Consider the following 72,089-nt stretch of genomic DNA (forward strand, 5'->3'; position numbering starts at 1 on the left):
GCTTCGGGGGTTAAAGTGTAATTAAGTGGCTTATTTTGAAAAGGTTTTGGTAGGAGGAAGGGCTATTTGGAATCATTTGAATCATTTGGACCTAATATAAAAGAAATTATAGAAGCGAGGGTTAAAAGTTAAATATCAGATTTGCTTTGTAAGGATTTTAGAAGGCAGGATAGGAATGGTAATTTCTGGACTGAACTTGAAGGATGAAGGACAAGGAGGGACCATTTACAACATTATGAGAATTAGTTTAAGGGTTCGGGTATTTAACCCTTCATTTCCGTCACCCTCAAAACCCTAAACCTAATACAGTCGTCACTTCTCCTTATGCCTCCCTAACCTCTACATCGGCCGCCATTCCTCCACTTCCTCTTCTTTACTTCCGGTAGCCGCCAACCTCCGTCGCTACCTTTAACCATCGAACGATTGCTGCCACAACTTCGGTGATGGGATGGAGGCTCGATTCGTGGCTGCTGCCATTGCTTTCTCTACCGCTATTTCTTCCCCTCCTATTTCTTCTCTACAACTGGTGACTGGTGTCCGCCGCTGCTGTGTGGAGGCTGCTCAACACCGCTAATGTTTCCGTCCACCACGTACCACCGAGAAACGGTGGTTGGGTTGTGGTTTGTGATGCAGTTGCGTGTGTGTGCGTGTGGCTTTCTGTCGACTGAAGATCGTGGAGAACCACCATGGCCATCGACCATGGTAGCTGTCAGAGATAACGAAGCCGCTGCCGTCACTACTGCCGTTTTCTTGTACTGCCACCTTCACCACCCACCTCGGTGGATGTTGGGTTTACTTTCCGGGAATTAGGGGTGTGTGTGTGTAATGGGTGTGTGTTTCAGCGTGTCTCGCAAGCTTGGGTGTCTCATGTTGTTGCTGTCGGAGAAAAGTCAGGGAAAAACCACCATGGTCGCCGGCTATGGTGGCTGCCGCCTCAAGACCGCCATGGAGGGTGTGTATGTTGTTGTTGTTGTGTGTATTATTACTGTGTGTGTGTATTATTAGTAAGAGTGTGTGTTTTGGATGGTATTGTAATTGTAACAAATGGGATAATGGGAAAAAAACTCAAACCACCACCGTAAGGTGGTGGCTGCCGCCACCGGCTGTCTTGTCGGGTGGTGGTGTGCTTTGCATTGTGGTATTGATTCGTTGGGATGCTTGAAACGGATTAATGAAACTCTAGTGAGATTAATGGGGCCAATAAAACCCTAATTGACCTAATAAAATCTTAATGGGCCTAATAAGCCCAATGTGACCTAAAAGCCCAACCAATTGATTAATGGGCCAAGATTGGGTAGGAAACCTTAACTAGGGTTTGGAAAACCCTAATGGCATAAATCCCGAATTTTGAGAATAAATCAGGACACACACGAGATTACTTAATATCTTGAAATATCAAATGATAATCATTGACAAAATGAACCTAAAAGCAATATTAGACTTAATGGATTAAGTCCTTAGCAGATTAAGTCCTTAATTGAGTTAAGTAGAAACACTTAACCCTAATCATCATTTCATGTGAAAACCCGAATTTTGGGATTATGGGCTTGGACTTATTGGGATCCACTTTTGGGCCAATGGAATGGAATTAGGTATTAAGCCCAATTACATCATAAGACTTATTTAGTAAAGTAAGGGACTTAATCGATTAAGTCCTTAATGGGTTAAGGGAGAAACACTTAATCCTAATTGTTATTTTATGTGAAACCGTAATTTCGCTTGGGTTTTGTGTTGGGCCTTTCCTTTGGGCTTTGATAATTGGATTATTAAAGAGCCATCCAAGAATAGTCATATGGACTAGAATATGTTGATGGGCTTAGGGTAAGGCCCATATGAGTGTGTGGGCTCAATTTGGAAAATTGGGCCATATGTTGGGCTTTGTCCCTTTACTTGATTATTGAGCCTTTAGTGTGTGAGTTGGACTTTGGGATTGGAACCCAATTATTAATTGGTGTTGTTTGATGTTGACATTTCGAGAATCTATCAACCAGCAGCTGGAGTTTTATCTGTGGGACTTCAGCAGTGTCAGGTGAGTTATCCTCACTATATCAACAGGGTCTAAGGCACCAATGCCGACCCTTATGGATTGTATACTGATTATCGTATGATATGCTTACTGATTTACATCCTGGTAGTTAGGATGGTGATATGTTATGCTCAGTGATCTGGTTAGGTTGGTATTCCTGGTATATAGGATGATGCTATGTTAGTGACCTGTTAGGTCGGTATCCTGTTTACAGGATGTTACCAAGGTTAGAGATCTGTTAGATTGGTTTGACTGTTATATGCATAATATTGTTTGTATGTTATCCATGTGCACATGATTGTTTGTTTAGGGGTTGGGTTGAGGCAGTGTCCTGCTTTGTGCGGTTGAGGCCAACATACCCGAGGCGGTCCGGATAGGCTGTAGGCCCGTAGGAGGTGGTCCAATCATGCCGAAAGCCCGACGAGCGGTTCGAATAGGTTGTAGTCCCGTAGGAGGCGGTCCAGTCATGCCGAAGGCTTGGGAGCGGTCCAGATAGGCTGTAGGCCCGTAAGAGGCGGTCTAGTCATGCTGAAGGCTCATTATGCATGTTATTCTGTATTTGTATTGATACTATATTTGTTTTGGTTAGTATGGGTTGGTATTTTGGGGGTAACTCACTAAGCCTTCGAGCTTACATTTATCGATTATTGTTTCAGGTTTTCTGATGATTACGGGAAGGCGAAGGCGTGATCGTGCACCTCCTTACATTTTCATGATTGATTCTGGGGATACTATGATGTTTAAATTATTTAAAAGTAAACTGTAATAACTTAATGGTTTTAAATGTTTGAAAAAGTTTTAAATTGGCTTGAATTTTATGGGTGTTACTACATCGTTCACAACACCTACATGTTGCAAGCCTGCTAGTGTTCCACTAGACTGTCTAGAATAGTCCGTGGTTGTCATCCATACTCTGTTAGATGACAGGGCCAACATTTGGGAACATGGCTTCTCACATAGTCCACCTCTCACCCTTACCTCATGGTCTATATCACCTCTCAACTCATCATCCAAATCATATTTCATCTACCGATGTTTTACACAACATATTATGTAGATATAAATACATATACAGTTTAAATCATATAAAACTTGTATAAAATTGTTCATGCAACATAGATAACAAGTATACAGATAATATGCACACATAGCACGTAGTTTATATATGATACTTCATATTTATGTGTAAGATGAAAGGGATCATGCACTCACTTGAAAAGGTGGTGACTCGGCACTCGGACAACACTTCATTATTCTTAACACAATTTTCCTTTGACAATTAATAGTGTTGATATTATTAATATTATGTAAGCATGAAACAATATTTCTCAACCACTATATACAGACAGGGGCCAGACATAAAACACCGGAGGGCAGGGCCATTTTGGCATATAACACTTCTGAAATCCAACAACCCTATGCGGCCCTTTAAACCAGATTCCCCGTACCGCGAGTGGTTAAAAAGATATTATAACGAAACTTATATAATTCATAATAATAGCCTAAATACTTACTATAAGGTCATAATAACATTACTATACTGAAACATAAGATACACTAATGATAGGGTAGGCGTAGCTCACTTACAGCGGGTTTTTCGCAAAACCGGGCTTCGCTGAAGCAACGTTCCCGAGCCTAAAGGCTCTTTTCTTGGGGATTTAGGAGCCTCGGGGCTTCCTTCGGGTGCTAGGGGGTTTACCTAGACTTTAGGGGGCTTAAGGGAGGCTAGAGAGAGAAAGTGGAAGAGGAAAGGTGTGAGAATGAATGGAACCCGACACCTTTATTTATAGGTTGAATTCCTGATGGACTTGCCAAGTCAGGCCACTGACTCGCCGAGTCAGTGCCATGTGTCATCATCTGATGGCTTGCCTTGGGGAGAAAACATTGGCCCATATTCATCCACGTCACCCGATTTCGCACAACACCCTACCGATTTCTAAACTCCGTAACTTTCACATACAAGCTCCGTTTTTGACGTTCTTTATATCCACACGTAGGTAAAACAAGATTTACAACTTCCATTTAGACTCCATCAGCTAATTCTAGACAAATTTTAAATTTAACAGTATGAGAAGATTATACTGTTAAATGTCCGCGTAAAATTCGTAACTTCTACATACATACTCCATTTTCGTCTGTCTTTTTGATGGGTTTTAGTTATAAGAACATCCTATGTGCTCATACAAACCCTAATGCTTGGATCTAGGTTTCTCTATTGTACATGCAAGTTATCCAAGACTATAAACCCTAATTCTAGCATACAAGTAATCATATTAACATAAGAATGGGTTTAAGACATTACCTTGATTGTTATGTAGCAATAACAATCCAATTCCTCCTTGTATTGACTTTAAAAAGCTTAGAGTCACAAATGTCACTCCTCTAATGGTTCACAAACACCAAGAGCAAGAGGATGAAGAGGAGAGAGGATGGAGGCTGCCCTAAAACGTTTGAAACCCTAGAAGGATGCTTAGCCACGTTTTTAGGTCATAAGGGATGTATATATAGTTAGACTATTAGGGTTATCTAACAAGGAAACCTTAAATTGGATGCTTAAGCCCTAAGCAACCCATAGATTCCTTTCCTTAAGGTCTTGGACGATTTCCTCATGGTTTTTCCCATAGAATTCGTCCACTCCTTAATATAAGGCAATCCATAGCCCAAATTGCAATTATCTTATAATTACAATTCCAGTCCCTTAAGTTTAATTAATCTCTTTTAATCACAAAACTAATTACCAATTAATTCTTCACTAATATTAATTAAACAATATGATTTCTCCTTAAATATATTATTCTCATAATATATTAATAAATCATATTTAATCCTTTCTCTCCATAATTCATCCCATCAAGTTGCTTTGGTGAAGGCAACCCAAAAAGGACCATGCACCATCGAGTCAAGTACATACCAAAATAGTTATGGACTTAGACACTAATCCAACACTTTTTACCGTTGGGTTCTTATTAATGAGATACTCAACTCTCATTTAGGTCGTGTAGGCCAAAAACCGCTCGAATTAAAATTTGAGTTTCGGGCCGTGCACTACTATGCCAAATCTTAGAAAATTCATAACTTCCTCATACGAAGTCAGATTTGGGCGTTCTTTTTTATATGTTCTCGGTTTAACGTATACTACAACTTTTGTTTAGATTTATAAGGCAAAAAAGTCGTTTATCAAAAATTCACTATTTACGTCTCCCGGTGTCGTGCCGGTTTTGCCGTAAAACTTCGACGAACCATAACTTCTTCGTTATAACTCGGATTTCGGCGTTCTTTATATATACGAAACCCTTGAGACATATCCTACAACATGGTTAATATTATTTATTCTAAATAATATTTTGTCTAAAATTTATTTTCGACCCCTATTATCTCTAAATTGACTAGCCCGAATCTACGGACGTTACACCTTGGGCAACCAAACATTCTTTAAATTTATCAACCGTGCCATCAGCATAAAATTTCATCCAGAATACCTATTTAGAACCCACAATATTAGATTTTTTTGGCCTAGAAACAAGTTCCTAAGTATCATTGTTCTGAAGAGCATCCATCTCATTACACATGGTTGAGTACAAAGCCGGGTCCTTAGAGGCAGATATGAATCCTCTTGGTTCTTTAGTGGTAAATAAAGTATGATAAAGAACTGAAGGGGATAAATGAGATAAATCAACCTGTTATTTTGGTTTAAAAATACCATTTCTGGAACGTGTTATCATCGGATGACCAGGTGGTTGTGGAGGAACAGCTGGTTATAGTTAAATAACAAGTGGAGGTGATGGCTGATTGACGGGTGCGGGCTCATCATGGGCAGGTGTAGACGGCGTCCATATAGGATGCGCTAGTAATGGTCATACATCTCACATATCTCATATTGGTACTTCACACATGGCTCCACAAATCAATTTACTCGATGTTCTTGTAGTCCCTAATTTAACTAAAAGTTTGCTCTCAGTTAGCAAGATCACCGATGACAATCGTGTTGACGTTTTGTTTTTTTGATAAAACCTTTCTTATTCAGAATCGCTTTTCAAAGGAAACACTAGCAAAAGGGCGACATAAGGATGGTTTATTTTTACTTGATAACGGGAAGCATGCTTTTCTCACAAATCTTATGATTTATGTCATAGTCGTTTAGGGCATGTTAACTTTGATATTATTTCATTATTAAATAAAATTGGTTGCTTGTCTCTTACTTCTGTATTGCCATTGCCAAGTGTTTGTAGTTCTTGTCAAGATCACTACACATCAAGTTTTCTAAATCTAAATGTGCAATCATAAATTAACATTTGGTTCACTAAAATTAAATTTACATGGAAGCGCACGGCTTATGACAAAAAATCGGCAAATGATAATGTTGAAGTTGACGAATCATAGTGCATACTTATGACAAAAAAACATGTTACTGCATAAATTGAGAAATAATGCAATTCGTTGCATAAATTCCATTTAACCCTATATATTATCTATTATTCTATTACACTAATTTCTTTCATGTTATCCATGCATTTTAAGAACCAAGTGGAAACCAAAAACTAAATAAAAACTTCCACTTAAAAAAAACTAAACGATCCCAAATCTTTAGTTTATACACAAAGATGTCTAGTAGCAACAGGAGTTAATTGAGATACCTCCAGTAAATACCAGTAAAAAAACATCATCCAGTTACAATAGTTGTAGACGAGCAAGTGCTGTTTTTACTATGAGAGTGGATCAATTAGTTTACATGAAACGGTTCAAAAATATTATTTTACATCAAACATTACTCAAACCACAAGACACACGATATATTGAAATCATTTACAAAGAGAATATGATATTATGTTGTTTAAGTTTCAGTTAAATAAAAAACATCCTAAATATAGAAAACAAAAGTATCATAAACAATTGGTTATAAGAATTGATATTCATGTGCAGCTTCAAGTTCTTTTACGATATCAACCATTAAAGGTCGTTCTTTTGAAATCACTCGGCAAACGATGTAGTGCACCTAGGTAACAAAAAATCAAACATTTGTAGACGTTAATGTTTTTTGGAAAATAATGAATGGTAACCTTTTGTTGTGGAAGATTGGGTAACAAACCTTGGTTTGATCTTAAAAGCAAGATCTTAGAGACTCAAGTTTTTTTTTCTCGAGGACAGTTCGTTCTAACATGGTTCTTATGGTCTATTTGTTTTAAAAAAACCCCAACTATGTTTATACTTAGATAGACTAATATGATCAAATCCAAAGTGTCCTATTAATTAGGCTGCTAGTTAGGCTACAGGTTATCAAAACTAAAGCTTTAACAAAAGTAAAAGTATAAGTTTTTGAAGGGAAGAAGCTTACCAGGAAATCATTGCGCAATTCTGGAGGCTATGCAGGAAGATATGGGAATATTATTTATAGAAGAAAAACTTATTAAAGGAGAGCAATTTACGTGGTTAATTTGAATTTTGAAATAAAACATCACCGAGGGGATAGGAATTTCAATTCAATTCATGGTATCATTTCCATGTTAAGTTTTTCTTATTTTGGTATGAATTAATTGTTAATTGTTTTGGAGAAGATTAGCATTAAAGGTTTGTAAATAGCGTTTTATTTTTTTGTACCTCTTAAATTTCAAGAAATGATCAAAATGTTTAATATAATAGAATATTATTTATAGAAGAAAAACTTATTAAAGGAGAGCAATTTACGTGGTTAATTTGAATTTTGAAATAAAACATCACCGAGGGGATAGGAATTTCAATTCAATTCATGGTATCATTTCCATGTTAAGTTTTTCTTATTTTGGTATGAATTAATTGTTAATTGTTTTGGAGAAGATTAGCATTAAAGGTTTGTAAATAGCGTTTTATTTTTTTGTACCTCTTAAATTTCAAGAAATGATCAAAATGTTTAATATAATAGAATATATATATATATATATATATATATATATATATATATATATGTATGTATGTATATGTATATGTATATGTATATGTATATGTATATGTATGTGTGTGTTTGCATACAAATGTATTTATAATAAAATAGGTTTTTGTATACACTTTTTTTTTTAAACAAATTTTTATATATTTATGTACTTAATAAATATCTATTTTTACAAATAGGTATTTGTATACAAAAAAGTTAGTTAAAAGAAAGCTTTTATATAGAAAATAAAATATTTTTTTTATGTGAAAGTTTTTTTTTTTTTTTTTTTTTTTTTTTTTTTTTTTTTTTTTTTTTTGTATAAATATGATTTTATAAAAAAAAAAAATTCGAAATCAAATTTCAAGAAAAAAAAAAGTTGTAAAAAACTAAGGTTATGATGAATTCATAATTGAAGTCTAAATTTTAGGGTTAACAGGGTAAATTTTTAACCAAATTTGTAATAAAATTTAAAATCTAAGCAAAAAATGTAATGTTTGAAAGTTTGATGAACTGTTGATCGGGTAAAATGGTTAAATTAAATATAATTACTGGTTTTTGGGACTTAACTGAATAAAAAAAAATACAAAGACTAAATCGATTATAAAACCAATACATAAGAACTTTATTATAGTTTTCTAAAATAATATTAAAATAGATTAAACAGATGTTATATTTTAGACTATGTTGGTGTACTAGTTGAAAAGTTAGCTGTTAGCTGAAAAACTGACTGTTAAATAAAAAACTAGTTGATAGCTGAGAAAAACTAACTGTTAAAAAATGACGTTTGGTATAACTAACTGAAATATATAAAAATATATTTTATAATATTTGTTTCTATAACTAATTAAGGGGTATATTTGAAAATTTTTAAAAAATCTCCTAAAAAGCTAGTTTAAGTAATTTTTCAAAAACTAGTTTATAAGCTATTTCTTAGTTTTGTTAAATATGACGACATAAAAAAGTTCGAAAAATAACCTCCCAAACGAAATCTTAATATAAAAAATATATATGTCGATGGCCCAGCTGCTTGAAAGTAGATATCGAGCTCTTTTCGTATTAATTCTTTGATCCGGATCCGAGTATCTCGATGGACCACAATTGAAATAGGTTGTCATGAACTATCAAGCAGTTAAAATTTAGAAATAAGTATTTACAATTGGATCCCTGTAGTATTTTATCACTCCCATTCGTCCCCTCCATTTTACATTCTCTTTCACTTTCGTATCAATCGTCGTCTCTGAAATGAGCAGCACGCAGTCGTTACACTCATTAGCGTTCAGGGTGATGCGGCTCTGCCGGCCTACGTTCCACGTCGAAACGCCTCTCCGGTTCGATCCCTGCGATCTCGTCGTCGGCGAAGATCTGTTCGATAGTCCCTCTGCCGATACGCGCCTCCTCCGCGTTAATTCAGCTTCCTTCGACTCCTCACCTGCCGATCTCACCTACCGTAACCGGTTCCTCCTTCGCGATGATTCCGACGCCATGGGCGTACCTGGTCTCCTCGTCCTCCCTCAGTCCTTCGGGTTAGATTCATATTTTCATCACACACGCACAAACGTTCTGTGAATCGAGTAATTATCCTCACTTCCCCAGTGCACATAATTTTGTTGCGCTATCAGTACACAATATGGATTTTTCTGTAAATACATGTGTTGTTTGTAGGGCAATATATCTCGGCGAGACGTTTTGTAGTTATATAAGCATCAACAACAGCTCAAATTTTGAAGTCAGGGATATAATAATCAAGGTGACATTCCTTTTTTTTTTTTTTTTTTTTTTTACTTTCATTTGATTAATTACAATTGCGATCAGTCCAAATGCTATCTTCTTTGTTGAAATCGATCGATCGATTGATTGCAGTCAGAAATACAAACAGAAAGGCAGAGGATACTGCTTTTAGATACAACAAAGGCACCTGTTGAAAGCATACGAGCAGGAGGACGCTATGATTTCATTGTCGAACATGATGTGAAGGAGCTTGGTGCACACACGTAGGTCATAATCATATACGCTATATAGTTAATTTTAACGATAATTTCATATCTAATTGTGCTTTGCTATGAATTATGATTCACCATCTTCATTCAGATTGGTCTGTACTGCTCTGTACTATGATGGGGATACTGAGCGCAAGTATCTTCCACAGTATTTCAAGTTCATGGTTTCAAATCCACTTTCTGTCAGGACAAAGGTACCGCTCTATTAAATAAGGGCATATTAGTAATTTCACTCTACCCTTCAATGATTGTGTGCTTTCTTGTGCAGGTTCGTGTTGTGAAGGTAGGTTGACACTGATTAATTTGGTAAATGTTTCTTTTTGACTTAATGCATAAAGAAGGACTCAATAAAAAAAAAAAGTCAGGGAAATGAGAGTTTGTTTCCTAGTTAACTTTTTACAAATTAATTTTTCCTTTCCATTTTACATGCTTTTTTCATTACAGGATACTACTTTTTTGGAAACTTGCCTAGAAAATAATACAAAATCAAATCTGTTTATGGATCAAGTGGAATTTGAGCCTGCTCCAAGATGGAGTGCAACAATACTTAAAGCTGATGTTCATCATTCCGAAAAGGGTGGTTTTACTAGGTGATGTAACAAATGAAGTTATTAAGAAGTATCCCAATAATACCAAATTTTATGAACGTGACATGATTTTAAAGTGAGTTTTGAATTTTACTGTTGGTGTAACAGAGAGATATTTAAGCCACCCGTTCTTATTAGATCAGGAGGAGGTATTTACAACTATCTTTATGCATTGAAAATGTCATCTACACCATCAAAAGGCGAAGGGAATAATGTACTTGGTAAACTCCAGATTACATGGCGTACAAATTTGGGTGAACCTGGACGCCTTCAAACACAACAGATAATTGGTAATGTAAGTCAACCAAAGTCGCTTTTAATAGCAATTTAAAATATTAAAATGTGAAACTCGTAAAATACTTGCAAGAAATGTAAATACATTTCATTTTTGAGTAAAGAAAGGTAAGTACAACACTATTATGGGGTAAAGTAAGTATATTATGGGTAAAGAAAATGTAAGTATATTGCTATTATACGGGTTATTATTTATTAATGGTGTGATGAGTCTTTTTTAGGCCACCATGCGCAAAGAGATTGATTTAAGAGCAGTGCAAGTGCCACCTGTCATCATGTTAGAAAAACCCTTTACTGTAAGTGTTACTTTTTATTCATTTCAATCCGGAAGTTGACGATATTTTTGCCATATTAAACTTCCGATTAGAACATATGTCAAACAATCATTTTTCATCAAACATTAATGTGTGAGAGAGAGGGGGTAAAATGGTCATTTACCACCGTTCAGACGTTTGATTTTTATTTACTACTACTTACTGTAATGCATTTTTAGGTACACTTGAGCCTTACAAACCTGATTGGGAAGAAGCTCGGGCCCTTTGAAGTTTCAATATTATCACTAAATGGTTCAAAAGAAGAAAAGGATGTTATGATTAGCGGACTTCAAATGATGGTTACATAACTACACCTTGACTTTACCTTTATTGCAACTAAGCCCCTTCAATTTTTCCCAACTTCTTAATTCTTATACTTAAACTACTACACACTTGTATATTAGGCGTCATTCTTGATCTCATAGACTAATAATCAAATTCTAATTCATCGTGCAGAATTTACCTGAGGTGGAGGCATTTGAATCCCTCGAGTTTCAACTGGTATATATCATTTAAACATTATTTATACAGACTAATAATAAAATAAAACCATTTTGTTAAATCTGATTGTTGGAGTCACTTGTTTTTTGTGCAGAATCTGATATCTGCCAAACATGGAGTGCAGAAAATTAGTGGCATTACAGTATTTGATACAAATGAGAAGAAAACTCATGAACCATTGGCGGATGTAGAGGTCAGTTTACTAGTTAATGTATTATCAATAAAATATCTATGCACATTGTCGATTTAATTTGACAATGACAATCCTTTTTTAATGTGTTTCAGATATTTGTTGATTCGGATCTTTAAGATGGGTTATGACGCGTACGATTATTAACCAATAGGAAATAAATGTTGAAGCTATGCATTGTGCAACCTTTTTGACATTGACATTCATAAAACTTTTTGTAGTACTTACATTTTTTTTTTTGGAAAAAAGATGAACACTATCAATATTGGTAATATTTGTATTGGGTTAAATGCTTGTTCATGTCACCATGTTTCCCTTTTTTCCAAATTTATGCAATTAAGTGTTTTTTAGACGAAATATGAAACCATGTTGTACTCTAGGAGATTTTAAATACAAATGGTTTAGCATGTTAAAACATGGTTGCATATAAATTGTTGAAGTCTCTAAAACATTGTTGTATAAATTGGCAAAAGAATGAAACATTGTTGCATAAATAAGCATATAACTGGTGACATGATACATGATGTTATCGGTTTGATGTTTGATGTTCATTCTTAGGCTTGTTTGCTGCAAACTTGGCAAGTCCTTTGCTGAATTATGTAACATATTTTATGTATTTTTATATGAAATTATGTAAGATATTTTTGACACTCATGTAATTTCCTTTCATTTTCATTCCTTGTACCAAAACAACACAAAATGGTACAAGAACCTAAACATATTACAATGACATTCAACTAAATAGGGTAACCCATCATATGTGTAGTTTTAAAGAATATTAAAATAACCAAAACACTAATACTCATGAAGCCACACATAAAAACAATTGATAAACCCTAGTTAGATTCATAGTGCTACTGCTGTTTGTTTAAATTGGTTTTTGCACATTGGGTTCATTAGAATGTTTCTCATTCATCTTACTCAATTGCTTTTATATTTTAATAAAAAAAATTGTGTACGAATTGCTAGGTATTTCTTCATCATACCACTCAAAATACCCATAATCTTGATCTGGAAAATCCAGGCAACCAAATTAATGCTTACATGGCTTATTATCACTCTAGTAAAATGAAAACTTTGCTTGAATATCATAATCACATCTACAGAAAGGTTGATTACTTGGTCTCTATGTAAGTTGTGGAGCTTGAGCCACTTGAACGAAACTGTATTGCCAATATTATTGTGGATAGTGCTCAAGATTGTTTGTCTTGAATGGTTTTTTATGTAAAAAACATTTTCTATAATCCAAATCCAAAGTATGTAGTTTGCGATCTTAATGGTATTTTTTTTAAAGTAACTACACTTTGATGAGACATAAAGTTATTTTGAAATGGACATTTTTTAAAATATATCAAAAGTCGATTATAAATACAAAATCTCGAATTTTATGGTTATTTTTGTGAATATCCATTAAAGTGAATGATAGAATTCCTTGAGAAAGGTTATAAATACCCAAGTGTTAGTCACTTACGCATAGCTCCCAAGTTCATTTTAAGGAGAGAAAAGAAAGAAAATGGGTGGAAGTGGAAGGGAATGGAAATGAACAGGAAGATTTGGAAAGATCATTGCTCCCAAGTTTAATTTAAGGAGAGAAAACAAAGGAAATAGGTGGAAGTGGAAGGGAAAGGAAATGAACAAGAAGATTTGGAAAGATCATTGCTCCCGAGTTTAATTTAAAGAGAGAAATGAAGAAAAGAGAAAAAAAATTCAACTTAATTTTTCCTATGAACTATCCTCCCAAATCCCCAAATCGAAAGGAAAGGAACACCAACTCTTTTCTTTTTTTCTTTAAAAAAAATTCTTTTAGTGAACTTGAGAGCGAAACGCTAATGGTTCGTTTAGTTACGGAAAAATGGGCCGTTTTCTGGAAAAATTTTCCAAGAAAAATGAGAATTTTGTAAACGCGATTAGTTCGTCTATTTTTCTAAATTTTTCACGGAAAATGAAAATTTTCCGTTTTCTAAAATTACAAAGAAGTTGGAAATTTTTGGAAAACTGATAATCATTGTTTTCTACATTTTTCTAATTTCAAAATTTTTCTAAAATATAAACACACATCTACTCCCACCCCATCCACCTCTACGTATTGTTGAACACGACTCTTTGTATGGGAAACAACAAGACTTTTATTAAGACGCTTAAGAAGATCTTACACTTTGTGAGACTACTACACACTTTGCTTTCTTTGAGGCTTTTCTTAGATACTTAGATGTTGGATTATTTGGAGCAAATGAGCTCCACACCTATTTATAGGTGTTTCCACCTCCTTATAGGAAGTTTCTAGATCTACATACAATCATGGCTATTCTAGAACTATCTACCATATTCTATATCTATTACAAGCTTTTATATGTTTCTAGAATGTTCTATAATGTCCTAGATAAGTATAGACATTCTTGTGTCTTCCATAGTGTTCTAGAATGTTCCATAGCCTTCCAGGGTCTTCCATCTCGTTCTAGAGTATTCTAGAATCTTCCGGCATCTTCAACACTCCTCCATAGTATTCCATAATGTTCTAGAATCTTCCAGATCATTGTAGAACATGCTAACTTCTTCTAGACAATAACATGATTCTATTGGGCTAGTGATGATCTTCAACACGTACCCCCACCTTAACACCCCCCACCCCCACACACACATACATACACACCCGCACACACACCCACCTGCACACACACCAACCCATAAACACACACACACACACACATACATACCCATCCACTCACACACCCACTCACAAACACACACAGACACATACATACCCACCCACACACATACACACCAACACACCAACACACCGACACACCGACACACACACATACCAATCCACAAACACACACCCACACCACACAAACCTACACCTACCCCCATGCCCACCCTCACAGACACACACACCCACACACACAAACCCACACCTACCCCCACAAACACACACTTACACACACAAAAACACACACTCGCACACCCACCCACCCAACACCACCACAACAATCACCGACCTACCATCACCATCACCACCACCACCACCACTAACCCGTCACTAGCACCACCACCATCATCGCCGCCGCCATCAGCACCACTAACATAATTGCTGCCGCCACCACCATCGCCTGTCAGCACCACCACGTCCGCCGACCCGCTACCGTCACCTCCCCCACCCACACCGTACCGCCGCTACCATTTTCTAAAAATGAAAACCGATAGAAAAATACACATCTAAACACGTATTCTAATTTTCTAAAACTGGAAATGAAAATGAATAAGTTTTAACTAAACACGTTTTCTAAATTTTTCAATGAAAAATGAAAACGGAAAACGAAAATCGAAAAGGGAAAACAAAAAACGGAAAATGAATTTTTTTTTTCCGTAACTAAACGCAACCTAAGGTTTTTAGAATGATTTTTTCATTTTGAGGAGAAAAGAGACGAGAGAAGCATTTCTGGTGGTTGATTTGAGAAATCAGGGATAAATCTAGATTTGGAATTATATTGGAATCAATAGAAGGTTAGTAAACTGAGGATCACCAAGGTAAGAACTCTTTGTAATTGTTGTGTTGGTTTTGGGATTTTTAGGAAAATGAGAGCTAACCATCCATTCCCATGATGATTTGATGATTCAAGATGTTATTAGAAGTTGAAACAAAGTTTCAATACCTTGATCTATTAGAGTAGCCATCGTTAAGTGGAAATCAGTTTTGGAATGCATAAAGGCCAAAGCACACTTAAGAAAATCATAGATGCAAAAGATAGACATGCATTACAGACAATATTAACTTCCAGGCGGGTCATATACATGTACAAACTATAAGGAAATTTAGGAAATAAGATTATTGATGGTATAACCTTAACATTAGAGTGTGCAACATGTACGCCTTATGGTACGCCCTTGGAAAAGTTCCATACAAACTGTACACGAATGTATAGAAAGGATGCCCTACATTGGCCTTGGTATAATCCTTGCAATTTGAATCCTTTTAGTAACAAGGTTCTCACTCCATATCCTTAGTTTAAATGCACAAAGATATAGAGGTTAAGGATGTTGAAATATTTCATAAGAACCTTATAGAGTTTTTAAAATGTCATTTGGGTTTGGAATTATTGAAGTAGGGGATTTACTTCAGGTTTTTGTTGAGCTTGCTTGCTTATTTTATTCGATGACCATGGTACTTTGACAAATGTAACATCCCAAAAGTGACGACTAAAATTTTCTTTTAAAAACATTACTAAAACCATATTCATAAAAACCGTATCATAAACCATAACATAATTTCGTAGCATTAATTCGAAATACAAACTTATTATCAGAGTAAAACATCCTACGCTAGCTGACTATGGTGTGTGCACTGCAATCTTTCCGAGCTCCTCCTTTGAAAACTGAGTACCTGAAACCAAAAACTGAAACTGTAAACACAAAGCTTAGTGAGCTCCCCCAAACTACCACATACCATACAATAACATATAAAGCACATACTGGGCCTTGCCCACTGCATCGGACCGAGGTCCGGACTAACTGGGGCCTTGCCCCCTGCATCGGACCGAAGTCCGGAAACTGACTGGGACCTTGTCCCCTGCATCGGACCAAAGTCCGGACTAACTGACTGGGACCTTGTCCCCTGCATCGGACTGAAGTCCGGACTAACTGGGGCCTTGCCCCCTGCATCGGAACAAAGTCCGGAAACTGACTGAACATAGCATGGCATAACATATCAACTAGCATGAACACATATACTGCATACTGCATCGGGCCGTAGACCGGAACACATAACACATAACACCTAGCACATAACTCCTGTCTGAGCCACGAAGGCATCAAACATACTAACTACTGTATCGGGATCGAAGTCCGGAAACTACTGCTAACTGAACGGGTCGGCATTGTGGCCTTGGACCCGTTCCTACTGGAAGGAAACTCACCTGAACTGCTGAATTCTGCTGGTAACCCTCAGACTGCTAACCAACCACCGTCTGAAATGCTGCTCCTCTAACTCTCCAAGCTACCAATAACAAAGCGACACTTAGCCTAACAGAACTCTAAAAGTCAACTAACTCAACTCTGAACAAATTCAAGGTCCTGGCCAAAGTCAACCTTCCATGTTGACCCTACTCGCCGAGTCAGCCTACTGACTCGCCGAGTTCACTGATTTCCGAGTTCTGTCCTATCCAACTCACTGAGTCCTCACTCAACTCACTAAACTGAGCCTTGACTCGAAGGGTTTGGGGTTTCGCGACATGACTCGCCGAGTCCAAGAACAGACTCGCCGAGTCCAAGGCAATCTTCAACAGACTCGCCGAGTTGTTCATCCAACTCATCGAGTTCGTTCCCATCTTCATACTACTCGCCGAGTCCACTCAAAGGACTCGCCGAGTTAGTCCTTAATCCATGCAGTGGCTTTTCGATCCAAACAGGGCTTCCAACTCATAGATCCATACTTCTAAGGCCTATCCCTCACGTAAAGTGGCAAACTTTACGTATAGATCAAGAGATCTAAGCTTAAAACAATCCAAACTAGGGTTTAAGACAAAGAGGCTTCACTATCAACCCAAAAACAGATGCTTTATGACTTTCTAGGCCAAGATACACTCAGATCTGAAGTAGCAACTTCAGATCTGGGCTTCTAACTCAAAATAGTTCTTAAGCATGGCATAAAAGCCCCAAATTTCATAGCCAAGGTTGATCTATTAAACAAAAGAGGGAAGGTAATGATTTATTACCTTTAAATGCTCATAAATGTTCCACCAACTCTGGATCCAAGGCCCCCTTCTTGCTCCACTATGACTATCTTATTTCTCAAGCTCCAAAAAGCTTCACCAAGGGTAGATCTTGCTCCAAAACGATTACTACGGCTAGGGATTAGTGTTTTGTGCTAGAGAGGCAGTAAAGGAATCCTAGGGGAGAGAATGAGACGTTTAAATAAGCTCCAAATCCCGGATTTAGGGTTTTCGTTGCTCAGACCAGACTCACCGAGTCACCTTGCTCGACTCGCCGAGTCGGTCGCGTACACCTCGACCCGGATCCCGCTCGGACTCGCCGAGTCTCCCCATAGAATTGGGGTTTTCTTTCTTTTCTTGGCTTTCCAAACTTTGGGTGTTACAACAAACTTGTCTTTGATTCTTCTTGATTTGGTTTAGTTGGGAATCAAGTTTCTGATTCTTTACATGATAAGTTGGGTGTTTATATCATTAGCAAATGGACTTCATTGATTATTTGATGTTCCATGTGTAACATTAAGGGGGAGTTCTTCATTGTTTAAAGAAACAAGTAATGTTTCGTAAATGTAATTCTGAAGTATGATTTCATGGAGGGTTCAAGTTTTAGATGTTTATTATAGGATTACATTGGTTGTCAAGGTTGATTAAGCCTTTTGGAGCCTATTTGTGTTGGGTTTTTTAGCACATGGGGAATGCCCACTTCTTTAGCCCATATATATATATATATATATATATATATATATATATATATATATATATATATATATATATATATATGTGTGTGTGTGTGTGTGTGTGTGTGTGTTACATGCCCTAATTTCATTAACACACAAAAAATTTCAACCACCAAGAGAGTTAGAGAGAGTAATGGTTTTTTTCTCAATTCCCGTTTTTGAAGATACACCTACAGTGTTTGATAATTTCCCAGAGATCTAATGGTCTGTTTTCTTTGATTTTTGGACAGAAGTTTCCTAACATCGAGACTTCATATCCAACGGTTGAATTGTCGAGATCAGCTCCAGAGACTCGGGAATCATCGCTTCTGTTTGCTGCTGGAAATCAGGAACGTTTTTGGTGATATTCTTCTTTGTCTTTACTTATTTGATTCCATATGCTTGATGTGATTTAGTTCCAAGTATATGATGATTATTGTATGCCTCTAGTACATCTAGAGAATACTTTGTATTGCTCTAATATTTGTGATATGATTATTGTATGCCTCTAGTACGTCTAGAGAATAGTTTGTATTGCTCTAATATTTGTGATAGTGGATTTGAAGCGGCTATAATATTCCCGTGGTTTTACTCTTCTTTCTTGAGAGGTTTCCACCCTAAAATTCTGGTGTCCTTATTGGTTGATTACTTATTAGGGAGAATTTCATATATACCAACTTGTAACATCCCAAAAGCCACGACTAAAATTTTCTTTTAAAAACATTACTAAAACCATATTCATAAAAACTGTATCATAAACCATAACATAATTTCGTAGCATTAATTCGAAATACAAACTTATTATCAGAGTAAAACATCCCAGGCTAGCTGACTATGGTGTGTGCACTGCAATCTTTCCGAGCTCCTCCTTTGAAAACTGAGTACCTGAAACCAAAAACTGAAACTGTAAGCACAAAGCTTAGTGAACTCCCCCAAACTACCACATACCATACAATAACATATAAAGCACATACTGGGCCTTGCCCACTGCATCGGACCGAGGTCCGGACTAACTGGGGCCTTGCCCCCTGCATCGGACCGAAGTCCGGAAACTGACTGGGACCTTGTCCCCTGTATCGGACCGAAGTCCGGACTAACTGGGGCCTTGCCCCCTGAATCAGACCGAAGTCCGGAAACTGACTGGGACCTTGTCCCCTGCATCGGACCGAAGTCCGAACTAACTGACTGGGACCTTGTCCTCTGCATCGGACTGAAGTCCAGACTAACTGGGGCCTTGCCCCCTGCATCGGACCAAAGTCCGGAAACTGACTGAACATAGCATGGCATAACATATCAACTAGCATGAACACCTATACTGCATACTGCATCGGGCCGTAGACCGGAACACATAACACATAACACCTAGCACATAACTCCTGTCTGAGCCACGAAGGCATCAAACATACTAACTACTGTATCGGGATCGAAGTCCGGAAACTACTGCTAACTGAACGGGTCGGCATTGTGGCCTTGGACCCGTTCCTACTGGAAGGAAACTCACCTGAACTGCTGAATTCTGCTGGTAACCCTCAGACTGCTAACCAACCACCGTCTGAAATGCTGCTCCTCTAACTCTCCGAGCTACCAATAACAAAGTGACACTTAGCCTGACAGAACTCTAAAAGTCAACTAACTCAACTCTGAACAAAGTCAAGGTCCTGGCCAAAGTCAACCTTCCATGTTGACCCTACTCGCCGAGTCAGCCTACTGACTCGCCGAGTTCACTGATTTCCGAGTTATGTCCTGTCCAACTCACTGAGTCCCCACTCAACTCACTAAACTGAGCCTTGACTCGAAGGGTTTGGGGTTTCGCGACTTGACTCGCCGAGTCCAAGGCAATCTTCAACAGACTCGCCGAGTTGTTCATCCAACTCGTCGAGTTCGTTCCCATCTTCATACTACTCACCGAGTCCACTCAAAGGACTCGCCGAGTTAGTCCTTAATCCATGAAGTGGCTTTTCGAGCTAAACAGGGCTTCCAACTCATAGATCCATACTTCTAAGGCCTATCCCTCACGTAAAGTGGCAAACTTTACGTATAGATCAAGAGATCTAAGCTTAAAACAATCCAAACTAGGGTTTAAGACAAAGAGGCTTCACTATCAACCCAAAAACAGATGCTTTATGACTTTCTAGTCCAAGATACACTCAGATCTGAAGTAGCAACTTCAGATCTGGGCTTCTAACTCAAAATAGTTCTTAAGCATGGCATAAAAGCCCCAAATCTCATAGCCAAGGTTGATCTATTAAAAAAAAGAGGGAAGGTAACGATTTATTACCTTTAAATGCTCATAAATGTTCCACCAACTCTGGATCCAAGGCCCCCTTCTTGCTCCACTATGACTATCTTCTTTCTCAAGCTCCAAAAAGCTTCACCAAGGGTAGATCTTTCTCCAAAACGATTATTACGGCTAGGGATTAGTGTTTTGTGCTAGAGAGGCAGTAAAGGAACCCTAGGGGAGAGAATGAGATGTTTAAATAAGCTCCAAATCCCGAATTTAGGGTTTTCCTTGCTCAGACCAGACTCGCTGAGTCACCTTGCTCTGACTCGTCGAGTCGGTCGCTTACACCTCGACTTGGATCCCGCTCGGACTCGCCGAGTCCCTCCTTGGACTCGCCGAGTCTCCCCATATAATTGGGGTTTTCTTTCTTTTCTTGGCTTTCCAAACTTTGGGTGTTACAACTCTCCCCCACTTAAACTAAACTTCATCCTCGAAGTTTGCTACGATCCACCGACTGCGATCTGCCTCCAATACCCCACCGCTCATTCTAACACCAGCTGCCTACCTTCGCTGGCCTTCCGCTCAGTCGTTCTGACCAATGACGATCCTCACCGATAATAATCTCGGGTCCATCCTGACCCTGAACATTCTGGAAACGCAACACACTCAACCGACAATCTTTCTGATACTCTCCAAATACTGCACTGACCCCGTAGGGGTTCACCCCTTCTTTCCTTGCACGATTTCCTTGCCTTCCCAAGGCGATGCTCCATAACTACCTACCTCTTCCGTCACTATGAAGACCCTGTCTCCACCAAATCTATTACTCCCGCTACTCCCAGTACTGGTCATCGTCGCCAATATCCACTGGGCATTCTTTCTACTACCATTTGGTGTCGCGCACCCCACGAACAACTGACTGAATCCTAACATACGCTGAATACTCGCACTGCTATTGACTGAAAATTCTGCTATACCAAATCTGGCTTCCGGATGAACTGAGACCACCCAGGTCCAACTAATAGGACTGAACTTGCAATCCGACACAAAATTAATACTGCCCAAAAATACTGCAAACATCTGAAACACTGAACTGCCTGGAACACTGAACTGCTTGAAACACTAAACTGCCTGAAACACTGGACTGCCTGCAACACTAAACTGCCTGAAACTCTGGACTACCTGCAACACTGAACTGCTTGAAACACTGAACTGCCTGAACGAAACCTTTCTTTAGAACTAGTTTCCATTAATCATCCTGTTACTGTGGTCCTAACGACCTCTTGATCCAACCGACTGGTTCCAATCGTCAACAAATCCAAGACTATAATAATGCTCCTAGGCTAATGGTAGCCCTTAACATACATGAATCCCAATGGTTCACTGCTTCCCTGATCTCATGACTGTGTTGACGATCCATCTGTCACATGGCTGGCTCAACCATGACTAAACTCTGGAAAATTCGAAATCCAACCCGTGGATTTCTATATGTTCGCTGCTGCACACAAACTGGTAGGTACTACTGCTTCCCCCCCCTCGCGTCCAGATAACGCGCTCATGCTGTCTACTAACCTGGCGAAAGCTACGGCTACACCCGTAGACCTACAACTTCCCTAATACTGTCTGGATGCTAGTAAACGCTACGTCTACCTCCGCAGGCTTACATCACTCTACTACTATCTGATTGCTAGTGACTGCTACGGCTACCCCCGTAGACTTACAACACTACTACTACTATCTGAGTGCTAGTAAATGCTACGGCTACCCCCGCAGACTTACAACACTACTACTACTATCTGGCTGCTAGTGAATGCTACGGCTACCTCCGCAGGCTTACATCACTCTACTACTACTATCTTACTGGTTACCAATCACTATTCCGAGGACTTCGTGACTATCCCTAGGTCTGCTAGCAATTCCTCATCCTGACTTCTCAACATCAGTCCTCAATCATCGGATGCTACATTTACCTCGACATCTTATATCCTTGATGAAATTAGCGTTCCGTCGAGGAATTCTTCGACTTGGTCCCCAAACCAACCGTCTACTAATCCAGAACATGTAACTAACATTGGGAAGTTTCCAAACTTCCAACTCCAGAATCCACACAACCCTACATGCTGTCTCTACCACTGACTACTAACACGGGAACATCTCTTGCTAACCTTTCTCAAGATCCTTCTTCTGACTCAATAGAGTCCTATCGCCAGTCGTCCAACCTGGATTCCCAAACAACTACTAACCATATCAATTACATGAACTAACTGCTGGGAAGTTCCCCAAACTCCCAATTCTGAACTCCTTGATCCACCCATTACTATGCTACTATCCTCTCTTTTCAAGGATTGTGCACTCATTCCAGGTCAGCGTGCTCTTCCCCTTGTATACTCGGAGGGTTCTCCCCCACTTCGATCCTGCCCACACCTCGCTGCTCAATGAATAGAAATCCAAATCCTTGCTACCATTCCATAATTAATCTGCTAAGGAATCCCATGCTTACCATAGCTAGGGATCTAACCACTCCATTTCTAAAACTTACACGACTCCGAACTAGCGAGACATACCGAGTCCCTCCAAGGCATGCTACACTTACTGCACCCTAAGTAACCTTTTTCAATAAAACCCATCCCTTGACTACTAATAAAAAATCCAAGGTATGCAGATGGCATATAACTCGATCACAAATAGGTAATATGATACCCCAATACATACGCTTATAAATATCGCTGCAGCAACATAACAATAATATCATGAATAATAATTGACAGGAAGGCAAAGATACATACCTCCAACACCCGGCGCTGCCCGGACCCTAACTGCAATCAACCGGTACAATCTGCTTCGAGTCGTGGGCGCCCTAGTCCGGCCCCGACAACCGCTGGTGGTACTCGAAGACATAGACGCAGGAGTTATCACATGCTCTGCTGCATACACACCTGGACAGTGGGCCTTCTTGTGACCTCTCTGACCGCAATGGAAACATATCGGGTCAAGTCTCTGGGCGATGGTAGTAGTGCAATCCCTGCTGAAATGACCCACTCGACTGCACCTGAAGCAGCCCAAAACACCACCACTACCCCTCCTGCACGCACCCAAGTGCGACCTACCACACTTCCCGCATCGACTGCGGCTCTGATAGTACCTCGATCTCCAATCCGACCCTTTGGGCCTCTTGCCCGAACCTGTGGCTACCTGTGACCCATCTGTTTTCCTCTTCCTTCCTGACTCCCTGCCCATCTCTCGCTCCTGAGCTACCCTATCGACCCCATCCACCATCTGAACAACTACTATCTGATCATGGAGCTTCGTAGTCAACCTATCAATAATCCTCGCGACCATGCCGGGCAACCCCTCGCGAAAGGCTTGCGAAACCTCCTCAACTATCCAATCATGTAGAGGTCTCTCTTGAAGACAGGGTGCCTGACTCACTCTTGTCCCTTGATGGCGAAAGCTGGAAATGGGATCTCCCTGAACCTCATACGAATCGGGCTCTAGACGAGCCCCAATCTGCCCTAAAACCATCCCGGCCCTAAAGGCCTCAAGATGACTGTCCATAAGTTCCATAATGGCCTCTTTAACTGAACCGAAAATCACTGGAGTCTGATCGATAATGTTGCGCATAATCTCTGCAGAAATGAAATTCTTCATCTGATCGTCAAGCTGCCCGGCTCCAGAGCCCGAACCAGATCCCTCCCTGGTGCCTGAACTGCTAACTGGTATCTCGCGCAAAGTCACCATGCTGAAAAATATAACACACTACAAATCAATATACACACCGCTGCTGAGGGATCTCTCACACACTTTACTAGTTCCCTGGTTTTGTCTCGGCCCCTCTTAAATCGAGTACGAATCCTCTGCTTTCAGTAGTACGGGCCCATACTACCTTCCACATCTATCCGTACTTTCCTCAAGAACTACCTTGACTCCACCAAGTCACTTCTACTACTACTGATCTCTGCCACTCTCATCCTAGGCTTTCCCTAGGGAAATCTCTAACTCCATTCAAAACAATCCTCAGCTGCTGAAGGCCTCCTTGTAATACTAATTAGTCATCACTTGAATACCATCACATGTGATGAGGCTCAGATAATCCTTTGAGTAAAAGACTCATCCCTACAACGGTTAGACTCAAACAAGAGCTGCGCAATAGGGCCAAATCCAACACTTTGAGATTATTCAACCCTGATCACATGTGATGTTACGTATTCACCTAATGGCTAACTCCCATCACTCAGAGTCCCACAAAGCACAAAGCAAGCAACATTCGGATACAGGAAACTACTCAAGCAAATCTATTCTCTAACGAGATACTGTACTAGCATACAATGCTAAGCTCATACTATCAGGCATAACCTAAACAGGCTATCCTACTATTGTCTACTCAATACTAGCATGCAAATCTCGTAAAGCTGAAACACATATAGCAGGCACATAAGGCATCCTCCTAGATCCTTAGTCCTATTCTAGCATGCTGTTCTACTGAAACTGGAACTGAAACTGAAACTGATAATCATCGCATAAACTTGCATGGGTAATTTGGGAGTACTTACTTGAGCTCGGCTGATTGCATGCACCACACCCATTTCTCTTTTTAAAGTTCTTTTCTTTCTAAAATTTCTTTTTTCTTCTTTCCAAAAACTCTTTCTTTCAAAAAAAAAAAATCTTTCGAAAATGTCTTTCTTTTAAAAACCTTTTACCATTTCCTTAGTTTGAGTTCAGACACATTCGAAGTGTATCCGAATCCCTCAAACCAAGGCTCTTATACCAACTTGTAACATCCCAAAAGCCACGACTAAAATTTTCTTTTAAAAACATTACTAAAACCATATTCATAAAAACTGTATCATAAACCATAACATAATTTCGTAGCATTAATTCAAAATACAAACTTATTATCATAGTAAAACATCCCAGGCTAGCTGACTATGGTGTGTGCACTGCAATCTTTCCGAGCTCCTCCTTTGAAAACTGAGTACCTGAAACCAAAAACTGAAACTGTAAGCACAAAGCTTAGTGAACTCCCCCAAACTACCACATACCATACAATAACATATAAAGCACATACTGGGCCTTGCCCACTGCATCGGACCGAGGTCCGGACTAACTGGGGCCTTGCCCCCTGCATCGGACCGAAGTCCGGAAACTGATTGGGACCTTGTCCCCTGTATCGGACCGAAGTCCGGACTAACTGGGGCCTTGCCCCCTGCATCGGACCGAAGTCCGGAAACTGACTGGGACGTTGTCCCCTGCATCGGACCGAAGTCCGAACTAACTGACTGGGACCTTGTCCTCTGCATCGGACTGAAGTCCAGACTAACTGGGGCCTTGCCCCCTGCATCGGACCAAAGTCCGGAAACTGACTGAACATAGCATGGCATAACATATCAACTAGCATGAACACATATACTGCATACTGCATCGGGCCGTAGCCCGGAACACATAACACATAACACCTAGCACATAAATCCTGTCTGAGCCACGAAGGCATCAAACATACTAACTACCGTATCAGATCGAAGTCCAGAAACTACTGCTAACTGAACGGGTCGGCATTGTGGCCTTGGACCCGTTCCTACTGGAAGGAAACTCACCTGAACTGCTGAATTCTGCTGGTAACCCTCAGACTGCTAACCAACCACCGTCTGAAATGCTGCTCCTCTAACTCTCCAAGCTACCAATAACAAAGCGACACTTAGCCTAACAGAACTCTAAAAGTCAATTAACTCAACTCTGAACAAATTCAAGGTCCTGGCCAAAGTCAACCTTCCATGTTGACCCTACTCGCCGAGTCAGCCTACTGACTCGCCGAGTTCACTGATTTCCGAGTTCTGTCCTATCCAACTCACTGAGTCCTCACTCAACTCACTAAACTGAGCCTTGACTCGAAGGGTTTGGGGTTTCGCGACATGACTCGCCGAGTCCAAGAACAGACTCGCCGAGTCCAAGGCAATCTTCAACAGACTCGCCGAGTTGTTCATCCAACTCGTCGAGTTCGTTCCCATCTTCATACTACTTGCCGAGTCCACTCAAAGGACTCGCCGAGTTAGTCCTTAATCCATGCAGTGGCTTTTCGAGCCAAACAGGGCTTCCAACTCATAGATCCATACTTCTAAGGCCTATCCCTCACGTAAAGTGGCAAACTTTACGTATAGATCAAGAGATCTAAGCTTAAAACAATCCAAACTAGGGTTTAAGACAAAGAGGCTTCACTATCAACCCAAAAACAGATGCTTTATGACTTTCTAGGCCAAGATACACTCAGATCTGAAGTAGCAACTTCAGATCTGGGCTTCTAACTCAAAATAGTTCTTAAGCATGGCATAAAAGCCCCAAATTTCATAGCCAAGGTTGATCTATTAAACAAAAGAGGGAAGGTAATGATTTATTACCTTTAAATGCTCATAAATGTTCCACCAACTCTGGATCCAAGGCCCCCTTCTTGCTCCACTATGACTATCTTCTTTCTCAAGCTCCAAAAAGCTTCACCAAGGGTAGATCTTGCTCCAAAACGATTATTACGGCTAGGGATTAGTGTTTTGTGCTAGAGAGGCAGTAAAGGAATCCTAGGGGAGAGAATGAGACGTTTAAATAAGCTCCAAATCCCGGATTTAGGGTTTTCGTTGCTCAGACCAGACTCGCCGAGTCACCTTGCTCGACTCGCTGAGTCGGTCGCGTACACCTCGACCCGGATCCCGCTCGGACTCGCCGAGTCTCCCCATAGAATTGGGGTTTTCTTTCTTTTCTTGGCTTTCCAAACTTTGGGTGTTACAACAAACTTGTCTTTGATTCTTCTTGATTTGGTTTAGTTGGGAATCAAGTTTCTGATTCTTTACATGATAAGTTGGGTGTTTATATCATTAGCAAATGGACTTCATTGATTATTTGATGTTCCATGTGTAACATTAAGGGGGAGTTCTTCATTGTTTAAAGAAACAAGTAATGTTTCGTAAATGTAATTCTGAAGTATGATTTCATGGAGGGTTCAAGTTTTAGATGTTTATTATAGGATTACATTGGTTGTCAAGGTTGATTAAGCCTTTTGGAGCCTATTTGTGTTAGGTTTTTTAGCACATGGAGAATGCCCACTTCTTTAGCCCATATATATATATATATATATATATATATATATATATATATATATATATATATATATATATATATATATATATGTGTGTGTGTGTGTGTGTGTTACATGCCCTAATTTCATTAACACACAAAAAATTTCAACCACCAAGAGAGTTAGAGAGAGTAATGGTTTTTTTCTCAATTCCCGTTTTTGAAGATACACCTACAGTGTTTGATAATTTCCCAGAGATCTAATGGTCTGTTTTCTTTGATTTTTGGACAGAAGTTTCCTAACATCGAGACTTCATATCCAACGGTTGAATTGTTGAGATCAGCTCCAGAGACTCGGGAATCATCGCTTTTGTTTGCTGCTGGAAATCAGGAACGTTTTTGGTGATATTCTTCTTTGTCTTTACTTATTTGATTCCATATGCTTGATGTGATTTAGTTCCAAGTATATGATGATTATTGTATGCCTCTAGTACATCTAGAGAATACTTTGTATTGCTCTAATATTTGTGATATGATTATTGTATGCCTCTAGTACGTCTAGAGAATAGTTTGTATTGCTCTAATATTTGTGATAGTGGATTTGAAGCGGCTATAATATTCCCGTGGTTTTACTCTTCTTTCTTGAGAGGTTTCCACCCTAAAATTCTGGTGTCCTTATTGGTTGATTACTTATTAGGGAGAATTTCATATATGCCATTCTTAAATATCAAAATATCATATTTACCCAACTTAATTTCTAAATATCATATTTTCACTTCATAAAATTTCTAAATATCATATTTACCATTCATAAAATTTCAAAATATCATATATACCCTTGTTAAATATCAAAATATCGTATATGTACTTTTTAAACATCAAAATATCAATGGTAATATCTAAAATATCCTTCATCTACAATATAATCAACAAAAAAACTAAACAATCAAAATATACATTCCATAGAGGGTTAAAGATGAATATTTTTGTTTGTCAAGAGGACGACATTCCAACAATTTAGAAGTTCAAATTCTATCATTATAGACATAAGGATAATATTGTTAAAATTTTTAATTATTATAGTAATTTTAAGTTATAAAAAATGATTATAAAATATTAAAAACATTATAAAAAAAGATTTGGGCAAATATGATATTTTGAAGGTTTATAAAGGGTAAATACGATATTAAAAAAATTAAGCTGGGCAAATATGATATTTTGAGGTTTAAGAGGGGTATATATGAAATTCTCCCTACTTATTATTATGGGTTGATTATATTGATTATATAACTTGCATTGGAGATAATGTGTTGCAAGTGAAAATATCTTATTTGTTTGCATCCTAAAAGGTTCATTCAAGACGTAAATAGTTTAGTCAAACGAAGTATTATTCCGCATTGTTATTTACCATTGTGGTTACATTTTTTCCATCAATTTTGAATTTTCAAATATCCCATAACCCAACTTTGGAGACCACTCAAGCTTTGTGATTTTGAGTCACTTTATTCATTGGTTCTCATTGCTATATCACATTCGGGTTTTGATTTTGCTAGTTGATGATTCATAATATAAAACCTCGTTTTTTGAGATTCGAATCATCACTTTCAAGCATTGAGGGAGAAAATGTTCGAATGCAATGTTTTACATTGATGATGATGTGAAGCCTTGTCTAACTGTGGAGACTAGTTCCCTTGATTTTGTGTACTCTTTAGAAATAGTTATACTATGTATTCATTTGAAAGGTGTGCTCCAAAGATGTAGTTCCTTGTGAGAGTTGAAGAAAATAAAACTTGAAGAAAAAATTACATTTTGACCTCGTATTTATTATTAGCATGTCCCTTATGGTAATTTTGTTTGTTTATATAAATTCATCTGTAAAAAAAATAGTTAAACTAAGAGTACAAGGTTTATAACAATTTAGCACCGAAAGTGCATGTCGGTTAGGGGAGTAAATTTTAATTTCGGTAAAATAAAAATAGATTAACTTAGATTATATATATATATATATATATATATATATATATATATATATATATATATATATATATATATATATATATATATATATATATATATATATATATATATATATATATATAACATGTGGTTTAATCCAGTTGATTCAAAGAATGTTAAGTACCTTAATTGCTTTCTTATGTATTTTTATGATCCATTACACTATTAGCTACATATCTATGCACTTGTGCTTTAGAAACTACCCCGTTTTACACCCTAACATGCACATTTAATAATCCAAGAAAACACTTTAGAATCAAACTTCTTTTACCTCCCTCCCTTTTGACATAACAATTTGTCATGAGGTTTAACTGATTATAAATAATCTGAAAAAATAAATCTTTCTTTTTTTAGAAAAAAAAAACATATTTTCCGTAAATTGGGATTTGATAATAACAAACTGAAAGCAAAATCCGTATTACATTTTCACAAAGGTATTATATTTATACATCATATTTACACCTGTTGACATCTAAGGTTCTATGGTGTAGTGGTTAGCACTCTGGACTTTGAATCCAGCGACCTGGGTTCGACTCCCGGTAGGACCTCTTTTTTTGCTGAATAAGGGTCTGTCCAAGAAAACTATGAAAATGGGTCAAAGCAAACATATATCCAAAGAAATGGGTTCGCAAGAAAACTATGAAAATGGATCAAAGCAAACATATACCGAAAGAAATGGGTTGGTGGCCCAACAGTTATCTAATTAATTTTAATATTATCATAAAGTTTGTGTTTATAAAATAACAATTATCTACTTGACTTGTTTTCTTTATAATTTTTTATTTATATATTTATTTATTTATTTTTGACAATTTGACATTAAATATAACCTGAATCCAAATGTTTGTATACAAATAAGTTAAAATTGATCTTTTATGTTAAGTTAGACACGTAATCGTTTGTTACACGATATTAAAGTTGTATGATAAATACATTATTAGTTTTATATATCAATAAGTAAGTCTTTATAATTGTAAATTTATAATAGTTTACCGTTTAAATGTTTGATTTATAGATGTATAAAACTAATACAGCTTTAAAAATAATATCGTTTAACAAACTAGCCATCGAATGCAACCTATGGCCAACCTTCGAAGGAGTTTTTTCAAATCAACCATTTCCTTATGCCTTATTACTTTCTTCATGTTAATGCATCATAATTTCAAGAGAATTATTATGCATTTCATGTTCTTTGATATTATCATTTTCTTTCTTATTCTTTTGTTGTTCACCGCCATTGCTTTTATCCGTTTCACCATCAAATTGGTTGTTTGTTTTATCTTCCAAAGTGTCTACTTTCCTAGCTATCACAATTCACCTATATCCATGATGAGATCTATCTGACTTGTACTTGATATCACATGTCATCAATCAACATGACAACTACTTTGTAAATAATAAATTTAGTTTTTTTTCTTCATAAAAACTCTCATATAACAATAATGGCCATCTTGGTCTTCATCCATGAGCATTATCTCTCCATATGCAATATCAACCCTTTTAAATGTGTTTACGGTCCAAGCACATAGTGGTAAAATGATATAATCAAGTTGGGTATACCTGCACTCTTCGAGTGAGTGGTAACTCCAATAGAAGCCAACTATGACTTGTACGTGCCATTCATTAAATACCAAAAGCTAACGACAAAAACAATCCAAAAACCAAATTCAAATAACCAAGTCTTATCCTACTAGGTACTAACAATCAAATAACAGAATATCCTAACTTATTACTTGCTCATCACAAAATCCTCGTGCAACCTGGGCCTAACCGGAACCCGGCCCGATTGTCTCGCTCCCTTTGGTTTGGTGGTCACACCTCGTGGGTCTTACATAACATAAAATGTCTCTCAAGTATATGACCATTGACATGAAGTTATTAGTTACATATTTAAGCTCGGTAAAAAACACTTAATATAATTATTTTATTTAAGCTTTCAATGCATACTTCTGGATTTAAATTCCATCCACATCTAAGTGCCTCCAATACAATTAACTTCAATGTCAATGAAAACTTAATTAGAACATATCTTATACATGTTAGCTATTTATGCACTCCCAAAATTTCCCGAAAAATGCACATTATGAATCTAGTATTACAAGTAGGTCTCGCGACTCAATACCAACCAACTCCCCATCCTTGTTATTAATAGAATTCCGATGATTTATACCATTACGAATCAACATGGATGCAAACATCTTCTTACTATCGTTCCTTTGAGTCGATTCATTAAGTTTATATTGTGTCTCTTTTTTCAACGTTTGGTTTTTAGAAGGTATTATAACTCTGAAAATGACTCCCAAATAATCTGATTTAAGATACTAAGCCAAGGGTAGACCACCCTTTTGACCTTGTTTAGTTTAATCAAATAATCGAAAACAAGCTAAATAAAAATGCACATTTTTCTCTATACTTCTTTTCATCTTTCAAAAATCTAGCCATGCCAGGAAAAACATGGAAAATCCCCACTCATATTCACAATAAATTACGTACTAGCAAATCTTGGTCCACCATACATAAGAACCTTGCAAATGTGAATTGTTTGCCCAACTTAGAGAGCTTACATGTTATATAAACATCATCCATGGTCCCAAATTGTCACATACGTTCCACAAGTCCTTTGTTCCAAAACTTAGAGGTAAATTGGCTATGTAACTAGTCACAAAAAGAGTTTCCATTTCAGTGGAATTAGGGTTGTTACCTTGGCAATTTGCTTCCCCCTACGTTTATGATTCACCCATAATCCTCATTTCATGTTTGAGAATCTCCATTCCCATCATCTATTGACTTACTTCATTGAATTGACATCATTCTAGTAAAATCATAATCACATAAAAAAAACACAACCTACTTCAAAGTCTAAACACCATCCATCAAATGAGTTTTCCATGGTTTTCTTAACGTATTCGGAGAAGTGTAGAACCCAAGACCCCCTGCTTGTGAGGACAACAGGGAACAAAGTCTACAAAAGTCAGCAGCGACTGTTTTTCATATTGTTCAGAGCAAAACATACACTTTCCAAAATTCGTACTGAAAACTATCTTATACTTAATGAGTAGATACATATTTCTTCAAGATTATATGAATGAGTTGTTTTTTAAATATTATCTTAGATCCATTACATGACAAAAGAGTCAAGTTTGTGTCATTCTAGAATCTACATCATCGACGTTCTTAGGAATCGACATCCATCTAGATGGCCAAAAACACTGAAACCAACACAGTAAAGTAAGTTTCACATGATTCTTGCCAAGCATCATAGATTGAGTTTATAAAGATCAATGCTTAAGGGGATACATGCTTTAACATTGGTGATCTCGAAAGTTATTTTGGAAGTGTTCATGGAGGACGAGTTGAGAGCATGATGACTATATATAAGGGTAGAGGCAATTCTTGTAGGGTGCTCGGTGTTGCACCGACAACACCTATTTTTCATGTAAGTAGTGGAAATTTTTTTGATTTTTTTATTGATTTTTCTTGCACTTACTTCAACCTCAGTATATATATATATATATATATATATATATATATATATATATAGAGAGAGAGAGAGAGAGAGAGAGAGCCTAATTAACATGTATTTGAATTATTTTTCAAATTTGTATTCAGAACAAAGAAAAATTAAATACAAACTATAATAAAAGAGTAAAATGTAACCATGCAAATTGTATTTGCATGACAAATCTATAAAAAGTTCTCGAATAATTTTTTATTTATTTTTAGAATTTTAAAAGAAAAACCTTATTATTTAATTAAGACAAAATTATATAAATAGTCTAATATAGTTTAACAAATGTCACAATTTAGTTTCTATTTATTCGAATTCTTGTGATGTGTCTTTTTTTTGTTACAAATTTCATATGAAATTACTATTATACCATTTTCATTTAGATTTTTCTTTTTTATTTATATAATTTTACTTTAAATAAATAGGAAATAAATAAAAATTGTGAAGAAAGCATAGTTTCCAATCAGATTCCGCTTCATCGCATATACAAAAAAAGATTTGAATTTATAGTCAAACCACAAAATAGTTAAATTGTTTTATCTACAAAACGAACATCAATTAGTTAAGAAATTGATATGGGCATCGTGATGTGAAAGTGTTTGAAGTTGATCTACCCAATTTGTACATAAGGTTTATATGAATAGCATAAATCAAGAAAACGCTTTCAAGCCATCGAGACAAAAATAGAGAAATCGTTTTCGTATTTTAGAGCCCTAATATATGTTTTTTTTTTACTTTTTGTGATCAAAAACTACTAGAATATGATTGGATTTGACGCTTCTTCCTTTGATTTTTACAGGTGTTAAGATGGTTGGTTGTATAGGGTTGGCGGTGGAGGTATAGGTGGTGTATGGTAGCTATTAAGATGGAAATGAAATGAACAGGGATGATAATGAACCCTTTTGACCTGGATTGGAGATGATGGTGGTCTGGTTATTTCCTGATGGTGATGAGGGATGGCGAGGAAGATGAGAGAAAGCATAACGAATGAAGCGGAGTGGGAGGAGGGGTACCAAATATGGGTGGGGTGTTTTTTTTTCTTCTCTAAAATTGTATTTAAACAAAATTAAAGGTACCTCATATTTTTAAAAAAAAAAGTTAACAGAAATTGAATTTATAGCATTTAATAAACCATATGGACAATTTATGTAATTTTTTCTTTAATTCGTCTATAGATCCTTTAACAATGTTAAGTCTTTTAAATAAGAGTAAGTTACACGAATGGTCCCAATGGTTTGAGATAATTTGCACGTTTGATCCTTAATTTAATTTTTTAATTTGAAAGGTCTCTAATGTTTGTTATTGTTACACGCTTGGTTCTTATTGTTTCTTTTTGTTACGCATTTTGTCCATATCTTATGTAAAAAGACAACGATTTAAATAGAAAAAAATGGTAGAGTAGGTAAGATAAGATGATGGGTGGGGTTGAGGTGTGTTTATTTAAATAAATTAAAAAATCAAAGGAAAAATATATTTAATTATATAAGACAGGGACCAAACGTGTAATAAAAACAAACAATAGAAACCTTCTAAATTAAAAAAATAAATTATAAACCAAATACGTAAATTACCCTAAACTATAGGGACCATTGGTTTAATTTACCCTTTAAATAAACACGCTCACCAATAACCAACTACTTTTTTACTATGATTTGTCAACCCCCCGTGACCCGCTTTACTTTTGGTCCCTTTTTACGTGAGATTAGCAATATTACAATTAACTACCCTTTACGTGAGATTAACAAGAAAAACCTATGATATTATATCACCTCAACATTATATTTTGGAAAATAATTCATCCAAATTTTGAAATACATGATGATAATCGATGATAGATGATAAACTGTTTCATATTACCAAAGTATGATTTTTAACAATTTTATCATGAAAACATGAATTTAAAAATGATTAAAGACGTGAAAAAAAAATATAATTATAAAAACCGTCTTTAAATCTATATTACCATAACACCATCCAATTCAAACTTACTATCTTTAATTTATTGCTAATAAAATTATTTTTTTATAGTACATGTGTTTAATTTTCATAAGATAAAATCTGTTTTCGCGTTTTCGCAGGATATTTATATTTTCGCATGAACTTACTTCTATATATATATATATATATATATATATATATATATATATATATATATATATATATATATATACTTATAAAAGAAATCTAACTATTTCTATAAATAGATTGAATATAATAATATTATTTTTTTAAGACGTCCAAACTATTAAGCTTGAAGTACAACCCATTTATAATATAATAATATTAAAACTTTAACCCTATCATTTATCCCCTAAAAACCTCGTATCAAATTAATACAAGAATTAATTTGCAAATTGAACCCATCAATCTCAACACTTCAGCCATTTGAAGCGGTCAATGTCAACAATTTATAGAGAATGTCTTCTCTCACATTGGTAACAAGCCTTCTCATAATATCTATCTTCGTAATCCCTTCAAAGTAAGAAATATATGCACACTCTCTCGAAGAACCCTAACCAGTAACAAAGACAGTATAACCACCTCCACCACAGCCGCTCTGCCTCCTTCCGCCTTCTACCAACCACTATCACGACTACCGCCCTTCCTCTTACCCACGACATGAACTTTCTTTTGGAACATAACATTTTTCTTTAAAAAAATATTGTTGAAAGAAGCTATTTGTCCTCGCCACTGTGCGCGGGTAACGGCTAGTGTGTATATATATATATATATATATATATATATATATATATATATATGTTCAGGTTCATTTGAGACCATTCAAATTTTGTGAGACCGTGAGACCAAATCTAAAAATAATTTTAAAATGCAAAATAAATGGAAAAATCCAAAAATTCTTTTTTTAAATATTATTTTCGAAACTTGAATTAATTAAAAAAAAAATTTTAAAAATAAAAAAAATCCGTTTTTTTTTTTTTTTTTTTTTTTTTTTGAAAAATACGTGAAATATTCTAAATAGAATATTACACTGACATATTCTAAAAAATAATTTTAAAATGCAAAATAAATGGAAAATCTAAAAATTCTTTTTTTAAATACTATTTTCGGAACTTGAATTAACTAAAAAAAATAAATAAATAATCTTTTTTTTTTTTGAAAAATACGTGAAATATTCTAAATAGAATATTACACTGTATATATTCTAAAAATAATTTTAAAATGCAAAATAAATGGAAAAATCAAAAAATTCTTTTTTTAAATATTATTTTCGGAACTTGAATTAACTAAAAAAAATTAAAAAAAATAAAAAATAAATAAAAAAAATGCGTCTCACGGTCTCACAAAATTAGGCTGTCTCACATGAACCTAACGCTATATATATATATATATATATATATATATATATATATATATATATATATATATATATATATGTACGGAAAGGTGAATATACCCTTAAGGGTATATAAGTTTAGGTACCCAAACACATCATAATACATCATTTTCTTTGATATATTTATTGTAATGTTCTTAAACTTCAACCTTAACTTGATTTACTTTCAAGATATTCGAAATTTCACTATTATCTTTATCTGAAATCACATTTTTTTTCCGAACATCTACTAGGCTATATATATTTTAGTTGAAAATGAAAATTATGTAAGAGGAAGATAAATGTGTAATTTACAAAAAAATTGGAAGTATATCAAGTTAGAAGTTAAATTATAAGAACATTGGACAATTAGAATGTATTATATAATACAAAACGACCTAATATGGTGTGTTATGAAATTGGAATTTCTTCGCTGTTTATGAAATTGGAATCAGAGTTCTGCACTCGCAGTCACAGTCGACATTGAAGGACTCAGAATCGGTACTCACAGGTTCCCAATCGGATTTTCGGAAATCAAAATCAAAATGAGAAATCGATCAGACATAGGATGTCGCATCTAAAGTCGAAATCGGAAGTATATGATGATTTGGAATTGATAACTTGATGTTTTTAACATTTTTAAAATAGTTAACTTGTATGCACTCCAACTGTTTGATGAAATACATAAACTAAATTACCACGTTATATTCACATATGAATATGTTTTCTCACCTGAATCAATATATGATTATTAAAAACACAAAACAAATATGCAAGTCTATATGTTATTCATATGTGAATAACATATAAAAATTATATATATTTGTCAAAATACCTTCAAATATTCATAAGTGAATATATTCACAAGTGAATATACCTTGTAATATTCATATGTGAATATACTGTGTAATATTCATAAGTGAATATATCATCTAATATTCACAAGTGAATATAGTATATAATATTCACATGTGATATACAATGTAATACTATGTAATATTTAGATATGAAATATTATTTAATACTTATAAGTGAATATATCATCTAATATTCACAAGTGAATATACTATGTTAATATTCACAAGTGAATGTATCGTCCAATATTAAAATATGAATATACTATGTTTATTATATGCTATATTCATATATGAATGATACTTAAATTGTAAAAAAAAAATCATACTTTTTATTCATAAGTGAATAACGAATCTACTGTAATAAAATCTGATTCATTTTTATTCACTTATTAATAATGATAGCTGAAAATATAAAAAAAAATAAAATTATTATTTTATCTTAAAACTATATCAATATGGTTGTCTATTTGTAGAGAATAAAAAACCATGAATTTTGGTATATTTAAAATCATTTTTTGATAAAAATAGCTTTTAAAAATAAAAAAAATAAATAAAAAATAAATAAAAAAAAACTATGTTTTTGTATATATTAAGGTAATGATTAGCATACTTTAAGGAAATATGTTTTGTTGGAAAACACATGTGCATTCCTTTCCCATTTCCGCTGGTACGTTGGAGGCTTTTGCGGCAAAATTAAATGAGTGGCTAAGAATGTTTACCCCATTCTGAACCTTTTTTTTCTCAATTGAACCCTCCAATATATATATATATATATATATATATATATATATATATATATATATATATATATATATATATATATATATATATATATATATATATATATAGGGTTAGGTTCATGTGAGACGGCCTAATTTTGTGAGACCGTAAAACGTATTTTTTTATTTTTTTTAATTAATTCAAGTTTCAAAAATAATATTTAAAAAAAATTTGGATTTTTCTATTTATTTAGTATTTTAAAATTATTTTTTGAAATATGTACAGTGTAATATTCTATTAGAATATTTCACGTATTTTTCAAAAAAAAAAGAATTTTTTTATTATTATTTTTAATTTTTTTAGTTAATTCAAGTTCCAAAAATAATATTTAAAAAAAGAATTTTTAGATTTTTCCATCTATTTTGCATTTTAAAATTATTTTTTAAAATATGTTAGTGTAATATTTTATTAGAATATTTCACGTATTTTTCAAAAAAAAAAAAAACAGGATTTTTTTTTTATTTTTTTATTTTTTTAGTTAATTCAAGTTCCGAAAATAATATTTAGAAAAAGAATTTTAGGATTTTTCCATTTATTTTGCATTTTAAAATTATTTTTACATTTGGTCTCAAAGTCTCACAAAATTAAAATGGTCTTAAATGAACCTAAACATATATATAGGGGATGGTTCCTTTGAAATTAAATAAAAATTAAAGATCTTGAGATACAACCTCAACCATGTATTCCTTACTTGCCGCTCTAACGCTCCAACGTACCGGCAGCAGCGGACTATGCCTAATCATAAATGATTATATGGCAGAGAGGTATAATTATATATGACTTTGCATTTTTATACATATATGCCTAATCATAAATGATTTTATATATATATATATATATATATATATATATATATATATATATATATATATATATATATATATATATATATGTCTGTTCACAAACTGAGTAATCATATATGATTATAACAGTTGGTGATAGAAAAGGTGATTGTAACAAAGATAGCGGTGGTATAAGTAATGTATGTGATAGTGTTGGGGTCGGCTGGTATCAGAGGTGGTGGTAGGGGTGGTCGCGATGGCGGTTATGGTGGTGGGGATGGTGGCGGAGGATAAAGGAATGGGTGGCGCTGGGTAATCATTTATGATTATACCAGACCTACCGCGCCGGTACGCCGGAAGGTTATTGCGGCAGATGTGAAATACGTAGCTGAGGTTGAATCTCGAGATCTCTATTTTATTTTTAATTTCAACGGAACCTACCTCTCTCTCTCTCTCTCTCTCTCTCTCTATATATATATATATATATATATATATATATATATATATATATATATATATATATATATATATAGAGAGAGAGAGAGAGAGAGAGATAGAGTGAGTTAAGTTATTGTATTCTATTTATTTATTGTACGGATGAAATGTTGATTGTAGACTAATCATTTTAGTTATTTTAAGAAAATGATTAATGAATATTATTGAATTAAAAATAAGTGAAAAATATTATCTAATTTCACTATAAGAATATTTTAGTCAGTTGAGACAAATTTAAAAATGAAAAATTCCAAATTTTTAGGGATAATTAATTACCTTCAATTTTAATTCTTATGTAATTTTTAATTATACCCAATTTTATTCTAACAAAATCACATTTTCATGAGATTCTGTTAGAATGATAATATCATTCTTCAAACGAAATAACAACATTTTTACAGGGTCGACATTTCCTTTAAATGAATTAAGCCCTTGCTTAGGGCCTCCAATTCTTAGGCCCCAGTTAATCCAATCCGGAGAAACTAGATGAGTCGATTCTTCCTTCTCCATTTGCGTACGCCACATAAATCATCCGCAAAGTGAACGACTACTCTTCTTCCCTCTTGTTCTCGGATTATCGATCCCGATTCTCAACAGAAACCAATCTTCATTGAATATTGATCGATTCTTGATTATTTAAAAATCAAAAGTCAAAACCAAAAACTTCAAGGTTTAACCAGAGCGTTTCATTATCTTTGTCCACCACGTATTAACTACATAACCTTCTTCATGTTTTCACTTTCGATAAATGATTTTATTCCACAAAATTTTCATTTTCATCATTTAAGTTAGTTGCAATGTGTTTCAGCAAATGGATCATTCCCAAAAGTCCATCTAATTAGGAAGTTAGTGTTCTTGGTTACGACTGGGAATCACTTGTCCCTCGTCACTATAAGCGTACCCTGGAAAATTCATTAGGAATTTGATGTTTTGCCTCTTGAATTTACTAGTGTAGACCATTAACAAATGTATGTAGTATGATTTATTTAACCATTTCATTACAAAAAATGATTGATAAAATAATGTAATTCAGGTACTATAGATACATACATATATATATATATATATATATATATATTCTTTGGATGCTTTTGTAGTATTTTGACAATTATTTATTTTCATATGTTCATTTTCAGCTGTGATAGCTCTAAAATACCTGGTCTGAATTCCACTTGGGACACCATTTTAGGCTTGTTTTCAGAAAGATTTGATAACAGCTCAAGTACAAGAAATGAAAAATCTCCATCATCTAAAAGAGTAGCAAGTCGGAATATTTTCTATGATAGTTTGTATTCCTTCCAAAACTTTTCTATCTGAATTGTGGGTGATTCTTTGTTTTTAACAGCTACAATAGAGGACACATCCATTTATTAATAAATCAAATGTCAAAAACTGAAAACTTCAAGGCTGTCAAGAAGACAGGAACTCACTTTCTCAAGGTCGTCAAAGGCAAAGCAGTTATTTGTATTAATCCATAATCATGTCTAAGAGAAAAATACAAATAATAGGCTTTAAAAAAGAAAATACATCAAGAAGCTTCTATAGAATCATGATGACTATTACTTGCCAAATGGCCCCAAAATTTTGGTTCGCTTGGAACCCCCAAACTAGTTGAGCCATCCCTGATTTTTTATTGAATGAACTTCTCGGAAAATAACAATTTTCTGGATACAAGTTTAAAATTTCATCATATTCTTAAAAAAATATGTACTATTCTATAATAATGAAACACTCATTATCAAAAAATAAACACAATTTATTGATTATTCTACCAAAATATACTAGCATTACATATTATCTTATCATTTATTGTAAATAATTATGAGTGCTTTCACTAGTGACCATTGTTCATCTTCATCTCACACACCATCATCCAACTTTCATGCACTTGATCATTATGTGCCATTTATTCATTCTATAAGAATAACTGCCATGAAATAAAGCATTCTATGAGAATTGTAGTCACGAAATTGAATTATATAAGGATAATATTATGTGTGAACGCTTTTATATGACAAATATTAAAACGAACTCCAATAGTTTTGACATAATGCATACCACATAGTCAGATTTTCTTTCAGGTATTTCGACAAACACATGTCGTGCAACATATGACCCACTATCATATGAAAAATATTTTCTAGCATCACCATGGTAAAAAATGAAAAATGTAAAAAAAAAACTTGATTGATAACAAAATAATAAAATTTAGCTTGAAGCCATTTTAACATAAAAAAATAATTATTACAACAAAACAGACATTCATTTTTCAAAAAGAAAATGCATGAAATTGAACCAAAAGATAAAAGAAATAACCCAATTAAATATAATTTCATAAACAAACTGTAAACCTAATAATGGTTTAGTAAAACACCCACCGCAAAATTGAAAAATGGCATACCTGGTTCTTGAATTGCATTTGACTAAACTAAGATATAAAATTTGGCCAAAAGATACACAATTGCTAATGAATGGCTTCCCTTTTCCTTCAACCGAGAACCATCGACCTCTCACACTCAAATGATGACTCTCATATCATAAAAGTAGGTTGATAATTAGATAGTGGAAACTAAGATGGGAAATTACATACAAAGGAACTAAAAGATGGTTAGGAAGGTTTTGATAATGGATATCCCTTCTCATGGTGGCATCCGTACTCGCGCCAAAACCCTAGCCCCCTAGAAAGCTTCCTCCTTCGTGTTGCCGAGTGTTGGTTCCTACATTCAACTTCGTAGTCGTCCTCTAGTCAAGCCAACTCCTTCAAAAGTACAGAAAGAGAAACCATGTTCCACCAAAACCAAATAAACATTCTTGAAAAGGAGTCGGTTCTTCAATACTAAAGGTTAATTCTTGGAATTCTTCTTGGTCTGTTAAGAAACTGGTTCATAGGAAGGATGAGATTGGTCAGGAAATTGAGATTAGGTGTAACATCCCAACAATCATGACCAAAAATTTCATTTTAAATTATTAAATAAACCATAGTTATCAAGATCATTTCATCCAAAAACATAAATCATCATATCAAAACAGAGTATCATATCAAAACACATGTCAACTTATCAGAGTACAAATCTCAAGAACATCATCGTGTGGAAAATAGTGGTGTGTTGCGCTGCAGTGATGCCAACTCTTTTCCCTTCGAAGAAGAAGTACCTGAAACAAAAACTGAAAACCGTAAGCATAGAGCTTAGTGAGTTCCCCCATCATGCTGTGACATCCCCCAATTTCTCGGCTAGAAAATACCGATTTAGTTTATGCTTTTAAAATAAAATCAGAGTAATCTCCCAAAAGTTGTTGCGGAACTTGTTCTCAAAATTAAATATAATAAAAATTTATCAAATTACTTCTTAAAGAAATATATCTTCATTATATACCAAAACCTCGGGATGTCATATTTCGATACAGATCAAAAGCATAAACAGTATATTATAAGCCTTACAACAGTTATTTACAACTACTGGCCTAAAATCAAAAAATATCTCTTCATCATCCAAATTATGCTCTGGGTCCACTACCTGTAATAAAGAGCTGAGTGGGTCAAGCTTGGGAGCCTTGTGAGCATATAGGGTTTTCAACCCACAAATAAATAAATTTATTAATTTCATCAACAAAAAAATAAATTTATTAATTTCATCACCTAATAATAAATTTATCAATCCAAAATAAATTTATTAATTTTATCAGCCAATAATAACCATGATTACCCATTCCCGTTATCCTCACTTTACGTCCGTAAACACCTATCACAAGGGACCTGTCTAAGGGTTATCATCGGGGTGACAACACTGCTTTGGGGGGTTTCTCAGCAATTTATGTCAAATAAGACAACCATGTGGGGGATGAAGTATACCATTAAACACTAGTTCACAAACACCTACAGGTTGCGAGCCTGCTAGCGTTCCACCGGACTATCTTGAAAAGTCTGTGGTCGTCATCTATACTCCGTTAGATGACTGAAACAACAACAATATCGAGGCCTCTCATCATTTTAACACACATCAACTATTTCATCTACCTATGTTTTACCCAACATATTTGTAGATAAAAAATATATATACAATTTAAAACTTGTATAAAACATCAATTCAACACCCATCTCAAATAAACACAAATATAATTACACATATCACGTATTTTTATAGAAAATACTTCATATTTATGTGTAAGATGAAGGTAACTATACACTTACCTGATTTAATGATAATCGTGCAACACTTTTCTTAAAACAATATTATTAGATGAAACCGGGATGTTTTCTCAAAAACCAGGCTTCACGTGGGCTGAGTTTCGGCTCGAAAACTCTTTTTCTTGGGATCTTCGGGCTCTTCAAGGTTTGCTTATGATGCTAAGATGATAAAATAGGCTTGGGGGTAATTTTTGCAATATAGAAGAAAGTAGAGGGTGAAAGGATTGAATTTTTGTAAACAATATTCGGATGGCTTAGGTACCTATTTATAGGAGACCGAAGCACCTTAGTACGAAGGGCGTACAGCTCAAGTACACGGGGCATACTGCCTCGCATACCTCTTCGTTGGGTGTAATTTCGTACGATGGGCGTATGAAGTGGATCGGCTCGGACGCATCAAAGGCTACGACACGTGGCTCTCATGTGAAGGAGTAGGGAGGGTGATAGACTTCGGAACACTTACATGCATACACTGGCCGTACTCCTTCTGTATGTTGGGCGTACTCCCCCGGACCAACCTCGAAGTTTGTGCTCTAAACTTCAAAATTTCATAACTTTCATATACGAACTCCGTTTTTGACGTTCTTTATATCCACGCGTAGGTATGACCATGCCCTACACCTTTCATTTAGAATATGTTGGATAATTTTGACTTTATTTTTAAAGTTATATTTTAACAGACTGGGACAGGAAAAGTCCGTTAAAAATTCATAACTTCTTCATCCAATGTCCGTTTCCGTCTGTCTTTTTACCGTTAAACTATAATCGACAAGATCTTCAATTCTTATTTAGGATGTTTCGGCTAAAAATCACTCGATCTAAAATTCGAGTTTCAGGCTGCATACTGCTATGTCAAATCTTAGAAAATTCATAACTTCATCATACAAAGTCAGATTTAGACATTCTTTTTATACACGCTCTCGGTTTAACGGATACTATGACTTTCATTTAGATTGCTAAGGCTAAAAAACACTTTATCGTAAGTTTACTTTTTTTACGTCATACAATGTTGTGTCGGTTTGTCACGAAACTTCGACAAGTCATAACTTCTTCGTTATTACTCGGATTTCGATACTTTATATCTCCAAAATCCTTGTTTCAACCACAAAAAATTTCTTCATAGATATCAGGTTTATCTAACGTTTATTTTCGATGCTTATTTTTATCCTTAATTCATTAAATCATAATTATTAAGCAATAAACACATAATAATCAAATAATACATCTTTATTATTTCAAAAATAAGTTACAAAGGTTGACCTAGACTATTACATCATCATTAATGCCTAGCCTAGAAACACGGGCGTTACACATACCACATGCCATATAATATACATACTGCCTAGCATATTTGGGTGTTATCCTACCCCTTCGGTCTCTTTCAACCGGTAACTGCCTAGGATATTTGGGTGCTGGCCTACCCATTCGGTCTCATTGAAGCGGTAACTGCATAGCATATCAAGGTGTTGGCCTACCCCTTCGGTCTCTTTCAACCAGTAACTGAGGACTATTTCACCCTACCACTACCACGTAATACTCTAGCATATACATGTATATCACATACTACCTAGCATATCTGGGTGCTGGATTCCCCTTTGGTCTCTTTCAACCGGTAACAGGGTCTATCCTACCTTTCCTACCACTATCGCATAAATATAAAATACTAGCACATAAAACATAGTAGATAGTGGCATACTAGACAATTATCACAAAGACAATCATCTCATCTATAATCAAATACTAATAGGCCGACATTGGTACCTTTGACCCACTCCTACTGGAAGGTAACTCACCTCGATAATTGGGAAATAGCTGTAAAGGCTCCTGCTCTGAAATCAACCCCTCTCATACTCCTACACATAAACATTTCCTTTAATTACCCTTTTCATACTCATAACCCCTTAAGGGTCAAGTTGGTCAAAGTCAACGCCCTGGTCAAAGTCAACTCGTCGAGTTCCATGATTCATAAAACCTTGCACTTGCGATCCAACTCGTCGAGTTCTTTCACAATTCGACAAGTTCCCTCCTAACCATGGTATCAGGACTTTCCCATTCTACTCATTGAGTCATCCTTAGACTCGTCGAGTCTTCCCTTTTACAGAATCAGGGCATTCCATCTTAACTCGTCGAGTTCCTCTATGGACTCGACGAGTTCTTCAGTCTGTTGGGCCATCTTAATAGATTAAGCTCTTATCCTTTAGATCTGGACTCCACACTTCTTGTACACACTAAAAAGGTACTTTTAAGGGTAAAGTTTCCAACTTTACCCGTTAATAGCTTCCTTTAATGAGTTTAGCTCAAACCCTGATCCTTTAAGACATAGATCTTAGTCCAAAAGTGATAATACTGCAAACCAAATCATGAAAACTAAGATCTAGGCCCTAGACACTAAATGAACACGTAAAGTTTCAAACTTTCCCTCCATGCATGGTCTTTTGGGGATTAAAAGGCCAAAATTATACCTTAAAGCTTTCATGGGGATTCCATAGCCATAAAGTTTGCACCTTTATGCCATGGAACCCCTTTTAGACCCCAGATCTGAAAGGTAAATCACTTGGGACGTCCATTTCCCAAGGACCAAGCTACTTGGACTGAAAACTCAACAAAAGTGGAGATGAAGAAATCTAAACACACAATGGACAAGTTTGGAGGTTTTTACCCCTATTGAACCATAAATGGAGCTTAACTTATGTAACTACTATCTTATTCTTGAGTCCTCTAGCTTCCTCTTTTTCCACAAGCTTCAAAAGCACAAGTTTTCTCTAAAAAAGGTCTCACAAGCTCACACAAGGATCTAGGGTTTTGGGACTTGGAGGTTGTAAATGAGGCCAACCTTTAGGGATTAATGTGTTTAAATAGGGTACAAAAACCTAAAATTAGGGTTTCACTCTGCCAGCCCTACTCGTCGAGTTGGGGCTCCCAACTCGTCGAGTAGGTCTCTTAACCCACGTCCCAAAAATAGTTCCTACTCGACGAGTTTGGGGCCTCCAACTCATTGAGTTCTCTTATAAAAGTGAATAAATTTTATTTAAAATACGTACCAGGAACTGGGCGTTACAAATCTCCCTCATTTATTTTAGATTTCGTCCTTAAAGTATGTTGCATCTGAAAATAGCTCTAGGTAGTGCTCCCTTATCTCGTCATCTGGCTCCCAAGTCCATTTCGAGCCCTTACAGTGGTGCCATTGCACCTTCACTAAATCAACCGTTTTTATTCCTCCGGTCCTTTGTCTTCCTGTCGAGGATTGTTACCAGTCGCTCGATGTAGTTCAAACTTTCGTCCACCTGTATATCCTCTAGAGGCACCACTGCAGAGTCATCTACCAAGCACTTCCGCAGCTGGGAGACATGAAAGGTGTTGTAGATCTGACTAAGCTCGACTGGCAGGTCCAATCGATATGCCATCCGGCCCACCCGGGCTAATACCCTGAACGGACCAATGTATCTGGGGCCCAACTTGCCCCGTTTCCTGAACCAGATGACACCTTTCCAAGGTAACACCTTCAGGAGGACCATATCTCCCACCTGAAACTCCAGGTCTGAACGATGCTTGTCGGCATAACTTTTCTGCCGAATCTGAGCAGTTTAAAGCCTACTCCGGACTTGCTAGATCCTCTTTGTCATCTTGAGTACCACTTCGGTACTCCCTATGACCCGTTGTCCAACCTCACCCCAACATATCGGGGTTCTGCAATTCCTCCCATATAACATCTCAAAGGGAGGAAGGTCGATGCCGGCGTGGTAGCTATTATTATAGGAGAACTCTGCTAAGGGAAGTTAGGTATCCCAGCTATCACTGAAATCTAAAACACATGCTTACAACATATCCTCCAAGGTCTGGATGGTCTGCCCGCTTCATGCGGGGCCACCAATAATCAAGGTGAAGATCCCTGTATGGATGGAGAACGTCGACTTGTGGGCCTCATCCATCAGAACCTGACGCACCCTGACCCAGTGAGGAACCCAGACTCTCTGATGTAGGTTCAGCAGCCCATAACTGTCATAATCAAATGAGGCCACTTGGCCTATGATCCGCTCACACTTCCGATGTTCCTCCTTCATTCCCTCCTCCCGTGCCTCTCGGATCTGCTCCAAAATTAGAGTCACCACTGTCATCCTCAAGCAGATGTCTCTGATCGGGGTTGCCTGGCGGCTAATTGTATCGACCACAACATTGGCCTTTCCCGAGTGGTAAAGGATCTCACATTTGTAATGCTTTACCACATCTAACCACCGTCGTTGCCTCATGTTCAGATTCAATTGATCCTTGAGGTACCTCAAGCTCTTGTGGTCCATGTAAACGGTACAACGAACCCCATAGAGGTAATGCTGTCAAAACTTGAGGGCGAAAACAACCACCCCAACTCCAGGTCATGTGTTAGGTAGTTCGTATCGTAAGGCTTTAGTTGCCTCGAGGCATAGGCAATGACGTGCCCTCTCTGCATTAACATTGCGCCCAAGCCCAAAATAAGAACATCACAATACACTACAAAGTCCTCCACGCCCTCTGGCAGGGCTAATATCTGTGCCTCGGACAATCTCTGTCTCAAAGTCTCAAAATCTACCTGCTGCTCCGGCCCCCAGCGAAATACAACAGCCTTCTTCGTCAGTCGGGTCAGTGGTACCACTCTTTTGGATAAATCATGTATGAATCTTCGATAATAGCCTGTTAAACCAAGGAAACTCCGAATCTCGGATGGAGACTTCGGAACCTCCCATCTCATTACGGCCTCTACCTTGGCCGGGTCAACCAAAATACCATTTTGGTTGACAAGGTGCCCCAGAAACTGCACCTCGTACAACCAGAACTTACACTTGGAGAACTTGGCGTACAAGCTCTCCCTCCTCAGGGTATCCAACACCTCTCGCAAGTGCTCCTTATGCTTCTTCTGCGTCTTGGAGTAAACCAAGATGTCATCAATAAAGAATATCACAGACTAATCCAAAATTGGTCTGCATATGCGGTTCATTAGGTCCATGAATGCGGAAGGAGCATTGGTGAGCCCAAAGGGCATCACTACAAACTCGTAGTGGCATTAGCAAGTCCATAAGGCAGTCTTCTGTACATCCTCATCTCTGACTCACATCTGGTGATAGCCTTAACACAAATCTATCTTAGAAAACCAAGATGCCCCCTGTAGCTGGTCGAAGAGATTATCAATCATCGGGAGTGGGTAACGGTTCTTCACCATTACCTTGTTCAACTCCCGGTAATCTATAGACATCCGATGCGAACCGTCCTTCTTCTTCATTAACAGGATCGGGCTCCCCAAGGTGAACTGCTCGGCATAATGAATCCCTTGTCTATAAGCTCCTGCAGTTGTGTAGACAACTACTGCATTTTGGGAGGAGCCAACCGATATGGTGCATTGTCTATCGAAGTCGCACTAGGAACTATTCGATCCTGAATTCCACCTGTCTCTTCGGAGGTATCCTAGGAAACTCCTTTGGAAATACGTCCAGGTACTCTTGTATAGCTGGGACATCACTCAAGGTCGCCTTACCCGCCTCCTGGGTATCCATAATGTAGGCAACATACCTTGCGCAACCATGCTGGAGGTAGCGTCTGTGCCTAGAATCGTAAGTGTCCACTTGGATTATCCTAGGCTGAATTTCTTGCGACCCACGCATAGGGTAGAAATATCAGTTCGGAAACTGTTCTCACGATCCAAGTTGGTATCCAGATCTCCACCATAAATCCTAAATTTTCCTTATTATTATTATTATTATTATTATTATTATTATTATTATTATTATTATTATTATTATTATTATTTTTGAAACGACAAACTAACTAATCTACTCCTAAATAACCACATATGTCTCCACCGAGATTTGAACCACTAATCTCTCATATGAGATGGTCACTCTATAACGCTAGGCCATTGACCCTTTGATAAATTGATTGGTATTTTATTTTTGCAGTTAGAATTAGAATGGTGGCTGGTCATTTATATTATTTTGCCCTTATAATTATTATGACATTTACTATGCTACTTTATGTTTAAAGGCAATTGTAGAGAATCGATCACCATCACATGGCCAAATTGAACTGTGCGCCATTCAATTATCTCATAAATAGAATTCAGTGTCTTTAATCCTTGATAGAATTATATGACTTTAATTTATTTATAACTAAACTAATTCTTTACTACCAAAGAAGAAAACATAATATTTAGAGTTTACACAAAGTAGGACCTCTTTTTATTTTCTTCGTATTTTCCTTTACTTATAAATCTCTACCATATAAGCACGGCCCTAACTAAGACAAGAGATTTTTGATACGTCCACATTGTATTTATTCAGTACGAATAGGTAGAAGAAGATGTAATAAAAAGTTGGATTCTTGTTTCGGCTTTTTGAATACCCAACGGCTTTTAATGTTGAAGATAAGGACACGAGACCAAACTCTACACGAGGAAACTGAAATAGAAGAAACGGACGTAACAATATAATTTTTTTTGGGAGGTTGTGCAAATTCCAAAAAAAGCACCATAGATTATGTGTTCACCATTGAGGGCAATTTTTTTTTTTGAACACCTGGATTTTTTTTGTTAAAGAGCAAGGGAGAAAGTAAATTTTTTGTTAAATAACTAGCAACAAATACCAGAAAAATAATTACTAAGACATAGCTAAAAGAGAGTTTTGGAGCCAATTACTCAAAAATCCCTAGCCTTTATGTTTCTATTGACACATATCACAAAAATGAGAACTCAACACTACTATCAAACAACAACTCCTTAAAAGGAGTTTTTTTTTTCGCTAAACACCATGCCATTCGGATACCGCTACAACATCCACTCACTACACAAGAAATTGCTTCTAAATTAGCCTTCTTAGCCGAGGGAATACACACCTTATCAATCCAAGCATAAACATCAAACACTGTACAAGCATATATCGACCCATTTGAATACCTTCTCCCACTTAGAAGCCGGAAACTCACAAGACGAAAGAACGTGATTAGCATGTTTCATGCTTTTCGAGGAACTAAGACACAATGGAGTTCACTTCAACACATTTCCAACTCAAATTCCACCTAGCCGAAGTCTATCACCTGACTTACAATACAGTTCTCTCTCTTTTTTTTTTTTTTTTTTTTTTTTTTTTTAACAGATGCACGTATCCTATTTTATTTAGCAAAATCTCTTTATTATTTTTTAGAATAACTATTTACTAAATCTGACAACTTTACACCTTTTAAGAATATGATATTATATAATTCATCTTTTTCATTTCAAAATTTAACTCAATTCAATGGAATTTTATTAAAACAAAATTAATAGAAAATGAAATTGTATTTGTTTTCTTAAAAACTATGTCATTTAAAAAGTTTATACCTAAGTTTAGGTGCATAACAGTTATATATTCACTTTTTCATATATATATATATATATATATATATATATATATATATATATATATATATATATATATATATATATATATATATATATATATATATATATATATATATATATAAAGTGAATATGTAGGTATTATGCATCTAAGTTTAGGTTGATCAATTTTCAAGTGGAAAATTGTTGAGTTGTTGAACATTTTCTTCCCTTAGACCTCATTTCCACTATTGATATCTAGCACTAGATTCTCATTGTCCTGCCAATTCCAATGCTCTATGGTAGCATCTATAGTCCCTGGTCCAAGGTCTACAGTGCTTAAATGAGAATACCTAAAAAGATGGCTACATTTTGGTCTTCATCTGCAAGCAATACTAGCACAATTGTTATAATTTGAATCTCTCTTTCTATCTCTATAACATTGTAACAATGTATATAAAGTTAGTGTGTGTAACGACTATAGATTCTATAACTTTAATAAAAACTTTCACTAGTTGACTCATGGATAACATCATTATTTTGATCATGCAAAAGACGTTAACTTTTCTGTTTTTTTTTTTCTGTGTTTTTATCAATTCTTATACCTACATGTTCCTCATAACGTCTTGTATTCTTTTACAATTTTCCATTGATGTTAGCCAGTACATTTAGCATGGGTAAGTGATTCATACACAACTGTTTTTTGTTAGACACAACAATTTATGTATTATATAGTTGTACATTATAATATTTTAAAACACCAATTGTTGTGTATGGAGAAAAATTATTGTGTACAAATCATCTTCCTTTAGCATGTTAACAAACAATATATTTTCATTTATCGGTAATATCTATATAAAATTATTTAACTATATAATATTTACTCATAAAGTTTAACAAAAATACCCATAATATCTATGTATTTATCTTATTCTAATAAACAAAACATAAATGTCTTTTTTCTAGACTAATTTTTGACAATGTCTTTTTTCTAAACAAAACATAAATGTCTTTTTTCTAAATTTCTTATTTTATTTTCTAAAATTAAACTCAATATCATATCATTGCTTCTAGATTTGAAATCACATTCAAATTGTAAAGACAAATACCACAATTTTGATTTTTTATCTAATAAAATCATTATGATTTTAATTATGTTAGATTTTTAATGTATCCTAAATATCTCACTTACCTTTATAGATATAATCTTTCTATATTTTATTATTTGTTTGTTAATGATGAATTATATATCTTTTTTCACCGATTGTATAATTAAATAATTTTTCATCCTATTATATAAACATATTTATTATAATCTATGGTTTACACATGTTATAACCTAGTTACAAATTAAAAGAAATAAATATCAAATACAAAAGAAAAAAAATACAATAGACAAACGTCTCAATTGAAATAACATACGAAATATGCTGTTGAAAACGAGACCTTACGAAGTTAATTTCCAATCAAATTATTTATTTGTGAGAGAGTGAGCTCCACTTCGACCGATGATGATGATGATGATGATGATGATGATGATGATAAGTTTCGTTGGATTACAATAAATCTATACCAAATTTATCATTAAACTTAATTCATGGTAGAAACTGCACATATTTAAATAACAAAGGATCGGATTCGTAAAATCGTCCAATCCTTTTTTCGATTCTCCCTCCCCCTATAAATACCGAAGCTTCATGCCATTTGATCAGAAAAACGAATATTCCATAAACCGCTAAAGGCTCGTCCATAATTTCAACTCCATTGTAATATTGTATGGCAATTAGCTTCTTGGCGAGCGAAATCTCCGACTTGTGCCTAGGAAAGCCGCCGTTGAGGCCGTTACCGACCACCGCTACCATCGCGGACGCGGTGCTTGCCCTAAAAACGTCAGGAGAGATCTATGTAAGCGTATGGAGCTCGGAACATTCCAATTCTGTGGTGGCATGTAATGACACCGGGTGTTGTCGATGTGTGGGGAAGATCTGTATGGTTGATGTGATTGTTCATCTCTGTAAAGAAGAGAATCTGTCGCATCCATTGGATGCGCTTCAATCGAACGTTTCGGATCTGGTTACGAAGGTGAAAGGGCAAATTAGACATCTGGAACCGAATTCGAGGTTCGTTTTACGATTCTTTTGTTTTGCCTTTGATTGTTTATTGATTTTTAACAATCAAAATCAATAGAATTTAATGCAAATTGCTTGGTAGGTCAAAGTTGAAATGGGTGAATTACATGAATTCATCTAGAATTGTTCCTGGAATGAAATTGTCGACGTAATTTAATTCATTAGTTAATGTAGGTTTAAGTTTAGCTTCTTAAGGATCTGTTTTCTCGCATGAAAAGGACCGTAAATAAGTAAATTTTATCAAGAGGGTTATGTAAAACCTAGATTGAAAGTTGATTAATTTTATCAGATAGATTTGCAAGATACATGAAAGGTATTAGGTATGAATTAGATCTAGAATTGATTCCGAAATGAAATTAGTTGTAAGTTCCGTTTACGTAGGGTATTATTTCTCCCATAAAAAGGGACTCTGTACTACATTATTTCCCTGAAAAACAACAGTGTATTTAACACCAAAAATGGAAATTAATGAATTCAGTCAGATATCTTTTAATACATGAAGAAAATGGCGAATCACTCCTTATGAAAGTTAAAGGGTTGGTGTGATGTGATTTGAATTACATTAAATTTTTTATGCTCAAAATCTCACCTGTTCAAAAAGAACAAAAAGGGATCTCAGTTATAGATAATATAATATTATAATATAATATGATTCATTGAAGTTGCTTCAAACTATTGTAAAATACTTCAGATTATCTAGAAGCAATCAGACCTCAATAAAATATTTTTCACTCTACATCTTGTTCAAATAGTCAATTGTTACTTTTAAGATCCATAAGTGCAAGTAAAAATATATTATGGAGGTTACGTATGATTGACCTCAAATTGTAAAGCAGATCCCACCATTCATGTGAAAATATCATCATAAATAACAAAAACGAGTAATGTTAAAATAAATATATAAAATTTCTTCGTGTGCATAAACATGAAACATATTCAAACTCCATACTCATTTACATTCATGAAACCATCATTTATTACATCTCTTTTTATGTTTTTTATTTTTCTAGTCTCTTGGAGGCAATAGATTGCATACTTGAAGGAGCTCAAAACTTAGTAATACCAATACATAACAATGCAAGAACCAATTTAAGGAAAAGCCAACTTACACAATCTCCCCTTCATGCCCCTACTCTTCATTACACTCAAGAATTTTGTTGGCTAACCCGAGAAGATGTCTTTCGTTTCCTCCTAAACGCGATCGGTGTCTTTTCACCCATACCTACATTCACCATAGAAGATCTAAACATAATCACTAAGCAAACACTCACAATCCACTACGAAGACCCCGCCATTTCTACCCTACCCTTAATTTCACACTCACTCTCAGCTCAAACCTCAATCGCAGTTATCAACAAAGATAACCGTTTACTAGGAGAAATTTCCCCTTTTACCCTCACGTGTTGCGACGAAACTGTAGCGGCGGCAATTGCAACCCTCTCTGCGGGGGATCTCATGGCGTATATCGACCATAATGGTCCGTCTGATAATTTGGTCCACTTGGTCAAGATGCGTTTACAAGAGAGGAATTTGAGCGCGATGTTGGACCTTATGGATGACTACTACAACCCGTCGTCATCTTCTTCTTCGTGTTGCTCGTCAGATGAGGAATTCGGGAGTACCAAAAATGGTGCGGTGGGGCGGTCGATTTACCCCGGGAGGCGGTCGACTGCGATTGTGTGTCATCCGTGGAATAGTTTAATGGCGGTTATGGTTCAAATGATTGCGCTTCGTGTTAGTTATGCGTGGGTGGTTCAAGAGGACTATACGTTGGTTGGAATTGTGACGTCCTCCGAGATTTTAAAGCAGTTTAGGAGTGTCGTAGCCTCGTAGGTGCTCGTGATAATGGATCGGGTTAGTGGTAAAGATTTTGAGCAATTTTGTAAGATTATGTATTGTTATGGATCCATGGTATTCAAACTTATGGTTGTATGAAACTTTTACATTTTTGTTAGGATAAATTGCTTGTTAAATGAAACATATTTTTATTCATGTTCTATTTTAGTGGATGTTTTATGAGAATTGTTATTTAAAGAGCTATGTTTATGACAAATCATGAAAAGGAATATCAACATGGTTAGATGTGAGCTTATGTTTCTAAGGAGCCCAAAATTACTAAAGTATATGATATAATTATAGATAAAAAAACTAACTTATTTAAAAATGTTAGGAGAAATATTTTTCTTTAAATTAGTTGTTTTTGTAATATATTTGTTTTTTTGAATAATAATAGTGGGGTCTATTTGTTTTCTTTTCGCCCTAGGAATCGACATGGTTAGATAGAGAAAATTTTGAAATAATAATTATTTTTTAAATTATCATGTATCAATAAAGTGCAATAAATAGTTATGGAGTCATTTTTCAATGGACCCATCCTTGAACCATAACTACCAATACGCTATGCTATGTAAGCGAACATCTATGCTCGACCTTCTTTTTTATGTTCCTGAATATCTTTAGTTGTTCATTGCCTAGCTAGTAGCACGTATTAGATGAAATGTTAAGAAAATAAATCTATAATAAGTGGATCTCTTCTTGGTGTACTTACAACTAAGAGTAAATTACCCGAATGCTTATCGTGGTTTGGTGCAATATGTAGATTTCGTCTTCATCCTTTTTTTTTTCAGGACAGTTATCATCTATGCACAAGTTTATGTTTGTTTACCTTTTCGTGTAAATGACTAAATTCAAATGTTATTGTAAATTAGGGGATGACTGTTAGTGATTTTAATGTCATTTTACTATTTTACGTATTTGAAATTTATATAGGTGTCAAATAAAGCTTAGACTATGATATACTATAAGTCAGAAAGTGCAGAATGAACATTTGTATAAAGCCGGGTTGCTTTTATTATATACAAGCATTTATGGTGATCTAGTTAATGTTCCATATCTGATGGAAAATACACGTAATGGCCTACGAAATGATGCATTTTTGCTTTCAAAGAATTAATGTCTAAAATCTTGACTTTGCTTCCTCTTCCTCTTTTCCTTGGCAAAAAAGTAAAGTCTGCTTTTGGGATCTCCTTTGAATAGCCTTTGGTCAGTCCTTCGACATATCAATAAAAATCGTCTGCCTTCATATATATTAATAACGTTTTTTTTTTGTTTTTTTTTTTTCGAACAACAGAATCACATTAAAACGAAACCAGCATCATGCTAGACAAATTACAACATACAAACAAGAGAAACAGAAGAATTACATCTATCAAACCAATTTAAAGAACTAAACATCCCTCTATATTTCAACAAATTGAAAGAGATTAACTGGATATCATCGACTATCTTCATTGGGCTGCAAGTCGGTTTATCTTTATGAACTTATTCACATAAAAATGTGGTTTTGATTCTTTCTTTGAAGCTACAAGTCTGGCTTGTCTTTATGAACTTATTCACATAAAAAAAGTTACCAAGTAATAGAGATCTTAAATTCTTAAATTGATAAAGTTATGTTTTGCCCAAAGAAATTCTACTCTATTATATTTTTTATTCTACTTATAAAAACAATAAATTAAATTATATAATCATATGAATTAGTTTAACCATTTGGATTATGGTGACTTGGTAAGACATATAAAAGATATGATAGATAACTTATTGACCAATATTAAAATCCTGGCCATGGAAGTTCGCATGTATTGATTCCAGTACATGAGACATAACCTCAAATTTGTAGTGGAGGATTAACCGGTACACAAAAGTTGGTCCGAAAGCTCTCATTAGAGAAATTCTTTAAAAAAAAAACAATAACATATTTTAGAATACCATAATACCATATCAATGTGATAAAAAGAAAGTCAACGATCAAAAAGGAGTCCTGACATTGGGAAAAAAACGTGAACCTTGTTTAAGGAGTTAGCAAATAGACAAATATTTTTCTAAATGTAACATTTATTTCTGTACAAATATTTATAACCCAAATAGACAAATATTTAACGAGTTAGCAAATAGACAAATATTTTTCTAAATGTAACATTTATTTTTGCACAAATATTTATAACGCAAATAGACAAATAAGTATGCAAATGGATAACAGGATAAGGGATTCTAGTGGTATCTTTATCTTATCAATAATTGTAATTTTAGTACCTACAGTTGTTTTCTCTATTGCATTTCTTCGACACTATTAAATATCACTTTTTGAACCCAAAACGAAATGGGATAATGACTTCAGAGGGTAACATACTTTTGATTTTGATCACATTTGGTCACTGAACTTTTTTTCGTACTCTATTAACCCCTTTAACTTGTTGATTTGTGCAAATTTTCCCCTTCCGACTGGTTTTTGCCGGTTTCAATGAATTTATTGATCCTACGTGTCAGTTTTGATCCTAACTGGCATCTAGGGTTCTTGTTATTAAAGGAGGGGCGTTTGTTGTTCATTTATTGTGCTCTAATACCCCGTTGCCCTAATACCCGATGGCTTCCTCCTACAGCATCTCATCCTCCCTCAATCGATCAAGCAAGAAATCCACAGTGAATGATCCAAAAACTTGTGATTGTGGGTTCCCTGCACGTATTCTAACATCAACAACACCAAAGAATCCAGGGAGGCATTTCATGGTGTGCAATGAGGTAAGCAATTTCACTTAAATTTCCCCTCTTTTCTGATTCATTTATTCCAGATTTGAAATCTCACTTTGAAATTTTATTGTGGAAGGGTAAATGCAAATATTGGAAATGGTTGGATGTAGAACTTGTACAGATGCCTCTGATGGAAGTGGTGGAGGGAATGAAAGCTGAATTAGTAGCATTGAAGACCGAAGTAGAGAAGGTGAAGGAAGACATGGAACAGATGAAGAAGGAAAAGTACTCTGATGCCATTGCAATGAAGGAGAAAATATATAAGTTTACCATTGGATTTCTTTTTCTGATCATCGTGTATATGATGAAATGAAGTCACATGATGTATTGAAAGATGTTGTTTGAATAGAATAGAGTTGTTATCTTAACTTCTTGTTGGAATGGAATGAAGTAACATTGATTGTAATGGAAAATTTAATTATAAAGAAGCATACATATTAACTGCATACATATTAACTTTGATTGGAATGGAATCACAAAGAATGGAATGAAGTAACTTTGACTGGAATGGAATCACCAAGAAATATTTTTGACTGGAATGGAATCATAAGGAAGCATACATATAACAATGAATACATATTTGATTTTGACTGGAATAGAATCACAAAGTAGCATGTATATAAAGAATTAGTTTTGACTGGAATGGAATCACAAAGTAGCATGCATATAAAGAATTAGTTTTGACTGGAATGGAATCACAAAGTAGCATGCATATAAAGAATTAGTTTTGACTGGAATGGAATCACAAAGTAGCATACATATAACAAATACATATAATAAAAAAAGTAAGTGAATGTGGTGGTTGGATTCATTGTAATACGCCATTAATATTCTACAGTTATATAAGTTTTTGTCTGCATACACAAAAGTAGTTTCTAGGTAATACAAAAGATTCCTGCATAGACAAAAGAAGGGCCACCATGTGCCCATACACCTACTTGATAGTACCATAGAAAAGCATAATAAAAAGACTACTACTTTGTCTTTACATCACAACTGCCTTACAAAAGATATTCCTACCCACCCACTATTATCCCCTAAATTAATCAATAACTGAAGGGTTATCTGCATTGCTCCCAACCCCAGGTATCTGCCTCCTTAATGCTTGTTTGATAATCCGTTCAGAATATTTCCTCCTTCCACTTCTACTAACTAGGACCCTTCTTCTTGGCATGGGGGCTGCAGGTGGTGGTGGAGGAGGTTGTTGGGCTGCAGGTGGTGGTGGAGGAGGTGGTGGTCCTTCATTGCCCCTAGATAAACTTGGGTCTGCTCCACTGCCCCTGGATGAACTTGGTACTGCAAACAAAAATTAAAATGTCAATTCTTTGTTCAAATGATGTAATTTTTTTAAAAATATTCACCTGATGTATTGCTTTGTTGGTTAGATGGACACTTTTTCTTATTGTGACCTGGTTCCTTACAAATACCACACTTTATTATGCTACCCGTTCTTGAGACAATTTGTCTACTTGATCCACTCAACTCTCGTTCAATTGCATCCCTCTTCCTTTTCACAGATGGCCTACCAGGTAATCTTCTTCTTTTGGGAGGCAAAGGCTTATGGTATGGAACATCTGGCCACATTTCACTACTATTGAGAGGATTAATGCTATATTTGTAGCATTTTAGGTAAGCCTCAGTAGTGTATGATTGGGACACATATGCCTCAGCATCATGATTTAAGTAAGATATTGCTGCCACTCCATGTAAGCATGGTATCCCTGTAAGTTGCCATATTCTACAGGCACACTTCTTTGCAATTAGATCCACTCCATATGCAACATCAGTGAATCTAACCTCATACTTTTGATAACCACAAGGAGTAACTCCCCACAATCTGTTTAAGCATATTAACATCAGTGAATCAATAACACATCCTCATAATTAACATAAGCATATTAAAGTAAAATAATTACCTCTGTTTAACCTTCAGATGTTCTATACGCTTCCTAATAGTTGGACATATAAGCAAATCCCATTCCATTCCTTCAACTCTTTGAGTGTATATCCTTTCCATCACAAATAACCTAATCTCCTCCAGCATAGTGATTATAGGTCTCCTTCTAGCATGCCTAATAGCAGAATTGAAACTCTCACTGACCCCATTCTCCACTGCATCACAGTCTCTTCCTTCTTGAAAGAATGCCTTAGACCAGGTAGTAGGATCTCTGTCTATAAGGTAATCATAAGCATGAGTATCAATAGATTTGATGTTCTCCATTACACCTCTGAACTTCTCCACAGTACTAGCCCTTATAGCCCTCCAAAATAACTTTATGTATTGTTGACCAGTAAACCTTTTATTAAAATTGGCCAGAATGTCACATTGTCTATGTTCAGCTTCTGGACATCTTTCCTTAACTGCTTGTAATAACCCCTACAAATCACAACATCATTATGAGTGAAAAAGCATAAAAATGAAGCATAAAAATGACCTAGTATTAACCTTGTGTCCATCAGAAAGAAGGGTAATGCCTGCACCAAGACCACCATTAATGTCATCCATAAGCAAATCTATGAACCACTTCCATGTTTCTTTATTCTCAACACATACCACAGCCCATGCTAAAGGGTAGATGTGGTTGTTTGCATCTCTCCCAACAGCTGAAATAACTTCTCCTCTAACTATACCCTTTAAAAAGCAACCATCAAGCCCAATTACTGGCCTGCACCCTTCTAACCAACCATCCCTTACAGCTTTGAAACACACATAAAACTTAGAAAACAAAGTTGTGGAATCTGGCATGATGTCTACATCCAATCTCACAGTAGACCCAGGATTTGACCTGATAATTTCCTCACCATATGACCACAATCTCCCATAATGTTCAATTAAACTTCCTTCAATCTCTTGTAATGCAAATTTCTTTGCATTTCTGCATTGCCCCACACTCACATTTATGTTGAATGTTGTTGACACTTTAGCTTTCATCTTCCTTGCACTCATTTTGGGGTTCTCTATAATTTGACTCATAAAATGTTTCCCTATCCATCTATAAGTTACAATTGACCCAAACTTAAACACCCTACAACAATTATGTTCAATCACTAGAGATTTGATCTGAAAAGTCTTTTCTTTACCCATCCAGGAGGCCCATAGTCTGAAAGGGCAAGATGGTGACTTATTCTTTTTGCAACATTTCACTAACAATCTATCAGAGTCATTTTTTTCAAACCATAGATCATACCCATTAGCAACTGCATAATTGCTTAACATATGTTTAAGCTCAGTAGGGTTAGAAAATCGCATACCTATAATTGGTTTCATCTGATCCCATGGCTGTCTCTCATCATACACAGGGTACTGGGGTGGCACGTATTCATCATCTTGATCTTCACTCTCTATAGGTTCACAAAGGATGTTTAAAAATCTATCACGTGCAGTTTTGTTTGCTGGAAATGGATAGGTAGCATCATCTTCTTCATGATCAACAGAATATGAATCTTGAATAACTGAATCCTCATCTTCATCTAAGTCTTCGTTTTCACTTTCACTTTCCTCAGCCTCAATCCAGTCGAAGATAGGTTCATTATGGTGATCCACATATACATTCATTCTCTTGTCATTAGCATACGCCAAATCCAAAAATTCCTTGTAATCACTGTTGTTCACCAGTGTATGAATTCCAAGACCTAAAGACTCTTGTGGAAGGCAGAAATAGATGTCTTTGCTTCTCGAGTTGGTGAGCTTGTGAAGGAATTCCATGAATTGCTCATACCCAAACCCACTGAAGTCAACATCTCGCACTGATGCTCTGTTGGGATCAAAGTAAACTAAGGGATTGGGTGCAAACTGACCATTGTAGTGGAAATCCACTACAATGAAGTTCTGATCAGTAGGATTTGGAGATGATGCCATAGAACGGTTGAAGGAGATGAATGGTCGATGGAGAATTCCGTGACCTAGTCGAGTTTAAGGACCAAATGAGACTTCGGGGTGTGGTTTAATGAGACGGAGACGAAAAATCGGGCCCTACATGCCACCTCTTTCGCCACGTAAGATAAAAAAATACACGTAGGATCAATAAACCGTTTGAAACCGGCTAAACCCGGTCGGAAGGGGAAAATTTTTCACAAATCAACAAGTTAAAGGGTTAATAGAGCACGAAAAAAAGTTCAGTGACCAAATGTGATCAAAATCAAAAGTATGTTACCCTCTGAAGTCATTATCCCAAACGAAATTCATAATTTCATGAGTAAATTACATGAATCGTCCTTGCCGTTTAGTACAATTTGTTTGTTTTGGATCATATTTTCTCTTTTTTACTCGGACATTTTATGTGGTTTGGTTTTGCTATTAAATAACTATAATATCTTTATCTATTATTATTATTATTATTATTATTATTATTATTATTATTTTATTATTATTATTATTATTATTATTATTATTATTATTATTGGTTTTTTTAATTTATTTTATTTATAAGTTAAAAAAAATGTTTTTAGTTCTCTGGCTCTCTCACACGTATTCCTCATATCACTCTCTCTAAAACACTCTAACGATCGACACCGCCACCTCACCTTTCGACAATTCTTGACTCATCTTCGCCGAATGAGAAGTTGTAGTGGTCGGCAGAAATGAATGAGTCGTGAGCGAGAGACAAAGAATCCAACTCGTGCGCAACATTAATTTCTTTTTTATTCAGTTATAAATAATAACAAAAAATAATAAGGAAAAAGGTTAAGAACGATTTTATTTTTTTCACTCGGATTGTCTCCGAATATGGATAATTACACAAAAAAATCATAAGGAATATATATATATATATATATATATATATATATATATATATATATATATATATATATATATATATATATATATATATATATATATATATATTCACTTGTATTGACTCTGACGTGGATGATTATGGCTAAAAAAAATACGAAGACAAAAAAGTTAGAGAAATGAAGTGGTTAAAGTTTTATTTGTTTTAATCAATTAGTTTTAATATTTTTTATTCATAAATCAAAACATATAACTTATTTTTTTATATGCCCGTTTCTATTATTATATATTTACCAAACAAATATGTATATAAAAAATATTTAGATTATGTTTGGTACAACATAATTACATGACAAGCTAGTAAATATTTTATTTTTAATTTTTTTTTAATTGTCATTTTGTCAAGCTAAAAAACTAGTTTTTTAAAAATCTACTTAGATTAGTTTTTCATAAAAAAAATTTTAATTTTCAGAACACAGAATATGACTCAAATGACAAATAAGTAGAGCTATCATGAGTTTTAATTATCAAATAAGTAGAGCTATCATGAGTTTTAATTGTCAGAACAAACACAGAACACAGAATATGACTCAAATACAACACTCTCATTACATATTTTATTTCCTTCATGGATATTAAGGATGCCAACAAGTTCTATAGCATAAAAGATGTTTGTTTGAATACTCGAACATCATAATGCCACATAGTGCCTTACAACACCATATAATCATTAGACACTTAGAACCCACATATGACATAGCCCTATCCTGCAATAAATTCGAGGCTCATCAGACTTTCAACTTCCAATTCAAATCACCATATCAAATTAATACTTGAAAATAAATCATTAAATGACAACCTTTTTGCAAATAAAACATTTATAGATGTCGACGAAAATTTTAGAGTTGTCCATCCATGTACTGGGAATTTTTACAAGGTTAGAACCAACAATCTTAAATAGGAGAGTTTAGTAATTGTTTGTTACTATAATACAACAATACCAACTAAAATAATCATATTTCTAAAATAAATAAAATGTTTCTTCAACAATATTGAATTTTGAGATCACTTAACTATAAAGAATATGAAATGGTCTCTATTGTCATAATCCGAAAAACAAGGGTCTTTACTGAAACAAAGCTCTCGAGGTAAGGATGTAGCCACATTTTTCCACATTAAACAACTACACACATTACTACAAATAGCAATCCTTTCAAGAAAACTTCAAAGGCCTACGTGTTACTCTATCCTCAACTCCACGTTGCATCTTGACAGTGACACAGTTCCTCCATGATTTTGTTAACAAGATAGAGACAAACAAACCTCATCACCACAGTCCCATTCAAGTCTGTTTCTAGATAGAGAAAGTTAATACAATTCTAGGGTTTATGTAAAATTAGATAGAGGGAGCAATAATAGATGTATGTAGGAGGATTAATGAGAAAATCCTTCAAGGATTCTCTCAAAGTTCTTGAAGCAGATATTCAACATGCTAATACTCTGTAAGAATTCGACCGCTTCACTCTGTTTTTATGTCGACATGAGGAATTTCTGTGGGTTTTTTTTTTCTCTTTTAATATATTTAGAGCAATCGTTGATTTGGGGTTGTTCTAACTCGGCTTTCTTTCGATTTCTGTTTTACTTAATTATTGCTTCCAAAAGGTGTCGCCTTTTTAGGTTATCAAGCAAGTTTATAGTGATAGAGTTATCTTTTTTAACCCAAGGCGTACTTAGATTTAAATTTGTTTTTCTAAGTAAAGTATTTTAGTGTCCTTAAATAAGAAAGAAACACTTATACTTGTGAAGTTAATCTCTATTCCAATTTCCATCCATGAACAATGCTTTCTTTTCTCAGTTCGTTGAAAAATGGAATATAGATTTTGACTTTTAATCAAATTTGCTAAAATTTAAGTTCAAAACCAATATGAATTTTGATGTTTTTGTTACCATATGTTATGGATTTGCAGAGGTTCGGATTTACAAAGGGAGTACGATGGGGCAAATGTACATATGCGAATGTCTTATAGCGCAGCAGCATAGTTTTTGCTTTTCTTTGTTCAATGGTCCGATTGCCACCTTGCAGGTGCTCTAGGGTTGTTAAGAATCTTGATTTACAAGGTCAAAAATCCCAACTTTTTTCATTATGTAAATAATCTTTTAATCATATATCCCTTTAATTCATATTATCTTCTTGTTTTCCAGCTTTTCCTTAAAGTTACTTATTTCTTGATTGTATATGCTACAGGTTTACGTTGATGGCTCCACATCCATGTCTACGCATGAAAGAAAGGCGAGTATTAGAGAATTCTATGGTATGGTCTTAATTTTCTTTCACCATCTTTCTTATGTCAACAAGTATTTGTCTAGATGAATATTGAAGAATGTTTATAGCTTAGTGGATTAAAGGGTTGTTTAATGATGTCTATTTGGATAAACCGTAGTATACGTAATGTTTGTTTTCTTTTCTTAGACTGAATAAACTGTCTGAATGAGACCAAATAACCATTTTACAATGAAGGTATTATATATCCATCTTTAATGCAACTTCAAAGTGGAGTCATGAATTCAGAAGATAGAAAGCAGAAAAGGACAAGTGTGGAACAATATTCTAAACGAGAAGACAACAATGAAAGTTGATATTGTTCAGATATTGATATTGAATCAGAAGAAGAATGTGGTATTTGCATGGAAACAAAAGACAAACTTGTTTTACCAAAATGTAGCCATGAAATGTGTTGTGGTTGCTATGATGACTGGTATATATAATATGTTTCTCTACCTCGTCACTATGGTGCAAGAAAGAGCAATGTACTTGGTTGATTTCTTAATAAGAAATTGTTTGGAATACATAAATAAGTCAAAGTACATTGCTATTTCTTGCATACAAAAACCCGAAGATTCACTCCTAGTACATTGCTATTTCTTGCATACAAAAACCCGAAGATTCACTCCTGGAAGAAATTGCAGGAGAAGAATATCAATGTCTTGCCCGTTTTGTCGAGTAAGCCTAAAAAGAATAGACTCGGGTGAGCTGTGGGTGTATGTGGACAAGAAAGAGGCAATCGACATGGCCACTTTAACAAGGGAAAATATTAAAAGGTTCTTCATATATATTGACAAGCTCCAACTCGTTCAACATGACTCAATCTCTGACTCTTATGATTCTCATGTGAAGTAGACAAACGGAAGAAGGAGACATGGTTTATTTCTACATTTGTATAAAAGTAGGTTTATGACAGCCACAAAATCCTTTGTTTTTTGGGGATTTTGAATGTCTTGTATGTCGTTCGTAAAGGTATTCATCAACTTGTGATCTGATTTGGGGTTTCATGGATTTACCATAAAAATGGGTCTTTGTTTGAGGAGAAGCAGTGAATGGGGAAGACAGGGGCCATTCATAGAAAAGGGGTTCAATGATTTGCTTAAACATTAAACTAAATCTAAATTCCTTTTCTTTGCTTTCTATTAGGTTAGAGGGAGTGCTCTCATTTTTGCTATATCCTTTTTTATTGCCACGTAGGAACCATCTAGGACTTGCTATACATCTTCAAAAGTTTGTCATTTAGAGGACGTGGTTTGTCACTTTTACCATGCAACACACTTTTTAAAACAAAAAAATATTTTATATAAAAAACTAATATATAAAACAATAATTTTCATTAAAATACTAAGAACTAGTACACTTGAAATTAAAACATAAAACAAGTTCATTCGATATTCCGATGTAATTTGTCTCTTCCCTCACAACTTGTCAAAACTCAACAAACTAGAAAGGTTTATAAGTTTATTCACGGAAAGCTTCAAGAACAATTATTTCTCACAATTTTTTACTGTTCAATTAAACAAACTCTTAATTAAATCAGAAAACAGCTTTATGATCTGCGTAAAATTGTCAGCTATACCCAATACTTCTCACAAGTTCGGAAGCGTAAAGATATGACTTTTACAATTTTTATTAGAGTTAAATCCCAAAACGGAATTAATATGATACTTATTACTTATACCAGTTGACAAGAACAATTATGATTTTATTAACTAATTAACTGGAATGATAAAACCCTAGCTAGGTGACCAGACTAACAAGAATACAAAACCTAACGTTCATTAAGTTTAAAATCAAAAAATCTAGATAGAAACACAAAAAGAAAACCAGATCCGAAAACTGAACACATGAAAATTACTAGTATATGCAGAACTGAAAACTATGGTTTAGCCAGACATGACTAAAAATGAAACTAAACTAATAAAGAGAAACATTTACTGATAAATCTGAATAAATTAAATGTGTGAGATGATTCACAACTTTAGATCTTCAGAAATCACTGAAAGGTATCAAAAATTGCCTTTAAAAGTGTCTTCTGTCGCCTTGAACTGTGTAACTCCCGGATCTGATAATGAGGGTCGTATTCATATGCGAGATGGAAACTTTTGGAGAAAGAAACCGAAAAATGCGATCCCAGAGTCTGAAAATCCGATCGCATTTTTTTGGATTTTTTCCAGATTTGCCCCTGAATGATGCAGGATGTTATTTCGATGTTTTTGGGACTCCGGGCCATTTATGCGATTGTAGATATGGGTTTATGCCATCACATTTTTCAAATATCTTCCGGAATTGAGTCTGAATGAAGAACGATGTCAAATTTGAAGTTTCTAGAGTTGCGACAAGAAAATGCGATTGCAGAAATGCTTTATGCGATCGCAGAAACCGCTTTTTCTTCTCAAATGGCCTTCAGATGACTTATTTCGACCATAGGAAACTTCTTGGCAAAAACAGGATTGTTGAATTGGGATTTGCGATCACATATTTTACTTTTTGGTTAGTTTCAAACGCGTTTCTTCAGTTTAAGCAATGTTTGTTATTCCTTAGCATCCCTCTTTAGTTCCAACTCCATTTAAGCTCCAAACATGCATCAAATTGCTCTCAAAGTACTACTCCAATCGATTTATCTGAAAATGATACAAAAATGCTAACAGTATGGGAATTTTGATAAAAGACATGAGTTGAACATTATTTAAACAAATGACATATAAATTTACAAAATATGATGCTAAATAATAATAATAATAACTACCCTAAAAGATGCATACAATGACATCTATCAAATCTCCCCAAGCTTAAACCTTACTTGCCCTCAAGTAAGAAAAAGATTAAACATTATAAACAAGTAGAAAGATATAGATGAATTAAAAAGAATTTAAAATAAAATAAAAGAAACTAAAAAAACTTGAACTAAAAATATTTCACTTTTTTCTTTTTCTTCACATGATCAAATTTCATAATGAGGGAGCTCCAATGAAATCGACACCTAAACAACACTCTCAATACCTTTATTATAGATTCAAAATTCATATTTAATAAGTCAAACCAAGCTCAGCAAATAACTTTTACGTTGAACTAAATTTGTGAAAACATTGTATTTTTAAAAATAATTTCAAGAAAATTTGTTAATAAAAACTTAGCTTGACCAACCCCTTTTTTTTCGAACTCGTACACTAAACACGGTAAGTTGCATTATGGACAGAAAATCCAAGCTTACCCCTATGATTCCACTATCGATAGATCAATTTCATTATACTACACATCATCTTTGTCTTGATCAACTCTTCAAATTTAACTTTGCTTGCCTCTTGATTTCGACTTGAAATTGACTTGAATTTAACTTTGAATTTCAGATTTTTTTTTTCAAGTTGCTTGATGTACCATTTCTAATATATATTGACTGGGCACGGATTTCACTTTGAGGCCCACCATGCCTTCAATACTTCAAAAATGATAATAAATTGTGTGGATATAACAAGAGTTCCCTCCTAACTTCAAAAGATGCAAAAACTATAGGGTCCAGTACTTCAAGGTAAGATTAAGATTATCCAATCTAAGTTATTTTTAAGTCATTTAAGGAAATTATTCATAAAACACTGTTTGTTTTTCCATCCCACACTTTCATTGTAAAAATTATCGGACTCTTATGTTGGTTCATATGTCGAAAACATTTAAAACACTTTTGAAATGGAAAGATAATTCTCATAATTTGTTGTAACGAGACTATTATTTTTGGTACCTATCACACTTCATCTTTACGAAGCTATTGAATGTAAATAATATCCTCATCTCATGTAATATTTTTTTTTTTTTTGAGTTTTTAGGAATTTTTTAATATGCAGAAAATAATAAACTAAAATAACTAGAAATAAAATCTTTTTGGTTTTTTTATTATTTTTTATTATTTTTATGAATGCAGATGTAACAACCATAAAAATTCATGAAAATTTAAAACTTTTTAAATATCCAAAATACCATTAATTATTACAAAGTGTTTTCAAAATTGTTTCATATCAGAGTTTCCTAGAAATCATAATCATAAATCGAGGAAGTGTATGGTCACGCATTCACCTTCCCGCGGTCATCCGTTGTACCTGAAACAATAATCGATAAATGTAAGCTCGAAGGCTTAGTGACTGTAACGCCCAGAGATCCGGGCTAGTCAATTTAGAGACAATATAGAAAACAAAAGTTTTAATTCACAAAGTTGCAAAAGGAGACTGGTAAAGTATATGAATGTTATGTTGAAAAGCTTAGATCGAGAAATTTTAATCAAATTTAGTCTAAGGAAATATATGAATGTTATGTTGAAAAGATTCAACATAAGGGAATTCTATATATAGCAATATTGTAGAAGGAGACTGGTAAAGTATCATGTCTTTATGTAAGACGTTATGTATGGTATCCCATACGCTTCGGGTATAGGATTGATTGCATATGTTATAATATTTGACCGTTCTGTCTATTCCAAATGCCTAGGGCATTAAGAGGGAAAAGGGAATCGGAACCGCATATGACTAAAGTAAGTTAAACAATTGCCAAGGACGATCTAAGGTTCGCCATAGATTGGTGACTTATGGGCAGTTGGAAGTTGATATGTGCATAATTAGTTAATTATTTAGCATACATTTTTTTTTTCATTTTTAACTAATTATGTGTATAATGTGGACAAAAGGTACTTAATAATGCTTAAATTTTGTTTTCAGTCCAAAAGACATGCTTGGGAGTGAAAGGGAACAAGGGGAAGCAGTTAGAGACCAAAGAATGAGGAATGAGGGACAAAAGCTTAGCTACTCGGCGACTTCTCGAGGCTACTCGGCGAGTACACTAGAATATTCCAGAAGATAAGTCAAGACTCCTGGTATAAGTCGGATAACAAGCATCTACTCGGCGAGTTGGGTCTGCTACTCGCCGAATACACCCTGTTTTGTGATAATTATAAATATCAAACCATTATCCGAATGGAAAAGACTTTTGGCAATTTTGAGAGCTGAAAAAAAGAACGAGGAGCTAAGGAACCCTAACCTTCAATCCTCTGAAGAATCAAGGTAATTATGTTATTCATTCCACTTAGCTTTAGGAATTAAGTATGTTTAGCTTAGTTGAATTTGCTTTTGAGTTAGTTTTTGCTATGACTATGAACTAAATTCGTTTTGTTTCTGTTGGAGAAGACCAATTTACTACGATGGTTTAGAATATACTTTTTGATTGATTGTTATTTGGTGATTTTATTAAATTAAGTTTGTTAAAGAACCTTATGCATTAATGACAACTATTTTCTGTTAATTGGAAGGTAATTAAGCTGCATGAACATCTCTTAATTACTAACCTCATATGTTATGTGAACACTTCATCATATGCCTAGGAATAATGAGTATGAAACTAGGATTAATTAGAGAATGGGTAAATTAATGTGTGAGCTTGTTTGAGAAACCAACAAACAAGAGGTTAATTGAAACACCAACTTGATTAACCAATTACAAATCTTGTTTAATCCAAACAATTGAACTAGGGAATTAATTAGTTTAAACAATTGGCCATTGCTTAAATTGATTAATTGTCTAAGGGTTAGGAGTAATGAATATGAACCTAACCACTATAGTTGGTAACCAATAATAATTAATTTATCATTCAAATAACCATAGGAGTGAATTGGCTGAACCTAAACAGAAACCCTTTAATAAATTTGGTGAATTTGTCATTTGCTTTAATTATTTAGTTATTTAAGTGTTTAAGTGCTTGTTTAAGTTTCTAGTCTTGTAAAACTAGAGAAAAAACCCTTTTACTTTTATTACTTGCTTAGTTAAAATTAGTTATTAGATTAATTTCCGTTCCCTGAGTTCGACACCCTACTTATCCAACTATACCACTAAAAGATAGGTTCACTTTCTTTTGTGCTTAATTTATTAAATAAAAGTAGGATTAAAATGTAACGCCCGCAGATCCGGGCTATTCAATTTAGAGGCAATAGGGGTCAAAAATGACTTTTCGACAAAAGATTATTTAGAATAAATAGTCTTAACCAAGTTTTAGAATATGTCACAAGGTTTCCGTACATATAAAGAATGCCGAAATCCGAGTTATAACGAAGAAGTTATGGCCCGCCGAAATTTTACGGCAAAACCGGCACGGCACCGGAAGACGTAAATAGTGAATTTACGATAGAACGACTAATCTTAGGTCCGAGAGTATGGATAGGTAAATAGGTAAAACGACTAATCTTAGGTCCGAGAGTATGGATAGGTAAAACGACTAATCTTAGGTCCGAAATTTTACGGCAAAACCGGCACGGCACGGCACCGGAAGACGTAAATAGGTAAAACGACTAATCTTAGGTCCGAGAGTATGGATAGCCTCGTTGCGAGGATCGACGGGGTGGGATAAGAGTTGTTTATATATATATGGTGAAATTGTATATTTTGTGAGTTTTAAACTATATATATGGTATAACATTGTGGGATTGAAATCCCTATGTGCTCACCAGGTTTCCCAACCTGACCCACTCAGTTTATTTATATCACAGGTGTTGATATGAAGTGACATTACACTGAGATATTTAAAGAGATGTAGACCACTAGTGTGAATAATTGTAAGTTCTGTTTATGCTTATGTTCCTGTATTAACGATGACATCCCAAACGTTTTAAAATGAAATAAATACGTTTCTTCGAAAATGTTTTAATAATGTATTTACCATGTTTTTCTGGGAAAAAATTCCGCAACATTTTTATAAAATGAAGTACTCTGATTTTTTATAAAGCATAAACAAAATCGGTCTTTTCTGGCCGTGATTTTGGGGATGTCACAGTTGGTATCAGAGCATTAGTTTAAGCGAACTAGGAATATGGATTTATTTCTAGACTTAAACTTAGAATGCTAAGCGATGATTGTGAGGTGTGAGCACTAGATTATTTTAGGAATTATGCCTAAAATGCTTTCATGTGCTAAATGCTTTATGCCTTATATGCTGTTATTTATTCGGATCTATGGTCTGTTGCCGACCGGATCTGGAAACCTTATGTGTTTAGGATTCTAAGCGTTTAACTACGATATTAGAACTAGCATATAAACTATTCGGAGTGATAAGGATGATTTAACCATCAATCCTAAGTAAAGGTCTAGATTCACCTTATTCGGTGTATAGATCAAGATGGCAAGAACCCGTAGCGGAAATGTGAACGCAAATGGGAACAGAAACCAACCTCCAGTGATTGAGCAGATACCGGTTGTGGTAGCCGCTGCTGAGCCAATAACGATGGCCGGAGTGCAAGAGATGATCCAGGTGATGTTGGATCGGCAAATGGAGGAAACAAGGCGTTTACTTCAACAAGCTCGAGAGGAACTTACGATGCCTATTGAGCAGCCCGAGCTGAATGACGGGCAGTCTGAGGAAGGGAACGACAGCAGGATTGTTGGTCAAGTTGATCCACCGATGATTAGAAGGAACAATCAAGATGAAGAAGTCGAGAGGAATGGATGCAAGTACAAGGATTTTCAAACCTGCAAGCCATCGACT

The 72,089-nt window shown here is 35.2% G+C and overlaps 2 protein-coding genes, 1 non-coding gene and 1 pseudogene across 5 annotated transcripts; all 4 read left to right on the forward strand.

Annotated features, from left to right (window-relative positions):
- The first annotated feature begins 9,117 nt into the window (after positions 1 to 9,117).
- Positions 9,118 to 12,464, forward strand: LOC145005378 (uncharacterized). Its single transcript, XM_078964457.1, has 12 exons — positions 9,118 to 9,454; positions 9,594 to 9,678; positions 9,792 to 9,922; positions 10,020 to 10,122; positions 10,197 to 10,211; positions 10,373 to 10,518; positions 10,624 to 10,810; positions 11,031 to 11,105; positions 11,303 to 11,422; positions 11,580 to 11,624; positions 11,719 to 11,817; positions 11,910 to 12,464. Exons 1-12 carry the CDS (start codon positions 9,174 to 9,176, stop codon positions 11,931 to 11,933), a joined length of 1,311 nt encoding a protein of 436 aa, XP_078820583.1. The 5' UTR covers positions 9,118 to 9,173; the 3' UTR covers positions 11,934 to 12,464.
- A 17,540-nt stretch (positions 12,465 to 30,004) lies between these two features.
- TRNAQ-UUG (transfer RNA glutamine (anticodon UUG)) lies at positions 30,005 to 30,076 on the forward strand. Its single transcript has one exon. It is a non-coding gene; the product is annotated as a tRNA-Gln (tRNA).
- Positions 30,077 to 52,500: 22,424 nt separating this feature from the next.
- Positions 52,501 to 57,937, forward strand: LOC145006068 (CBS domain-containing protein CBSX5-like). Of its 2 annotated transcripts, XM_078965161.1 has the most exons (3): positions 52,501 to 52,926; positions 57,372 to 57,510; positions 57,596 to 57,937. In XM_078965161.1, the coding sequence occupies exons 1-3, from the start codon at positions 52,583 to 52,585 to the stop codon at positions 57,830 to 57,832; spliced, it is 720 nt and encodes a 239-aa protein (XP_078821287.1). In that variant the 5' UTR covers positions 52,501 to 52,582; the 3' UTR covers positions 57,833 to 57,937. The 2 variants fall into 2 exon arrangements, with proteins under 2 accessions (XP_078821287.1, XP_078821286.1); XM_078965160.1 differs by lacking the exons at positions 57,372 to 57,510; positions 57,596 to 57,937 and adding an exon at positions 53,946 to 54,927.
- A 5,653-nt stretch (positions 57,938 to 63,590) lies between these two features.
- Positions 63,591 to 65,548, forward strand: LOC145005748 (E3 ubiquitin-protein ligase AIRP2-like; annotated as a pseudogene). Its single transcript, XR_013662669.1, has 5 exons — positions 63,591 to 63,756; positions 64,222 to 64,372; positions 64,500 to 64,566; positions 64,773 to 65,010; positions 65,222 to 65,548. The product of XR_013662669.1 is annotated as an E3 ubiquitin-protein ligase AIRP2-like (transcript).
- The last annotated feature ends 6,541 nt before the right edge of the window (positions 65,549 to 72,089 follow it).

Source organism: Lactuca saligna, chromosome 7 (assembly GCF_052625555.1).
Source record: "Lactuca saligna cultivar CGN05327 chromosome 7, ASM5262555v1, whole genome shotgun sequence".
NCBI lineage: Eukaryota > Viridiplantae > Streptophyta > Magnoliopsida > Asterales > Asteraceae > Lactuca > Lactuca saligna.

Coding starts and splice junctions, on each gene's coding strand:
- LOC145005378 (XM_078964457.1), top strand. CDS start 9,174: ATGAGCAGCACGCAGTCGTTACACTCATTAGCGTTCAGGGTGATGCGG. Junction 9,679..9,791: donor TCAGGGATATAATAATCAAG/GTGACATTCCTT, acceptor GATTGATTGCAG/TCAGAAATACAAACAGAAAG. Junction 11,625..11,718: donor AATCCCTCGAGTTTCAACTG/GTATATATCATT, acceptor TTTTTTGTGCAG/AATCTGATATCTGCCAAACA.
- LOC145006068 (XM_078965160.1), top strand. CDS start 52,583: ATGGCAATTAGCTTCTTGGCGAGCGAAATCTCCGACTTGTGCCTAGGA. Junction 52,927..53,945: donor CATCTGGAACCGAATTCGAG/GTTCGTTTTACG, acceptor TTATTTTTCTAG/TCTCTTGGAGGCAATAGATT.